This window comes from Bombina bombina, chromosome 4, assembly GCF_027579735.1.
Source record: "Bombina bombina isolate aBomBom1 chromosome 4, aBomBom1.pri, whole genome shotgun sequence".
In the NCBI taxonomy this organism is placed as follows: Eukaryota; Metazoa; Chordata; class Amphibia; order Anura; family Bombinatoridae; genus Bombina; species Bombina bombina.
The window spans coordinates 1,050,860,828-1,050,932,916 of NC_069502.1; the positions used below are offsets into that span (position 1 = coordinate 1,050,860,828).

Sequence of the window (72,089 nt, forward strand, 5' to 3'; positions counted from 1 at the left end):
AGGTTAGGGGGTGGTTAGTTCTTTGATTAGGGGTAATAGTTTGGTTGCGCTGGGGGTTAGGGCGTGTAAGGGTTTAATAGTTTAGAGTAGCATTACATTTCTATACAATGTTTAATGATATGCATTTTCATGTATAATGCATATTATTTTAATCATTGTATAGAAAAAAAAACAGCTTTTTTGCATGTTCTTTTTATGATTTAAAACATAAATACATAATTGTAAATATATATATATATATATATATATATATATATATATATATATATATATATATATATATATATATATATGAAAGAAAAGAAAGGGACACTGGTTGCTGAGCTGCAGTAACAGGGTATTTAAAAATTGGTACTGAAGTAAGCAACACTAATAACGTGTTAGTGTGCTGTGGGAGATAAAGGGTAAAGGGTAAAATACAAATATTGATACAGTACCGAATGTAGATGCCGATTCTAGTAGGACCTGTCAGCCCACCTTGTGGTGAAAACCTTACGCGTTTCGAAGTAATAACGATACTTCTTCTTCAGAGGTAAAACAGTACACTTTTTTACCTCTGAAGAAGAAGTATCGTTATTACTTCGAAACGCGTAAGGTTTTCACCACAAAGTGGGCTGACAGGTCCTGCTAGAATCGGCATCTACATTCCTTTATCCTACAACCGGTACTGTATCAATATTTGTATTTTACCCTGCACCTGAACTGTTGCGGATTATACATATATATTGACGCTCACTACGACAAAAACGGAACTACATTGCCAGTTGCCTCTCTTTTAATATACAGACCGAACTCCATTTACAGTTCCTTTATCTCCCACAGCACACTAACACGTTATTAGTGTTGCTTACTTCAGTACCAATTTTTAAATACCCTGTTACTGCAGCTCAGCAACCAGTGTCTGCACTTCTATCTCACTCAATTTAAGCACATACCTGGATATTGAGTGGAACTTGGGTTATTCCTCTGCTATTTACCTCATATTAATTTGGAGGTTTTTAATGTAAGCACATTTTTTATTGTCCATAATAAATTGCTTATCATTTTACAGTATCACACTATGTTTTTGTCTCTGCTTTTTGTATTTCATCACTAATCTCTTGTGAGGACACGTGACATCCCACTATCTAAAGAGAGAAAAATACCTAGAGAGCCCAAGATTACCATTGCTATAAAGGTCATTCAAGACATTTATCAAGACACTAACAAAGAGGGAGCCAAAGGATCATCCTTGCTTGAGTAAGAGAGTCCAGGATTCCCATTCCCATGGACAGGCAAATTCCAGGAGTTTCTCTCAGCATCCAAGAAACCATCTTTAATCCTTTGCTGATCACTTACCTCATAGGATTGAGGTTTGCTCTGGTAAGCACAATATACTTACTTTATACCAGGATATACATTTAGCCTCTGCTTGTATTACCTTGCAGTACTACACGATGTTCTTGTTTTTTTCTCTTTGTATCCATGTACCTATGAGAACATGGGACATCCAAGCTTCTGAAAGAAGAAGAAATTTACAGAGAGTCCAGGATTGTCATTACACGAAAAAGTGCCTTCGAAAATACTAGTTCTCCAACAAATACCATAGAGAGAACCAGAGGATCATTCTTGCCTTCGTGAGAGAGTCCAGGATTTCCATTTCTACGGATCAACAGACCCTAGGAGATCACCAAGGGAGCATACAGTTTCCCAGAGATCATCTATACCCCGCCGCTGATCACTTACCTCATAGGAATGAGGTTGGCTCTGGTAATCGCTATAACTTACCCTATACCAGAAATCCGCTGGAAAAGAAAAAACTTGTACCACCACATTGTTTTTGAACATTTTTATGTATATACCATACAGTAAACTATCATTATAGTATTCATAATTGTACAGCGGTGCGCCTTACTTACTACTGAGAATTTCTCTTTCGACTCATATATATATATATATATATATATATATATAAATTCATATTATCAAAATCACACAAAAAAGTTGTTTAACTTCTATACAATGATTCAAATAATATACATTATACATGAAAATGCATGTAATTTAAACATTGTATAGAAATGTATCAACATAGCTTCTATAGTTATAATAGGAAGGTTTTTTTTTTGTCTTTATAAGTCAGGTATAATGAAGACATGTAGGCATTTAGTGGGAATTAGTTGGGCGTTCAAGGGAAGTAACCTGCATTTTGATTGGGATACATCACCAGTAAAGCTATATATTCCAATCTGTGAAGTGCAGGTTACCTGTGGGTTTCAGCCATGTTTGTCTCGATATCTTTTCAGTGGTGAAACTTTGCAGTGTGAGGTAGGTAGTGTAGGTTTAGTTACAGTTAGGTTACACAGACATTGTTTAAAGTGCTCCTGCACAGAAACCGTTTTTGGTTTCAGTGAACGCACTGTCTGTGCTGTCTAGGAATACTTCAAATGCGGCCCCGCCGCCCACTAAACAAGTGGTGATGTCTGCAGACTTTTGCAGAAGGCGCGATCCCTGTTATATTCTATAGGAGACACATTTGCGAGTCGGCTCCTTTTATTCAAATATATCGACAGAACGGCAAACCCAAGCAGGGTCGGTCGGTCTGTCAATGTTTTAAATATCGGGGCCACAAAGAGAGCAAGAGAATGAGGAATAACAAGACAAAGAGATTCAGAGCAGCAAAGAAACAATTAAAAGAAAAGAAAAAAGGCCAAAATATTTAAAGGGGCATAAAAGTGATATGCATGCATTTCTTTCTAGTTACTTGGAGAACTGCAATACAAAAAAAACCTTTAAAAATATATGTTTCATTCATGCATACTTTAAATTAAACTTGCCCTTATAAATATGGTGTGGGCGCTACAGCCAGTCAGGGGTTGTACTGCTGCTGTACTGTTTTTATCAGTGGGTTGCCTTGGAGAAACCACGGCCAGTGTCCTGGGGCAGTCTGAAGATTTCAAGAAAAGGTTAACCAAAAATTGGCCGGCTCCAAAGCTTTCATTCCTGCTTTTTCAAATAAATATATCAAAAAGAACAAAGAAAATTTAATAATAGGTGTAAATTAGAAAGTTGCTTAAAATTTCACAATCATGAAAGAAAATATTTGGGTTTACTATCCCTTTAAGTTAACCTTTCATGATTCAGACATAGCATGCAGTTTTAAGACACTTTCCATTTTACTTTCATTATCAAATTTTACACAGTCTTTTTATATTCACACCTTTTGGAGAACAGATACTACTGAGCATGTGCAAAAACTCACAGGGTATACATATACAGTACTAGTCTGTGATTGGCTGATGTCTGTCACATGATACAGGGAGCTGAAAAATGGAAGAAAAAATATATTTTTCACTAAAAAATGTATTGCTTATTTTAAATTCAGAGTAGGGGGGCAATTTATCATAGTGCGAGCGGACATGATCCACTGTAGCATACGCTGCCGGCATTTATCATTGCATAAACATTTCTCGTGAAATGCTTGTGCAATGCTGTCCTCTGCACATTCGCTGCCAATCGGCCGCTAGCAGTGGGTGTCAATCAACGAGACCGCTGCTTCTTAATAGACATGTGCATGGCGAAAAAATTTGGTTTGGTTCGGATCGATTGAGATTTTTTCGAATTTCGGTTTGGATTGATTCGAATTCGGAAAAATTCGAATCAATTCGGTTTGGATTCATTTCGGATTTATTCGGATTTGAATAAATTCGGCTGGATTAGGTTCGATTCGGTTCGGAAATTCAGTTCGGAAATTCAGAATTTCAGTAAGTATTTGGTGGGATGTGCTGTATATTAGACTAGTATTATGTACTGTATATTAGGTGTAACCCCTAGCAGAGTGATATAACCGAATATACAGTACAATACTAGTGTAATCCATGGCCATTCGAATCTACAGAATAAATCCGAATAAATCTGAACTAATTCGGATTTATTTGGTAGATTCGGCACTATTTTAATTTGGAAATTCGAATCGATCCGAATCCCGAATTTACAAAATTCGGCCGAATTTCCGAATCGATCCGAAATGAATCGCAAATTTCTACTTCTTAAATACTGTTTCCGGCGAGCCTAAAGGCTTGCGTGGAAATAGGTGCATACAGGGCATGATAAATCGGCCCCTAGGTGTAATTGCATTGCCTTTTTTATGCACTTGTTAATTATGCAATTCTACTGCATTAAGTAATCGTTTAAAGGGCTAGTAAACATAGAAAATAATGTTATATAATTCTGCACATAGTGCAGAATTATATAACATTATATTAGTGCTAGCTTTATAGAACCTAATATTGCCGGTGAACTTTTATTAAAAAAGAGTGTTTTCCAGGCCCGCTCTCTGTGCCCGACTGCCGCAATTACACTCAGTGCAACATGCTCCTGCTCTGTCTGACAGTGGGAGCTAGCTGCACTGAGTGTAATGGCGGCGGTCGGGCCGGGCTGTGACTAGACAGCTGGTCAGATGCGCTCAGTGTAAAAATCAGACCCACTCAGTAGAGCATAGAGGGCTGGTCTGGAAAATACTCTTTTTTAATAAAAGTTCACCGGCAATATTAGGTTCTATAAAACTAGCACTAATATAATGTTATATAATTCTGCACTATGTGCAGAATTGTATAACATTATTTTCTAGGTTTACTGGCCCTTTAAACATTATCAATTCAAACTTTGTTTTGTCTCCTTTGAATAAAATTATCAGTATGACCTACCTATGCTCCATCTGCAGAGGAAGTATTCATGTATTTACAATGTTCATGTGTGTAATATATGTATGCACCTGTAATGTGCTACTTGCAACTGATACTGAACACCTGTCACTGCTGCTTGCATTAAACTAATAGATCACCTTATATGGCATTACTAACCTACTGACAATACAAAGCAAAACGACTATGCATAATATCTGCATGGCTCATTGAATATTTATAAACAACTCCCAGCAGTAACATCGGAACACATTAGACATAATGTACAGAAGAGCCAGATTTTTCAACAAAATGCTACTAAAAGCAAAACTGGTATTTGTCCAAAATTACTTGTTGGAAGATGTCATTTGAAGCTCTTGAAACTTAGGAGGCATAGGAATATAATGATATATACCATGTAGCTATATTTAAAGTCAATGAGGTATTCTATTATAAGCTTGATTTAAAAAACAATTAATTAGGATTAATGATATCTATGTTTAGTATATGAGTTCCTGAAGTGAGGAAATGAGAATTCTCTACAGAAAAAAAAAGAATGAATACTTTGCTTTTAGATAACATTTGTTTCAGAGCAAGGTCTGAGACCTATACTGTGCTTTTTATACTGTGCATACAGACTGTTGAATAATTTAATGTTTCTAACATTGGGTTGGAATAACGAATTTGGCTTTACGTTAACACATCTTGAATGTTCAGCTAAGATTACTATAACATAGGGATGGGCGAATGTTTTGCAAAATTCGAAAAACGGCACGAATTTTAACACATTCGTTTGTTCGAATCGAATTTCAAATGTTTACATAACATTCTAACATTCGATTTTCGAATGTTCGGTTTCGAATTTTACGATTACATTCGAAAATATTATTTTCGAAAAATTCGAATTTAGATTGTAATAGTATTTCTAATGCTTTCTCTTTAAATGTAATATTCGAATTATGCAATATTCGAATTCGAAAAATTCAAATTTAGATTGTAATACGATTTCTAATGCTTTTTCTTTAAATGTAATATTCGAATTATGCAATACGTGTATTCGAATTCGAAAAATTTGAATTTAGATTGCTATAGTATTTCTAATGCTTTTTCTTTAAATGTAATATTCGAATTATGCAATATTCGAATTCGAATTTATATTTTTAAGAATATTCGTTCTTATCGACATTCGGATTTAGAATTTGAATTTCGGTAATAATATTCGTTCTACATTCGAAATTCGAAAATTTACACATTCGCCCATCCCTACTATTACATATGCTGTGCATGTGTGTGCACTATTTCTGTATGATATAGGATATTCATTATCAATAAATCAATCACAAGTTACAGATTTATTGTTTCTCTACGTTGCAGAATGCTAAAGAAATATTTTTGTGTATGTATAGATGATAGATAGATGGATAGATAAATACATAGATTGATAGATAGAAGATAGATATATAGATGATAGACAGACAGAGGTTAAATAGATACTTATCTAATAAAATAATAATAACATACTGAAATGAAAACTGAAAAAGGGAAATAGAATATTATCATATCAGATAAAAAATAACTATTTAAAGCTTTACACTTCCTTTTACATTTCCCTGGGCTGCCTGGTATTAATCATGTACACATACTATTTAGAATAACTAATCACAAAAATATTCAGAGAGAAAAATTGAGATTTTTACACTTTCATCTTGTATTTTATATGTATAATTGGATAGCATTTTTCTTTTAGTCATCTCAAAAAAGAAAATAATAAAATGCATCACAGTTTTTGTTTCTTTAAAAATTGGATTTTCATTTACAGAATAAATACCTCTTTTCTTGAATTGTGACTTCTGTCTGTCCAACAATATCACTTTGCAAGTTGTCTGTATCAGTCAATCAGCAAGAATTTAGTACAACACCAAGTCACACCTTTTACTTAAACTTATTTTAAAAGAAATATATATAAATATATTATTTTTTCATTATTTAAAATGTTGTCTACACAGCCCATTTTGTAAATTGTAAACTTTCCCTTACAGGCAATTTTAAACTAAAGTAATTGTTTCCTACTTGTTGTAGCAAACTCAAATTCCTGTATTATTCTGTGGCACCTATTATAAAATTGTAGACAGATTCAATGCACTTTAGTGAATGCTTGACAAATAATAAAATTACATTGGGATATGATTCTCTGCGGCTGATTTATCAAAGAGTCAATCTAGGCACATTCGCTGGAGTCATATTGAAACATTTTCTGCATGTTCATTGTTTACTGTCTGTGATGACAAACAGCATAGAACAAAACCTTTTCAGACTCTCATTGATTTCTATGGCATTCACGGCCTCAGAGGTAGCGGTTTGAAGGATAGGTACACTGCGTCGGAATAGATAAATTGGTGAGAGGGTCAAATAGAGTCGAATGTGAAGGCGGATCATCACTAACACGCTTGAATAGAGTCAAATGTGAAGGCGTATGATCAGTATTACGCTCGAATAATGCAAGCAACGATTTGCATTGGATTGATCGCACGGGAGCGTATATTATGTCGAACATTTCATCATTGACGCTGTGTTAACTACAGCAGATCAACTTGGCGTCTAATTTGACGCGGACTTCCAGCGCATTCAAAGTTGAAGCTTTGATAAATCGACCCCTCTGACTCCAGAGAGAGTACTTTACAAAATACAGCATTTCCAGTTTTTCCAGTTATTATTACACCTTTTGTAATTTGTTTTTATGTATGCGGTTCACCTAGCTTAGCATACACAAGTAGGCAGACTTCACATGCCAAAAAAGCTGTGACAAAAGGGAAATTTAAAAAAGAAATGTAGTTAATCCTTCTACATTTTTTTTTTTTTACTAATGTCTGAATTGCCTCCCTGCAATATGGATTTTTTTTTTCTTTTTTTAAGTTATGTCATTGTCATCATCTGTACAGAAAATATAAAAAATAACACAAGGGAGAGAGCAGACATCTTGATCAAATTAGTCTTTGAAATTTATTAAAGCACATTTAAAACACTGATACAAAATAGACATTTATAAAGTTAGAACCATCTACAAACATATAAAATCTATGGTTGAACAGAAGCATTTGCAGTGCTAAGTAGTTATCGACAAGGCATTTCAAGTTTCCCCAACAGATACAACAAATCCTTCCTTAGCAAGGATCTTTGAAGTTATCTGAAAAAAATACTTAGAAAATGGGTGAGTAAAATTAATGGTATAAGTCTGTATACTAAAGATAGGGTAGATATTTCCATATAGGAAAGTGAAAGAGTTACACAGTACAGAACGGTATCCAAAACATCACAAAGTCTGTATCATCTGTCAGCATCTGCACCTTGGTAGCTTGAGGTTGCAAGATAAGCAGTTAGCTAACAACAGATAACATGAAGTCTAGAAGGGAAGAGGACAAACATAGCTTAGGTCACGTATGACCTCACACTACCTCCTCATCTATAGCTGCACAGGGCCAGTAGAGGTTGAGGATGGGAGCAATCATTAGAAAGCACATAATCCAAGCACAAGTATTTATCATTTTGGACACTGTGGGTCTTTTGTGCTGCTCAGCCTTTGAAAGACGAACCATAGCAATATATGTGTCCACACGGAGCAACTTCATATTATCCACACCAAGGACAGTGCGACACATCCCTGAGCCAAATGGCCAGTGCTGCCGAGCTGCCAACACTGCAAGGAAGGGGACACGTGGCATGAAATGTTCATCAGCAATAGGCAACTTCCCAAATGACGGTGGCTTTCTCTGTTTAGCAAATCACAAATGAACCATTTCATAGCAATGCAATAGAGAAAAAGTGGTTGTACTCTAGATATATATATATATAAAAAAAAATCTAAGACCAAGAAATATGAATGTCAAAGAATAGGAAGGGAAGTAGAAGCTGTGCTAGATGCAGATCAGCTACTTGTTGATTTACCTTTAAAGGGACAGTGAACTGTAATATGTTCTACTCTTTAGTTTGTGCTCAATGATCTATTTGACCTGTTGGACTTTACTCATTTGTTTACAGGTATCCCCTTTAAATTTAGTTTGGCAATTGTAATATATGCTTTTGCCTGTGGCATCCCAGTGTAAGAGAGATAAGTAATTAAATGTTCATTTTCAATTGTTCTCTGTAAGTATTGAACTTTTGTATAAAGACAGAGATAAGATAAGAGAGCATGTGTGTGTATAGAAAGTAACAATATGTAACTGGAAACCCATTAAAGAATCACTAAACACAGTAGAATGCCATTTTCCTTACATGCATAATAAAAACACAATGCAAAAGTAGTAGATTTCTTTCAGACAAATTTTAGTTAGTTCTACTTTTCCTCCCACTGCATTATGTTATATACCTATATGCTGTGAATTTTGCACATGCTCAGTAGGTACTGGTGACTTTAGAAAGTGCGCATATAAAAAGATTATGCACATTTAAATAATGGAAGTGAATCATGAAAGTTTAATTTTGAATTAAGTGTACCTTTAAGGGCAAACCGATTTTTCAGTACGCTGTCCCTTTAACTCATTGTCCGTCTGTATGAAGTGAATGGAGCCCCTTGTATTTACTCTAGGCACGTATCATGTTTTGATGGGCATTTTCCATTATTACTTGTGTAAGTTGTGTCATTTAGCTGTGCTCAGTTGTGACTAATGCATTGAATTAAGTAAACTTCCAATGAGATCACTTTGGCAAGCTCACAGCAAGCACCAGTCGTGTCCTAGCTGGAGACAACAAGACCTTTCTGCAGGTGATGATATTATTTAGGTTTAAACAGCCTTTACCTAGAAATCTGCAGCACATCTTTCATCATAAAGCACAAGAACAGCTACAAAGCATAAACTGCTGCTGACAGCTAGAGCAGTATTTGTCATGGTCAAGATGCCATCTGTGACAGATATCTGCAGATATGGGTTACATGAGCAGTATGTGGTGGGTACCTGGATCCTGGAATAAATATGGTTGCAGAGTTGTAACTAACTAATTAATATATATATACACACACACATATACACACACTACTACCCAAACTCCACTAATGGGTAAAATGAAATCCCTCTCCAGATATTAATCCATCAATGCCCCAATCAGATATAAAGAAATACATGTGGAATTATATAAATAAAGCTTTCTGCGCATAATCTATTTATTTAGTATGTGACATATGCAGTCACATCAAACACAATGGACTCGGTTTATCAAGCTACGTATGCGACTTTGGCGAGCCTTTCATCCACTGCTTCCTAACCTATACGCCAGCTCTTATAAAATTACAACTTTGGTGATTGACAGCCCCTGCTCACATGCAAGCGTGTGGGGCATTGCACAAGCATCCGCATGTGCAATGTTAAATTCAGGCAGCATATAGCTACCCACTGGCCACAATCGATTCCGGGTGGACAGGTTTGTGGTAGTTATTCAATGGGGACCAATATTTTAACCCTTAATGCCCCTCCCCATAATTTAGTTTTTATACAGGTGCATGGTACACACATAATTAAATACCTCTCTTTATAGCAAAACCTCCAAACACTATATACAAAAATATCTTTGGAATTATTTGTATATACTGATCCCATAAAGCCTATAGATACTGAATACTGCTCACACACGAACACACACACATATATATTAGACTTGTGCATTAGTTTAGGAATGAAAGCAATTTTGTTATGAAAAAGGGATATTCAGTTTGTTTTAACTAAATGAATATCTAAAAGAATGCACAGGGAAAATTGACAAAAACAAATGGATAGTTTGTTTTCTTAAAAGATGCTAAAACATTAGCGCAGGCTGGGAGCCGAGCGTGCTAAGCCTCCCGTTAGAGCGGGCCGGGACCAGAGTGAAGAGGAGCGGGCTAGAGCACTCTTTGGTGCTTATAGGTAAGTATTTTAGGTACAGGTCAATTTTTTCACCTGTTTTTTTTTCACATTTACATTATTTTAACTACCGAATAGTGAAGCCAACGAATATTCTGAGAAACAAATTTCTCTAAATATTCGTTACAAAAATTTCAGACGAACCAACATTTTTTTGGCTGCACATCTCTAATATATACGATATATATATATATATATAAAAAAAAAAATTATATATATATATATATACAGCATATATATTAGTTTATTGTATATAACCTATTTTATTGTGGTCATATTCATATAGTACTTATTTCCTTTTTTTTTGTATTCAGAGATGTATGTGAATCATTATAAATCATGATGAAAATCATATTAAAAAAAAACCTGAATCTATTGTCAATAACATTTATATATAAATGGAGAAACACACAGAAACTCAAATATATCTATACAGTATGTATACATACACACCTATATGTGTGTTTGTATGCATATGTATGTGTTGTATTATAGATAATTTTACCTATAATCTACGTAAATATTTATCTCTAATATAAAAAAATATGTGTATTTTAGATTAAAGGCTAAATTACAAGTGGAGCGGTATTTTTTGTTTTCGCTATAGCGAAAACTCCTCTAGGTTGTTCATTTTTGCGCATATTGGCTTGAGCTGGTATTAGAAGTTCAAAATAAACTTTTTTTTCTCTAGTAGTAACCCAAATTTGCCAAAAATTTCAAAATTTGAATATTGCGATCGCGTTTTCGTATTCCCCTATATAAGTCAATGGATAAAAAAAAGTTGAAAAAAACACCCGATTCTCGCGCAAAGACTATGACATATTCTCATTAGGGCAAACCCGGAATGCAATTATGAATATTTTTTTTATATTCCAATATTCTTTACATAACGGAATATATTTTCTATTTATTCATAAATACATATTTCTACATACAGTATATATCTGATGGTTTTTAAAACAAATATATATGTATGCCTATATAGATTAATATATATAGGTATAGATATTTACAGATATATGTAGGAATATCTATTTAAAAATTCAAAGAACATATATTGCCCTATATGCAGAACATTGGAATGTGAAATATTTACAGTAAATACATAGAATATTGCATAAATAGGTTTTTACATGTTTTCATCTACTTAATGGCAAAAGGCTCTAATGCACTTTATATATATATATATATATATATATATTTATATGTCTAAAAATGTGTACATATATATTTATGTGTTTATATGTGTGTATATGACTGTAAATACATATATACACATATAAATACACCAAAATATATGCACACATAAATAGACATACATACACAAACATATAAATCTTTAGACATGTATATGTATGTATCGCTATGTTAAAACCCTTCTGCAGCTTTTTTTTTTCTCTGACACCCGAGATTTTATATCTTTGATCCCTTATAACTTTTGTGTGCAATATTTTTTGTGAATATTTTTTATTAAACAGTGTTAATGTAACTGTACATTGTAATGTATTTTTTAAGTGTTTTTTGCAACTTTTTTATTTCGCTAAACAGTTAACCACAGCTCTGTGATCATGGTAAGGATTCTCGTGTAAATCAAAATTGCTTAGCGAAATCATAATTTCGCTCAACTTGTAATATCAGTACAATGGAAAGGCGGTGCAAACGCTCGCAAAAACCCTCGCAAAATTGTTTGTGCGCCACTGGTATTCTAGCCCTTACTGTTTACATATATGGGTGTAACTCTATGTTTATGTGTATCTACGTAATAAATAAATTGTATATGTAGCACACGTTTTTACCTTTATATTACATACTGAATAGATGTGTTTATTTAGCATATAAAGTGCTAAAATGTTTACATTTTCCACTATCTGACTTTTAGCAAAAAAGGCTTATGTGTAAATAAATTATTCCTTCTAAATTTACAGGATAAATAAATATGCCCCTTGCAAGAGTTTTTTTTTTTTTAATGACACATTCAAAGTGGAATATTTATCAAAAGGTGTAGAATACCAGTAAATTTTCCCACATATTATATTTCTGTAGAAGTAGTAAAATAGTCTTTGGACTTGAAAACAGGAAATTGAAATGAGGAAACCAAGTAGTCTATTGATAGCAGTTTCCCACAGGCAGCACAATTTAAAATGTTTGTTTATAGAAGGGAAAGTGAGGTACTCTGCCAAAATATAAGGCTTAGATTTGCTCTCACATTTCCTCTGGACCACTTGGTATAATCTTGCATATATACTAAGAGCTAAACACTGGAGCAAAAAGCTTTCTTTTTTGCCCTCTAATATTTTTAAGGACAAAGCAGTTTGTAACCTAATAATAAAATGCTCTAATTTAATAGCACATTTTATTTTTAAACAAATTGTCACTTCTAATATATATAGCCCCTGAAAAATGGTTAAAAATATAAAGTTGTCTTTCCAGACTCAATGCATTGACACTCTTAAGCAGAACACTGCAAGTGTCAGCACTACGGAAGCTTGCAGCGCTATACAAATAAAAAATAAATTATAATAATAAAGCGAACCAATCATCAAAGATGTTTGCACCCAGCTCACCAATCACTGAGAATCGCTAGGGAACAGGTGCACAATGCACATTAGATGTGAGACTAGGTGTTTAACACTTTAGCAGAGGTTACTAACATTAGAAAAGAAGATATGAATGTTCTTCAAATGTGCATTGCACTTTATGTGTCTTTAAATACTCCCTCAGGGGTAAACTGAATTAATGACTTTTTCAGTAGTGAGAGAAAATTTACATTTTATGCTACAAAGCATATTATCCATATTGTGGAGAGATTCTATACACTGCACTGTGGTTAATAGACTCAGAGTAAAAAATAATATTGGAATGAAAATAGATTTCTTTCTCATAAGGGAAAGCAAAAACATTTTAGTGAAAATATCCATTTGAAATACATAAAAAATATAACTAGGAATATATAGGTCTATTACTGTTAATTATTTAGATTTCTGACTAAAATTCTTTATCTCTGTCTCTTACCTTCATCCATAGCAGGATTTGGTTTCATGTATAACAGCATTTTAAAATCAGTTTAATTATTCTATTTTTTCCCCTGTCTTTTTTTTCTTGCTTGTTGATACTTTGCAACATGAGATGCAACTTCCACAATCAACTCTATTACAGAAACAAATTAAAATAACAAAATGGTGAGCATTAGACATCTTGATCAAACTAGTCTTTGCAATTTATTAAACACACTTGATTCCACCACTAATACAAATAAAACAATCATAAAGTCAGGACGGTTTCACATACATGTAAACTTGTGGCTGAACAGTAGCAGGTGTGGTTAGCAGCAGTGATAGGAAAGGCATTTCAAGTTTACTATAAGGTAGTAGTCCTTGTGATTGTCCCATGTTTATAGCATGGATCAGATTGAAGAGGGTCTTGTTGGAAGTCCAATGGATGGTTATTACAAACCCTGCTTTTTAGGGCTGTAGCGTAATAATCAACTGGTTCATCATTACCATTCTCAATCCATCGAAAACAAACAATCCTCTGGAAGGACCTTTTAAAGTTATCTGAGAAAAATCCATAAAGAATGGGGTTAGCACAGCTATTGGCATAACTTAGGATAAGGGAGACATGGTTGATAGTGTCATCCATCTCCTGAAGGAAGAGGTTGAGGAGCTGAACAATATAGAAAGGCATCCAACAGATGACAAAGACTGTAACAACCATCAGGACCATACGAGTAATTTTCTTTTCAGATTTCTTTCGCTGTTGCCAGCCTGCCTTCAGAGCTACAGCTCTCATTTTTACAATGATGAGGACGTAACATAGGCATATAGCTATTACAGGTAAAAAGAAACCTAGCAGAAAAGTGTATATGACAAACACAGCTGACCATGATTTTTGGGGCCACATAAGATTGCATACTACCACTCCATTTGAAGAGGGCATAGTATCTGCAAATATGAGGATGGGAGAAATAACCAGCAAAGACACAATCCAAACACAAATATTTATCATTTTGGCCACTGTGGGTCTTCTGTACCTTGCAGCTCTCAGAGGATGAACTACAGCAACATATCTGTCCACACTGAGCACCGTCAGACAGAATACACTGGTGAACATGTTGATGCCATCCACACTAAGGACAGTGCGACACATACCTGAGCCAAATGGCCAGTGACGCAGAGCTGCAGACGCTGCAAGGAAAGGGACACTCAGCATGAAAAGCTCATCAGCAATAGCCAAGTTCAAGATGTAAATGTTGGTGGCTGTCTTCATTTTGGCATATCTCAAGATCACAAAAATCACCATGGAGTTCCCAATTAGCCCAATTATGCACACAATGGCATAAATGAACTGAATCACTATCATACTCACATCCTTTTCATTCTCCAATGAGGCATTTGTGTTGTTAGCATTTTTATGGTTGCTAAACATATTGATAGGGTACTGAGTCTCAGATATCTCTCTGGACTGGTTCCATGAGCTTAGCAGGATTTTGGCTTCTACCTGTACCAGGAGATCAGGAGATGTGGTCATTGTAACTGTCCCATAGGAATGCAATGAAAAAAAAAAGCTGTGGTTGTATCGGAGATCCTCAGCTTAATATGGATCTGAGAGCAACTGAGAAGAGAATGAGAGAGGAGGGAGGGAAGAGGGAGATGTGATAGATGATGCAGTGCAGCTGCTTGCTGTATGTGCTCTTTAATACTGATTCTTCTGTATAAACGTCAGCCACTTGCATTAGCTCCAGACAAGCATTATCTCTCCCTGGGCTTTTATTTTCAGTGGTTTCTTATGTGACTTGTATTATTTAGCTGTGTCCAATTGGTGATTTATCTATTGGATTCAGGCAGTCACCTTCCAATGGGATCTATGAATCTGACAGAGGGCACCAGTTATGTCTCCTAGCTGGAGATTACTAGTGTTTTACAGGTTAGGATATTTTAGTTAGAACAGCCTTTAGCCTGCAGTCTGAAGCATGAATTTCCACACAGCATAAAAACAGCTTTGTATTCTCTTCCTAGAAAAGTAACTGCAGCAGTGCACGTGCCATGCAGAAGTGTGCTACCTGTAGATGTGGGTTACAAATACTGTGAGCACTGGGCTCGCTATTATCACACAACCTCTGCTATAAATGTCCAAGAAGAGATGTAAATCTGTAAAGATCTTTGCAAGTAGCTATAGCTAGAATCACACCTCATCTAATCCCTGTCAAAGCTCAGTGCACAGAGATCTCAAAAGAAAATGTTAAATTGCAACTCTTTCCAGATATTATTAACCCCTCAATGCCTCAACACATAGGTCATATAAATAAATATACACATGCAAGAACATCTTTTTAACATGTTTAATATTTGTAGAATATGCAACTTTATTTTTGTCTATCTATACTTTAGTTTCTCTCTATATATCACACACACACACACATATGCATATTTATATTTAGAGATTTATTTATATATATTTTTTAAAAAAACAAAAAGAAATAAAAACTTACAAATTACAGAAAATCTTCAATATGGAAATTATTCAATTTCTTCTTTATGTAACATAGTATGTTCAAGACAAGGAGCTACTTAACACATATCAAGAACACATAGACTCACACACACGTACACAGTATATGGTATATGAAATATAATGCTTATGTAGTGTAGATGCTTTTCATTTGTTTCTGCAGATATTTGTGTATTGGATATGTGTGTGTGATAATCTGAATCCATATGTGTGCATGTGTCTGTGTGTGTTGTGTGAGCATGCGCACCCGTGTGTGTCTGTGAATGTGTGTGTGTTGTGTATGGTGTGTCTGTATATGTGGTGTAGGTGTCTGTGTTTCTGTGTGTGTATGTGTGTGTCTGTATATGTGGTGTGTGTGTCTGTGTTTCTGTGTGTGTGTGTGTGTGTCTGTATATGTGGTGTAGGTGTCTGTGTTTCTGTGTGTGTATGTGTGTGTCTGTATATGTGGTGTAGGTGTCTGTGTTTCTGTGTGTGTATGTGTGTGTCTGTATATGTGGTGTAGGTGTTTGTGATTCTATGTGTGTATCTGTGTGTCTGTATATGTGGTGTGTGTGTTTGTGTTTCTGTGTGTGTGTGTGTGTGTGTGTATGTGTGTGTCTGTATATGTGGTGTAGGTGTCTGTGTTTCTGTGTGTGTGTGTGTGTGTGTGTGTATGTGTGTGTCTGTATATGTGGTGTGTGTGTCTGTGTTTCTGTGTGTGTGTGATTGGTTGCTGCAAAAATATATCTCTAAAATTGACTTATCAATGTATTCAGCTAGCTCCCTGTGTATTGCGTCTCATTTAATAAAGGATACCAAAAGAATGAAGCAAATTAGATAAGAGAAGTAAATTGGTTGTTTAAAACGGTATTATCCATCTGAATCATGAAAGAATAATTTTGGGTTTTATGTCCCTTTTATTTGCAACTAAATTAAATATAAATATAAATATCATGTAGGAGACAGATATTTATAATGCGGCCGTCAACTTTCAATGTCAAGTGTAGTATATGCAGTATAATGTGTTCTACACAAGAATAAGTGTCTTGCAGCCAAGTCTTCAACAGTAAAATGTAGCTATTATTTTAAATAGATATAAAATTATTTATCAGACCTGGTTGATGTCGATATGTACAGTGTACTGGATACAAATTACCTCCAACTCCCACTTGTGTCACCTGACAGATTTCGCCGATCACGTTACTGCAGGCTTTGAAACCAGAAGTAAAAGGGATACTGAACCCACATTTTTTCTTTCATGATTCAGATAGAGCATGCAATTTTAAGCAACTTTTTAATTTACTCCTACTATCAATTTTTCTTCGTTCTCTTGGTATCTTTATTTAAAAAAGCAGGAATGTAAGCTTATGAGCTGGCCTATCTTTGGTTCAGCACCTAGGTTGTTCTTGCTGATTGATGGTTAAATGGTATTCACCAATCAGCAAGTGCTATCCAGGGTCTGAACCAAAAATCTTCCGCTCCGTACACCGCCGCAACCTACGTTATCCCTATGTACCCCTAATCTGCTGCCCCTAACACCGCAGACCACTATATTATATTTATTAACCCCTAATCTGCCGCCCCCGCTATCGTTGACCCCTGCATATTATTATTAACCCCTAATCTGCCGCTCCGTACACCGCCGCAACCTACGTTATCCCTATGTACCCCTAATCTGCTGCCCCTAACACCGCCGACCCCTAAATTATATTTATTAACCCCTAATCTGCCGCCCCCAACGTCGCCTCCACCTACCTACAATAATTAACCCCTAATCTGCCGACCGGACCGCACCGCTACTCTAATAAATGTATTAACCCCTAAAGCTAAGTCTAACCCTAACACTTACACCCCCCTAAGTTAAATATAATTTAAATCTAACGAAATAAATTAACTCTTATTAAATAAATTATTCCTATTTAAAACTAAATACTTACCTGTAAAATAAATCCTAATATAGCTACAATATAAATTATAATTATATTGTAGCTATTTTAGGATTAATATTTATTTTACAGGCAACTTTGTATTTATTTTAACCATGTACAATAGCTATTAAATAGTTAATAACTATTTAATATCTACCTAGTTAAAATAATTACAAAATTACCTGTAAAATAAATCCTAACCTAAGTTACAATTAAACCTAACACTACACTATCAATAAATAAATTAAATAAACTACCTACAATTAGCTACAATTAAACCTAACACTACACTATCAATAAATTAATTAAATACAATACCTACAAATAAATACAATGAAATAAACTAACTAAAGTACAAAAAATAAAAAAGAACTAAGTTACAAAAAATAAAAAAATATTTACAAACATTAGAAAAATATTACAACAATTTTAAACTAATTACACCTACTCTAAGCCCCCTAATAAAATAACAAAGACCCCCAAAATAAAAAAATGCCCTACCCTATTCTAAAATTAAAATAGAAAAGCTCTTTTTACCTTACCAGCCCTGAAAAGGGCCCTTTGCGGGGCATGCCCCAAAGAATTCAGCTCTTTTGCCTGTAAAAAAAACCCATACAATACCCCCCCCAACATTACAAGCCACCACCCACATACCCCTAATCTAACCCAAACCCCCTTAAATAAACCTAACACTAAGCCCCTGAAGATCTCCCTACCTTGTCTTCACCACACCGGGTTCACCGATCGATCCAGAAGAGCCTCCGATGTCTTGATCCAAGCCCAAGCGGGGGGCTGAAGATGTCCATGATCCGGCTGAAGTCTTCATCCAAGCGGGAGCTGAAGAGGTCCATGATCCGACTGAAGTCTTCTATCAAGCGGCATATTCAATCTTCTTTCTTCCGGATCCATGTAGTTCATCCTGCCGACGCGGAACATCCATCTTCACCGACGACTTCCCGATGAATGACGGTTCCTTTAAGGGACGTCATCCAAGATGGCGTCCCTCGAATTTCGATTGGCTGATTGGCTCGGAATTAAGGTAGGAAAATTCTGATTGGCTGATGGAATCAGCCAATCAGATTCAAGTTCAATCCAATTGGCTGATCGGAACAGCCAATAGAATGCAAGCTCAATCTGATTGGCTGATTGGATCAGCCAATCGGATTGAACTTGAATCTGATTGGCTGATTCCATCAGCCAATCAGAATTTTCCTACCTTAATTCCTATTGGCTGATAGAATCCTATCAGCCAATCGGAATTCGAGGGACGCCATCTTGGATGACGTCCCTTAAAGGAACCGTCATTCATCGGGAAGTCGTCGGTGAAGATGGATGTTCCGCGTCGGCGGGATGAACTACATGGATCCGGAAGAAAGAAGATTGAAGATGCCGCTTGATAGAAGACTTCAGTCGGATCATGGACCTCTTCAGCTCCCGCTTGGATGAAGACTTCAGCCGGATCATGGACATCTTCAGCCCCCCGCTTGGGCTTGGATCAAGACATCGGAGGCTCTTCTGGATCGATCGGTGAACCCGGCGTGGTGAAGACAAGGTAGGGAGATCTTCAGGGGCTTAGTGTTAGGTTTATTTAAGGGGGGTTTGGGTTAGATTAGGGGTATGTGGGTGGTGGGTTGTAATGTTGGGGGGGGTACTGTATGTTTTTTTTTTACAGGCAAAAGAGCTGAATTCTTTGGGGCATGCCCCGCAAAGGGCCCTTTTCAGGGCTGGTAAGGTAAAAGAGCTTTTCTATTTTAATTTTATAATAGAGTAGGGCATTTTTTTATTTTGGGGGGCTTTGTTATTTTATTAGGGGTCTTAGAGTAGGTGTAATTAGTTTAAAATTGTTGTAATATTTTTCTAATGTTTGTAAATATTTTTTTATTTTTTGTAACTTAGTTCTTTTTTATTTTTTGTACTTTAGTTAGTTTATTTCATTGTATTTATTTGTAGGTATTGTATTTAATTAATTTATTGATAGTGCAGTGTTAGGTTTAATTGTAGATAATTGTAGGTAGTTTATTTAATTTATTTATTGATAGTGTAGTGTTAGGTTTAATTGTAACTTAGGTTAGGATTTATTTTACAGGTAATTTTGTAATTATTTTAACTAGGTAGCTATTAAATAGTTATTAACTATTTAATAGCTATTGTACCTGGTTAAAATAATTACAAAGTTGCCTGTAAAATAAATATTAATCCTAAAATAACTACAATATAATTATAATTTATATTGTAGCTATATTAGGTTTATTTTACAGGTAAGTATTTAGCTTTAAATAGGAATAATTTATTTAATAAGAGTTAATTTATTTTGTTAGATTTAAATTATATTTAAGTTAGGGGGGTGTTAGTGTTAGGGTTAGACTTAGCTTTAGGGGTTAATACATTTATTATAGTAGCGGTGTGGTCCGGTCGGCAGATTAGGGGTTAATAATTGTAGGTAGGTGGAGGCGACGTTGGGGGAGGCAGCTTAGGGGTTAATAAATATAATATAGGGGTCGGCTGTGTTAGGGGCAGCAGATTAGGGGTACATAGGTAAAATGTAGGTTGCGGCGGTGTACGGAGCGGCAGATTAGGGGTTAAAAAAAATATGCAGGTGTCAGCGATAGTGGGGGCGGCAGATTAGGGGTTAATAAATATTATGTAGGTGTCGGCGGTATTAGGGGCAGCAGATTAGGGGTACATAGGGATAACGTAAGTGTCGGCGGTGTGCGGTCGGCAGATTAGGGGTTAAAACATTTTAATAGAGTGGCGGCGATGTGGGTGGGCCTCGGTTTAGGGGTACATAGGTAGTTTATGGGTGTTAGTGTACTTTAGAGCACAGTAGTTAAGAGCTTTATGAACCGGCGTTAGCCCCAAAAGCTCTTAACTCCTGTTTTTTTTCTGCGGCTGGAGTTTTGTCGTTAGATTTCTAACGCTCACTTCAGCCACGACTCTAAATACTGGCGTTAGAAAGATCCCATTGAAAAGATAGGATACGCAATTGACGTAAGGGGATCTGCGGTATGGAAAAGTCGCGGCTGCAAAGTGAGCGTTAGACTCTTTCCTGACTGACTCTAAATACCAGCGGTAGCCCAAAACCAGCGTTAGGAGCCTCTAACGCTGGTTTTGACGGCTAACGCCAAACTCTAAATCTAGCCGTATATAAGCACTCAAATAGAACCCTAAAGTTATTGGAATTATGAAAAAAAGTCACACAAAATAAAAAATTAAACTTTATTAGAACATATTTAAAATCACAGAATTTAAAACTAAAATGTTGGCAAATTACCACCAGTACCTAGACTGGTTATAATGGGGTGAACCACACTGTTGTTATAACTATTTCATATAATGTTCGCTCAAGTGAGAGAATAAACGCCACTTATTTAGTGTAAGGACTGTTACTATTAGCCTCGGATACACTGTGTTCAAAAGGGTTCTGGTAAGTCCCTAAATGATTGTGTAAAGTAACTTTAATACAGGAGTTATCAAACCTGTGGATTAGTATAGGTTCAAATCACAACTTTGGGGTGATTAATTGGTCAGTACATATACCGTAATGTTCTCCCCTAGTTAATGAATATAAATCATATAGCAGTGTATTGTTATATCATTCAAATATTCCCTTATCATAGGCTATGAATTAGAGTCCACTGGTTAGAGTGGTTCCCATAACGTGAGGTATATCCTTGTGTTTCACACTTGGATTGGTAAATGGTTTATTATAAGTGACATAAGTTTATTTGCTATATGATAAGAGTCTATTTGAATATAGATATATATTACTTTAAATATAGTCCCAAAATTATACAAGCGTAGCAACTATCATTAGTCTCCAACAGAGATATTATTGTGTAGTTGTTAGTAGCATGGAGTCAATATAAATATAAGTTTTTATCACCTTAATTGTAATTATAACATGCTCTAAATACTGACATTGTCTGAGATAGTATGCCAATAATATATTGTATTAATACTGATGACAACAAATTAAATAGTGTCTGCTCCTAAATTCATATAGAATGCTCTTACACACATACGTTAAGTAAGGTTCCTTGTTGTTTTATATAGCGATTCCCCCCCAAAAAAGGGTAGGGGCAGTGTGGCAGAATGCTCTGGAGCCTGAGTTTGTCCTTATTCTTGGCACTGAGAGGAGGGATGTGTTGGCTGACCTAAGTGAACGGGATGGGATGTAGGGTGTCAGGAGCTCTTTCAGGTACTGTGGGCCTTGGTTGTTTAAGGCTTTGAAGGTCAGCAGGCCAATTTTAAAATATGTTCGCCATTTAATTGGAAGCCAATGCAGGGAGTGGAGAACAGGTGTTATGTGGCAGGAGCGAGTTTGATTGGTCAATAGTCTGGCTGCTGCGTTTTGTACTGTCTGAAGGCGATGGAGTTCTTTTTTTGGGAGGCCCAAGTAAAGTGCATTGCAGTAATCTAGCCTAGATGATACAAATGCATGGATTAATGTTGGCATATCATCCGGTGGAATTAAGTGTTGTATCCTGGCTATCTTTTTCAGATGAAAGTAGGCAGATTTTTGTCAGCCGCTCTGGAATCAATCCGGGATGTAACCCAACTGCTAGCGTGAATTGAAAGCACACGCTAGCACACTGAGAAATATCCAGGACGTGACCCACTCAGGAAGCAGATTAGAAGATAACAAAAATGAATATTGTTCCAGAATGCAGGAAAGCCACAAAGGATAAAACGTCCCTTTAAGTAGTACAAAGAACAAAAAGGAAATGCTCTTACTTGAAGCTTCTGAAAAAGGTCCTCTTTAGCAGGCTTGTAAAACAAAGGAAAAGTTCTCTTTTGCAGCTTGTAAAAGTAAAAGTTCCTTTTAAGCAGGTGTATAACAAACAGAAAGGTAAAGTTCTCTTTTGCAGCTTGTAAAAGTAAATGTCCCTTTTAAACAGGTGTATAACAAACAGAAAGGCAAAGTTCTCTTTTGCAGCTTGTAAAAGTAAATGTCCCCTTTTTAACAGGTTTAGAACAAACAGAATAGCACAGTTTCTTGTACAGCTTGTAAAAGTATAATGTCCCTTTAAGCAGGTTTATAACAAACAGAAAGGCAAAGTTCTCTTTTGCAGCTTGTAAAAGTAAATGTCCCTTTTAAGCAGGTGTATAACAAACAGAAAGGCAAAGTTCTCTTTTGCAGCTTGTAAAAGTAAAATGTCCCTTTAAGCAGGTTTTGTTTATCAAAGAAAAGGTTTAAAGGTAAAGGCAAAAGCAAGGTCAGGCAGGCAGAAGTCGGCATCCAAATATCAGCAAAAGGTATAGGCAAAAGACAAGGTCAGGCAAGCAGAAGTCGGCATCCAAGTATCAGCAAAAGGGTAAAAGCTACAGGCAAGGTCAGGCAGGCAGAAGTCAATATCCAAATATCAGCAAGTAGGGATTAGGCAAGAGGCTTGGTCAGGCAGGCAGAAGTCGGTACACAAAAGAACAAAATTGATATGGTACTCACAATCCAGGGAAACAAACAAACGGGCCCAGATTCAGATCTCCCGCCGTGATTTAAAGGGCAGGAGCGTAACCGTCATCAGAGGGGTGTGAGAGAAAGCGTCATGTTGCTAAGCAACATGACGTCAGACACACAGAGAAGTTCCGGGAGCCGCGGCGACACGGCGATGAACGGAAGCAATCATGACAGCACCCCCTCCTCAAGGACCCCTCCGGGGGACAGGACCAGGTCTATCAGGATGAGTCTTGTGGAAGGTCTTGACCAAAATAGGAGCATTTACTTGATGAGCAGGTTCCCAAGAACGTTCCGTGACTGGATAACCCTTCCAATGAATGAGATAATACAATTTCTTGCCCCGCCACTTGGAATCTAGAATATGGCTGATCTCAAACTCAGGATGTCCATGCACCAATAACGGTGGAGGTTTAGAAAAAGGCTTAGAATACCTGTTAATCATCACAGGTTTTAAAAGAGAAACATGGAATACCGGATGGACTTTGAGAGACTTGGGTAAAGCTACCCGATAAGCCGTGGAACATACCTGACCCAGTATTCGGAAAGGACCCACATATCGTGGTCCCAATTTGTTAGAAGGTTGTTTCAGGCGAAGAAATCGAGAGGAAATCCAAACTTTATCACCAGGGCGATATTTGGGAGCCTTCTTCCGTCGAAGATCCGAAAAGAACTTGTAACGTCTAGAAGTTACAGAAAGAATACGATGTATCTTCTGCCAATGTCGAGTTAATCTTCGGGCTGTAAGATCAGAAGCAGGATTCACTGTGGAGGAAGTATGCAAAGGGAATGTCCTAGGCTGATATCCGTAAGCTGCATGAAAAGGAGAAGTCTGAAGGGAGGAATTGTACCGGGCATTATGAGCCAATTCAGCCAAAGGAAGGTAAGAAGTCCAGTTAGAGTGATAATGATCCACATAATGTCTAAGATAAGTTTCAAGACACTGGTTTACTCTTTCAGTCTGACCATTCGATTGTGGGTGGTGAGAAGTAGAGAGAGATATAGTAGTACCAAAATGTTTACAAAGTGACCTCCAAAATCGAGAAACGAATTGTACCCCTCTATCTGAAACAATATCTAGAGGAAATCCATGGATTCTTACAATATGTAGAATAAAAAGTTCAGAGAGTCTTTTGGCAGATGGTAATCCTGGCAAGGGTACAAAATGAGCCGTCTTAGTGAACCTGTCGACCACCACCCAGATAGTATTGTTCCCAGTGGACAAGGGAAGATCGGTAATAAAGTCCATGGATACATGAGTCCAAGGCTGGTGAGGTATAGGCAATGGTTGAAGTAATCCTGAAGGAAGTTGGCGTGGAGTTTTGTTCATGGCACATTGTGTGCATACTGAGACGTAATCCTTCACATCTTGAGAGAGTGTAGGCCACCAGACATGTTGTTTGAGGTTTCGAGTGGTAATACTGATGCCAGGATGTCCAGAAAGGGGACTATCATGAGCCCAAAATAAAATCTTGGAACGAAGGCGTTCAGGAACAAAGAGTAAACCATCGGGAGGTTTACAGGACAAAGGAAGATGCTCTTGAGCGGACTGTAATTCTTGTAACCAAGAAGTTGTTAACTGGGCAATGACTTCATGAGGTTGGAGAATGGTACCAGACTCAGGAACTGGGGTATCTTGAAATTGTCTGGAAAGTGCGTCTGCTTTAATATTTTTTGAACCAGGTATGTAAGACAAATTATAGTGAAACCGAGAGAAGAATAATGACCAGCGTGCTTGCCTGGAATTTAATCGTTTGGCTGTTTGAAGATACAGAAGGTTCTTATGATCAGTAAGTATAGTAAATGGTAAAGAAGTACCTTCCAGCCAATGTCTCCATTCATCCAATGCCATTTTGATGGCAAGCAACTCTTTATTCCCTACGTCATAATTAAATTCGGAAGGAGTGAATTTTTTAGAGAAAAAAGCAACAGGATGAATCTTTCCAGTCTCTGGTATTCGTTGAGACAGAACAGCTCCAGCAGCAACAGAGGAAGCATCCACCTCCAGAATAAATTGAAACTCAGGATTTGGATGACGAAGGATAGGAGCTGAGGAAAAAACTTCTTTGAGAGATTCAAAAGCTTCTATAGCCTCAGACGGCCATACCTTACAGTTTTGTCCTTTTCTTGTGAGAGAAGTAAGAGGAGAAGTAATAGTAGCAAAATTCTTGATGAACTTTCTGTAATAATTGGCGAAGCCTAGGAAACGTTGTAAAGCCTTCAAAGAATCAGGTCTAGGCCAATCCAAAATGGCAGAAAGTTTAGTAGGGTCCATTTCGAATCCAGATGCCGATATTACATAACCCAGAAAGGGTATGGATTTTTGATGGAAAGAACATTTCTCCAGTTTAGCAAACAGATGGAATTCTCTTAGACGTTGAAGTACCTTCTTGACGTGTTGCACATGATCTTGGTGGTTCTGAGAAAAAATTAAGATGTCGTCCAGGTATATGATAAAAAAAATATTCAAAAAATCACGAAAGATCTCGTTTACAAAATGCTGGAAAACCGCCGGAGCATTGCATAGCCCGAAGGGCATGACCAAATATTCATAATGCCCAAATCGAGTGTTAAAGGCAGTCTTCCACTCATCTCCTTTGCGTATACGGATCAAGTTGTATGCACCACGTAGGTCGAGTTTGGTGAAAATGGTGGCTCCCTGAAGATAAGTAAAAAGTTCAGGAATAAGGGGCAGAGGATAACTGTTCTTGATGGTAATCTGATTCAATCCACGATAATCAATACAGGGTCTTAATCCGCCATCCTTTTTTCCCACAAAAAAGAAACCAGCCCCTACAGGGGAAGAGGAGGGTCGAATAAATCCTCTAGCCAGATTGTCTTTTATATATTCTTCCAGAGCCATGTTTTCTGGTTTAGAAAGTGGATATGTCTTGCCTCGAGGATAGGCAGCCCCAGGAAGGAGATCAATGGGACAATCAAAAGGGCGATGAGGAGGAAGACGTTCAGCTTCTTTTTTGGAGAAGACATCCACAAAGTCATGGTAATGCATAGGTAAGGATTCCGGAGTTTCGACTGTGAGAGCAATAGTGAGTGGTAACTTAGTAATCTTTTGAAGACATTTAGTCTGGCATGTAGATCCCCAGGAAGTGAGTTCACCGAAAGTCCAAGAAAAAATGGGATTGTGAATCTGGAGCCAGGGTAATCCCAAGATAATGGGAAATTGCGGAGTGGAAATGACATCGAAACAAATTGTCTCAGAATGAAGTATTCCTACGGTGAGGAGTAAGGGTTGAGTAGAAAACTGAATGTATCCAGAACCCAAAGGATCTCCACTGACCGTAGAGACTGAAATGGAATACTCCTTCTTTAGTAAGGGTATAGAATGAGTAGAAACAAATGTAGAGTCAATGAACACACCTCCAGCACCAGAATCAATTAGAGCTTGGGTATAGATCTTCTTATGTCCAATTAGAAGAGTTACTGGAACAAAGAGTTTCTTGTATAGGGAATGACCACTATTTTGGCTTAACTCAGTTCCCTGGACTAGAGTTAAGCCCTGGCTTTTACTGGCCTAGTAGGACAATCCCTTAATAAATGCCCTTTAAGGCCACAGTACAGACATAAGCCAAGAGTCCGTCTTCTCAAGCGTTCAGTCTCAGTTAATTTTATACTTCCTACTTCCATGGGTTCAGCCTGATCAGTAGTAGGAGAGGCTGGAGTGACTGGATTAGAAAAACGAGGAGCTAAACGAAAAGGAGTTCGAGTTGAAGTCCTCTGTGTTCTATCCTTTTCTTGTTGGCGTTCACGAAACCTGGCGTCGAGACTGATACAGAGATTTATTAAGGCTTCTAAGGACTCTGGAAGTTCACGATACACCAATTCATCCTTGAGACGCTCAGAAAGTCCTTTACGGAAAGCGGCTCTGAGTGCTCCCTGATTCCAAGTGGTTTCAGAGGCAAGGGTGCGGAACTCAATTGCATATTGAGAGACTGGTTGATTTCCTTGACGTAAATCCAGGAGAGTAGCTTCAGCAGCGGATGACCTTCCAGGTTTATCGAATACGTTTGAGAATGTAGATAGAAATGTATCAACATCCAACAGTATAGGATCATTCTTTTCTAGCAAAGGTGACACCCAAGCCAAGGCTTTTCCTTTCATTAAGGAAATAAGAAACGTGATTCTAGAAGAGGCAGTAGCAAAGAGAGTAGGGCTATTTCGGAAATGAAGACGGCATTGATTCAGAAAGCCTCTACATTCTTCAGGATTCCCATCATATTTATCCGGAAGAGGTATCCTGGGACTTAGTTGTACCTGAGACTGATTGTTAGGAATCGGAGGAGGTAATGCCTCAATCGGATTTGGATTGGGATTAGGATTGGGAGGTGCGGTAGCAACCAAATTTTGTAATAGAGCAGTAATTTGATCAAGTTTAGTGTCCAGAGACTGCAAGTGAGTGGCATGAGAACCCAAGAGCTGTCCCTGGTGAGCCACGGCCATAGATAATTCGGTGGGGTCCATTTTTATGGCCCGTTTGTAATGTCAGCCGCTCTGGAATCAATCCGGGATGTAACCCAACTGCTAGCGTGAATTGAAAGCACACGCTAGCACACTGAGAAATATCCAGGACGTGACCCACTCAGGAAGCAGATTAGAAGATAACAAAAATGAATATTGTTCCAGAATGCAGGAAAGCCACAAAGGATAAAACGTCCCTTTAAGTAGTACAAAGAACAAAAAGGAAATGCTCTTACTTGAAGCTTCTGAAAAAGGTCCTCTTTAGCAGGCTTGTAAAACAAAGGAAAAGTTCTCTTTTGCAGCTTGTAAAAGTAAAAGTTCCTTTTAAGCAGGTGTATAACAAACAGAAAGGTAAAGTTCTCTTTTGCAGCTTGTAAAAGTAAATGTCCCTTTTAAACAGGTGTATAACAAACAGAAAGGCAAAGTTCTCTTTTGCAGCTTGTAAAAGTAAATGTCCCCTTTTTAACAGGTTTAGAACAAACAGAATAGCACAGTTTCTTGTACAGCTTGTAAAAGTATAATGTCCCTTTAAGCAGGTTTATAACAAACAGAAAGGCAAAGTTCTCTTTTGCAGCTTGTAAAAGTAAATGTCCCTTTTAAGCAGGTGTATAACAAACAGAAAGGCAAAGTTCTCTTTTGCAGCTTGTAAAAGTAAAATGTCCCTTTAAGCAGGTTTTGTTTATCAAAGAAAAGGTTTAAAGGTAAAGGCAAAAGCAAGGTCAGGCAGGCAGAAGTCGGCATCCAAATATCAGCAAAAGGTATAGGCAAAAGACAAGGTCAGGCAAGCAGAAGTCGGCATCCAAGTATCAGCAAAAGGGTAAAAGCTACAGGCAAGGTCAGGCAGGCAGAAGTCAATATCCAAATATCAGCAAGTAGGGATTAGGCAAGAGGCTTGGTCAGGCAGGCAGAAGTCGGTACACAAAAGAACAAAATTGATATGGTACTCACAATCCAGGGAAACAAACAAACGGGCCCAGATTCAGATCTCCCGCCGTGATTTAAAGGGCAGGAGCGTAACCGTCATCAGAGGGGTGTGAGAGAAAGCGTCATGTTGCTAAGCAACATGACGTCAGACACACAGAGAAGTTCCGGGAGCCGCGGCGACACGGCGATGAACGGAAGCAATCATGACAATTTTATTACGGAGGAAATCTGCTGTTTAAAAGATAGTCCAGCGTCAATCAGCACTCCGAGGTTTTGTACCTTTGCTGAACTAACGAGTTTAGAGCCTCCAAGCTCCAGGCCAGTTGGGTGATCGTGGGATATTTTTGGTGCCCGGGGTCCCCTCACCAAGAGTAACTCTGTTTTGTCCGGGTTCACTTTGAGACAGCTAGCATTCATCCATTCTATGAGGTCTGTTAAGCAATTTTTTATGCGGCATGCTGGGTCTGTAGTATCTGGAGCAAAGGAGAAGAAGAGTTTTGTGTGTCATCAGCGTAACAATGATACCTTAGGCCATGTCGGTTAATGATGTCTCTCAGTGGTAGTAAGTAAATTGTGAATAGCATGGGAGACAGGATAGATCCTTGTGGAACTCCGCAGGCCAGTTCTGTTGGTGCTGATGAGCTTGATCCTGATATTACTCTCTGTGATCTACCAGCGAGGAAAGATTTAAACCAGTTAAGGACTGTGCCTCCTAGACCACAGATGTACTGCAAGCGCTCTATTAGAATCCTATGGTCAATGGTGTCAAATGCAGCTGAGAGATCAAGGAGGATTATAATGGAGTAATCACCTTTGTCTCTTGCCATGAGGAGATCATTTAGCACTCAGACTAGCGCTGTTTCAGTGCTGTGGCTGCATCTAAAGCCTGACTGGAAAGGATCGAATATGTTTAGGCGTGATAGATGGGCTTCCAGTTGAGTTGCCACTACTTTTTCAATTACTTTCCCCAGAAATGGGAGGTTGGATACTGGTCTGTAATTAGTCATGCAGTCTGGGTCTAATAAAGGTTTCTTTAGGAGTGGTTTTACCACAGCTTCTTTTAGAGGATCTGGTAAGTCTCCTGTTTTTAGTGAACACTGCACTATTTTTGTGAGGACTGGGGCGAGTGTTTCAATGCATCCAGATATGAGCTGAGTTGGAGCAGGGTCTAAGTCACACGTAGTAGGGTGCAACTTTTGTATGGTGTTTTTAACTCCTTTTATATCCACATGTGTAAAAGTGGCCCATAAACTGGGGCAATCTGGCATTCCATTGTAGTGGTTCTGGGGCGCGATCCGATATAGATCGTAGTTTGCAGCGCAAGCGAGGGAATCCGCGTCGCCCGCAGTTTCAGCTCGCAACTCGAGCTATCCCATATATGGCCCTGTCAGATGCTAACGTGCCGTAAGTCTGACAAACCAGCGATGTCCAGAAATCTGCGCAAGTACAAATTTCTGGCATCGCCAGTGACTTGCGGCACGTTAGAAACTGCCGGCGCCTACAAAACCTGACTAAAGTCTAAATCACCCGCACTGTCTAACACGCCTCCCTAACATAGCCCGACACGTCTAACACGCCTCCCTAACATAGCCCGACACGTCTAACCCTCTATCCGCTATCCCCCCTCACTAGCCTAACAATAAAATATGTATTAACCCCTTAACCGCCGCTACCTAATAAAGTTATTAACCCCTAAACCGGCACCAGCTATATTAAATCTATAACCCCCTAAAGTGAGCCCCTAACACCGCCGCCATCTACCTTACCTACCCCCTAAAGTGAGCCCCTACCCCGCCGCTATCTATTTTAAAATTATTAACCCCTAATCTAATCCCCCTACCCCGCCGCCATCTATATTAAATTATTCAACCCCTAAAATACTGAACTATCCCTACCACTAAACCTAAGTCTAACCCTACAAATAGCCCTGAAAAGGGCTTTTTGCGTGGCATTGCCCCAAAGTAACAGCTCTTTTGCCAGCCCTTAAAAGGGCTTTTTGCGGGGCATGCCCCAAAGTAACAGCTCTTTTGCCAGCCCTTCAAAGGGCTTTTGGCTGGGCTTTGTCACAAAGTAAACTGCTCTTTTGCCTACAATCTACATCCGCTCTTTTGCCTACAATCTACATCCCCCTACACCGCGGCCACCTATAATAAATGTATTAACCCCTAATCTAATCCCCCTACATCGCCGCCAGCTATATTAACTATATTAACCCTAATTATATTAGGGTTAATATAGTTAATATAGTTATTATATTATATATATTAACTATATTATCCCTAATTATATTAGGGTTCATATAGTTAATATCGTTATTATATTATATATATATTAAGTATAATAACCCTATCTAACTCTAACATCCTAACTAAACTCTTATTAAAATAAATCTAATATTAATATTATTAATTAAAATATTCCTATTTAAATCTAAATACTTACCTATAAAATAAACCCTAAGATAGCTACAATATAATTAATAATTACATTATAGCTATGTTAGGGTTTATATTTATTTTACAAGTAAATTGTTAATTATTTTAACTAGGTATAATATCTATTAAATAGTTATTAACTATTTAATAGCTACCTAGTTAAAATAATTACCCAATTACCTGTAAAATAAATCCTAACCTAAGTTACAAATACACCTACACTATCAATAAATTAAATAAACTACAAATATCTATCTAAAAATACAATTAAATATACTAAACTAAATTACAAAAAACAAACAAACACTAAATTACAAAAAATAAAAAAAAGATTACAAGATTTTTAAGCTAATTACACCTATTCTAAGCCCCCTAATAAAATAATAAAGCCACCCAAAATAAAAAAAATTCCCTACCCTATTCTAAATTAAAAAAAAAGTTCAAAGCTCTTTTACCTTACCAGCCCTTAAAAGGGCCTTTTGTGGGGGCATGCCCCAAAGAAAACTGCTCTTTTGCCTGCAAAAAAAAACACAATACCACCCCCCAACATTACAACCCACCACCCACATACCCCTAATCTAACCCAAACCCCCCTTAAATAAACCTAACACTACCCCCCTGAAGATCTCCCTACCTTGTATTCACCCAGCCTGGCCGAACCGATCCAGGCGATGTGTTCCAGCAAGCGGCAGTGAAGTCTTCATCCATCCGGGCGATGTCTTGAAGCAAGCGGCAGAGAGTCTTCTTCCATCGGCGACGTCTTCAAGCAAATCGGCATCTTCAATCTTCTTACTTCACTCCTCCGCCGCGGAGCATCCTTCCGGCACGACGACTTCCCGACGAATGAGGTTCCTTTAAATGACGTCATCCAAGATGGCGTCCGCCGAATGCCGATTGGCTGATAGGATTCTATCAGCCAATCGGAATTAAGGTAGAAAAATCTGATTGGCTGATTGAATCAGCCAATCAGATTCAAGTTCAATCCAATTGGCTGAACCAATCAGCCAATATTTTAGTTTATAATATAAATTAGATTTATTTAATAAGAATTTAGTTAGGGGTGTTAGGGTTAGATAGAGTTAATATCGTTTATATAAATACTATAGTAACTATATTAACTATATTAACCCTAATATAATTAGGGTTAATATAGTTAATATATATAATGTAATAACTATATTAACTATAATATACTTAGGGTTAATATAGATAATATTGCTGGCGACGGGGTAGGTAGATTAAATTAGGTGTTATTAATTTTAATATAGATGGCGGCGGTGTAAGGGGTTCACATTAGGGGATAGATCAGTTAGATGGTGGCGGTTTTAGGGGCTCACAGTAGGGGGTTAGTTTATGTAGATGGCGACGGTTTAGGGGTTAAATACTTTATTATGGATTGCGGCGGGGGATCGCGGTTGACAGGGAGATAGACATTGCGCATGCGTTAGGTGTTAGGTTTATTTTAGCAGATCGCGGTTGACAGGGAGATAGACATTGCGCATGCGTTAGGTGTTAGGTTTATTTTAGCAGCCAGTTTAGGGAGTTACGGGGCTCCAATAGTCAGCGTAAGGCTTCTTACGGCTGCTTTTTGTGGCGAGGTGAAAATGGAGTAAGATTTCTCCATTTTTGCCATTTTTGCCACGTAAGTCCTTACGCTGTATATTGGATACCAAACTGCGCGGGTTTGGTATACCTGCCTATGGCCCAAAAAACTACGGGCGACGGCAGAAATATACGCGTGTAACTTCTAGGTTACGCCGTATATAGGATACCAAACCCGCGTAAATATTGGCGTCGACGACTTTTGCGGGCGACGATTTTTATCGGATCGACCCCCTGGTGTGTAACTGTTTGGCCTGCTGTGATAGCGGTTCGGATTGAGGAAATCTCGTCTCTGAAGAAGTTCGCAAATGCTTTACATTTATCCTGAGAAAAGTTGGTAGGACTAAGCATGCATGCTGGTTTGCAGAGCCTTTCTACTGTGCGAAACAGTTGCCTGGGTCTATTGTGGGAGAGTGCAATTTTGCGTGATAAAAATGAAGATTTTTTCTGAGATATCTTGGATTGATATTTATTTAGATGTTTGGTAAGAGCGGCTTTATCCTCTGGATTATGTGTTCTGCGCCACTTTCTCTCGAGCTTACGTCCTGTTCTTTTCATTTCTCTGATGGAGCTATCAAACCACGGTGCATTGTTGTGGTTTTGGATAGTGCATATGCGAGATGGTGCAATGCTTTCTAGGGTGTCTCTCATGGTTTTGTTGTAGAGTCTGACTAAGGAGCTGGGGTCTTCACAGGTGCCCATTAGTTCACTTAGATCCATATGTGATGCTACATCCAGTGGTGTCACCCCTTTTAATGAGCGGTGTTTGACCAGGTTCTGAGGCTGGTGTCTGGTTGATTGTGATACAATGGAGAAGTGAATGGAGTGGTGGTCTGACCAGGTAACTGGGTTTACAGTTACTGGTGATACTTCTAGTCCAGACTGAAACACCAGATCAAGTGTATGACCTTTTCTGTGGGTGGGAGTGGTGACGATTTGTGTAAAGCCGAGTGTACTCATCAAGCTGAGGAGATCCTGCCCAAGCAGGGATAGGGTGTTGTCAATCCAAGTGTTGAAGTCTCCTAATATAAGCCATCTGGGATGTTCAAGGATTAAGCCAGCCAAAAGGTCTGGGAGTTCCTGAAGAAATCTTTTCCCATCTCCTGGGGCTCTGTATATTAGCAGTATTCGGAATCCTCTCTCTATTGAGAGGCTGGCAGCTACACATTCAAAATATTGGGTTTTGTGGACTGATTGTAATAGTAGCAATTTGAACAAGCCTTTAATTTTGTTTTGTAACTAAGAACCAACAATTTCCTCAAAAGTAGATTTGTAACATAAAAGAAGCTTGATGAATTCATTGTCAGTGCTTCATATAATGTATTACTATTTGCCCAATAAGTGACAGTTTATTAACGTCATAAACTGTATTTCTTTCAGGGCAATTGATAATGCAAACAGTTCAAATTAGGCAGTAACGTAAAATATAGTATTCCTTGATTAGGCAGGTAAAGTTCATCAAATTAAGTAAGGATAACGATTAATAATGAAGTAATTAGGTCTGACCTGAGAACGCAGGAGTTTGTTACTTGTCCGTTTGCTATGAACAGCAGCGTGGTACTCACAGGGAGAGCGGTTGTGGCTGCAGCTGATGACGTCACCGATACTTGCTGTGCTGTGTCTGAAGCTGCTTGAATCCTGATACCTTGTAAATGCTTCAGGGTTTGATGTCGAGTTAGTTTGATTTCCATGCAGTAGGTAATATCTTCCAGTGTTGAATTGAGTAGTAGAGCTGCTAGATGTAGGAATGAAAAATAAAAGATGTTAACAGTAACTCTTCAAATAAGAAATTGTGAGGCTGTTGGAGAGTGAGGAAAAACTCTCAGTGTCACGCTTGTGCTGTGAATCCTTTCTCAATTAACCAGCAATGAGTGCTGGGGGGAAGTGCTTGATATAGGAGGCTCTTAAAGGGACAGATCATTAGCAAGCAGTAACCCTGACAGAGCCCCCCACAAAAAGAACCACAGCGAGGTTCAAGGCCTGGGACGATCAGGGTTACGTCTATGGAAGAGAGAGATCAGACGTGGAGCAGATATGTTCGAGGCAGGCTCCCAGGAATCATCTTCATGGCCAAAACCTTTCCAATGAACCAAATAGAAAAGATTCCCATGACGGAGTCTAGAATCCAGAATGCTATGAACCTCATACTGGTTATCAAGGGTAGCAGAAGGTATTGGGTCTTCTGATGTAACATTTGATATGGGTAGGTTGCAAGGTTTAATAAGAGACACATGGAAAGTCGGATGTATCTTAAAAGTTGATGGTAGTTGGAGTGTAACTGTTGTTGGACCATTTACCCTGACGATAGGGTAAGGACCCAAAAAGAGTTTACCTAGTTTCCTACAAGGATAAGGTATCTTGAGGTTCTTAGTGGAGAGCCATACTTGTTGTCCTACGGAATATTGAGGACTAGGTCTGTGGCGAAGATCGTAGTACCTGCGTTGTGATGCCTGTGCCTGAAGAATATGTTCACGAATTGAAGAAAAGTTGGCAGAAATGTCGTTAACCAGATCATTCACCTGAGGACATGGGGTGTCAATCTTCGGAAGTAGTGTGAAATTTGGATGTAAACCATAATTTACAAAAAATGGTGATGTGGAACTCTTATTATTATTATAGGCAAATTCTGCTAGGGGCAAGTAGGTGGCCCATGAATCTTGTTGGTGAGAGCAGAAGCAACGTAGGTATTGTTCTAGCCACTGGTTCACCCTCTCCGTCTGCCCATTCGTTTGAGGATGATAAGCAGTGGTGAGTTTTTGCTCTATATGCAGAGCAGCACACAAATTTCTCCAGAACTTAGATGTGAATTGGGTTCCACGGTCACTAAGGATGGTTTTAGGTATTCCATGCAGTCTTACAATGTTTTGAATGAACAATTCACTGGTGATCTTGGAAGTGGGTAGGGAGGTAACCGGTATGAAATGTGCCATCTTTGAGAATAGATCGGTGACAACCATTATAGTGGTGTATTTGTTAGAGACAGGTAAGTCCACGATAAAGTCCAGGGATACCGCCTCCCAGGGTACTTGTGGTACAGGTAAAGGCTGTAAAAGACCCACAGGGAGTTGTTTAGAAGGTTTGGAGGTTGCACATGTAACGCATTTAGAAATATATTCTTTGAGATCGAGGTTAAGAGTAGGCCACCAAAAAGATCTCTTAAGTAAATCCAAAGTTTTATCCCTTCCCATGTGTCCAGCAAGGGGGGACTCATGAACTGTTTTCAAGATTGAAGATCTAAGATTTGGAGGTATGTATAGCTTCCCGTCCTTATAGAGTAAGCCATCAGAATTGTAGGTAAGATCTGTATGAGGTACTGATGGATCAATAGCAGTAGCATCTTTTATCACTGTAGTTAGACTTGTTATAACACCAATGATAGAGTCCTTAGGGACAACAGTAGTAGGAATGCATGGTATTATAGGTTTAGGACCTTGTCTAGAGAGGGCGTCAGCCTTGCCATTTTTTGTACCAGGCCTGTAGGTAATGATGTAATGGAAACGAGAAAAGTAAAGACTCCAGCGTAATTATCTGGAGGATAGGGTTCGATTGGACTGAAGATATTGCAGATTTTTGTGGTCAGTATATATGACAGTTGGTTGTGTTGCGCCCTCAAGCAAGTGCCTCCAGTGATCGAAGGAACACTTTATTGCAAGTAATTCTTTCTCGCCAACTGGATAATTTAACTCTGCTGGTTGCATCAATCTAGAGAAGAATGCGACCGGATGTAAGGGATCTTTGAATGATTTCCTTTGAGAGAGGATTGCCCCTATTGCGAACTCAGAAGCGTCAACTTCCAGGATGAATTGCTTTTCTAAATCCGGGTATTGGAGAATGGGTGCTGTAGTGAATTTATTTTTTAAAAGGTCAAATACCTGTTGAGTATGGCTTGTCCACCTGAAAGGATGATTCAATTTGGTGAGCTCAGTAAGAGGTTTGGTAATAGCAGCAAATCCAGGAATGAATTTCCTATAATAATTTGAGAAGCCAAGGAAACGTTGAACATCTTTCTTACATTGAGGAGTTGGCCAATTATGAATGGCCTGAATCTTGTCATCTTGCATCTTGATTCCTTCAGGGGAGATGTTATAACCCAGAAAAGAGATATTATTTGATTCAAATATACATTTTTCTAGTTTAGCGTATAGGTTATTTTTTCGTAACCTAGTGAGAACCTCTCTAACATGCATTCTATGTTGATCTAAATTTTGTGAGTAAACTAGAATATCGTCCAAATAGACAACAACATATACATCCAAAATATCTCTGAAAAGATCATTGATTAAGCATTGGAATGTTGCTGGGGCATTGCACAGACCGAATGGCATCACTGTATATTCGAATAGCCCATATCTAGTCCGAAAAGCAGTGAGCCATTCGTCGCCAGCTCTCATTCGTATAAGATTATAGGCACCCCGAAGATCCAATTTTGTGAAAATTGAGGCCCCCCTTAATCTTTCAATTAATTCAGGGATCAAAGGTAGGGGGTACCTGTTTTTTCTGGTACATCTGTTCAATTCCCTGTAATCGATAATTGGTCTTAACGTGCCATCTTTATTGGTAACAAAAAATATGCCTGCACCTGCAGGAGAGGTACTAGGTCTTATAAAACCTTTTCGGAGGTTCTCATCTATATAATTTTTAAGGTGTTCTAGTTCTGGTTTTGAAAGGGGGTAGATATGTCCATAGGGAATTGAAACTCCTGGGAGTAAATCAATAGGACAATCGTAATCCCTATGAGGGGGCAAACATTCAGCTTCTTTTTTATTAAAAACATCTGAGAAGTCTGCATATTGTTTGGGTAAAATATTATCCTCAACCTGTAGCATAATTAAATCTGATGATGTCTCACTATTTTGAGTGAGATGAGGGAAAGATAAACTGAGGTCATTCCAGTTTATAGTTGGTTTGTGTTTACAAAACCAATTTATACCAAGGATTACATTAAACATTGGTGAAGATATGACATCAAAAGTGAGTGTTTCTGTGATGTGTGTGCAAGATGTTACCTGTAATGGTGTAGTTTGGTGTGTGACAGGACCTGATTTTAAAAAAGAGCCATCAATGACCTTCACAGAGACTGGAGTTTTCTTAGAGACCAGAGGTATTTTATTCTGTTTCACAAAAGAAAAATCAACAAAATTTCTACATGAGCCGGTGTCCAGGATAGCTTCAGTTGTTATCCTGATTTGATCCCACTGTAAAATAATAGGGATAGTTAAATATGAGGGTTTAATGGTTTTCATCAACAGGGATTCAGAGATGTTAGGCAACCTACCCTTCTTATTCTTAGCCAGAACTGGGCAGTCCTTTACTTCATGTGTGGGGCAGGCACAATACATGCACAAACTATGCAACTTCCTCCTAGTCTTTTCCTGAGAGGAGAGGGGACCCTTCATAAAACCTATGTCCATAGGTTGCGGTGATTCCTTAGTTTGATAAACAGGAGTGGAGAGAAAGCTTTTTGTACCGCTAGCCTTTTCAGAGCGGCGTTCCCTAAGCCGTCTATCTATGTTAATAGTGAGAGAAAAGAAATCTTCCAATGAATCTAGAATACCTGTGCGTGAGAGTTCATCCTTTATATCCTCAGACAACCCTAAACGATATTGAGTTTTAAGGGAGACCTCATTCCATCCCGAATCGCGGGCAGAAATTTTAAATTGTGTGATGTAAGACTCCACTGGGTTCTTTCTTTGTTTTAAAGATCTAAGTAAGTTTTCAGCTGTGACCTGTTTGAAAGGGTCATCATATAATGCTGACATTTGATCAAAGAACTCATCTAGAGATCCCAGTATTGCATCATCATTTTCAAAAAAAGAGTCAGCCCAAGCCCTAGGTTCCCCCCTCAAATATGATATCACAGTGAGCACTCTTGATCTTTCTGTGGGATAAGTACGTGGCTTTAATTGAAAAAGCAACATGCAGGAGTTTTTAAACTCTCTGAATCTTGAACGGTCACCAGAGAATTTTTCTGGGGGGGAGACCATAGGTTCAGGGATAGAATCTGCACTTGCAGGTTTGGGTGCCAGAGTCTCTCTTAAGCAGGCCTTCAAAGCCTGATTTTCCACTTGTAATTCATGGAAAGAACCTGATAGAGCTTCTAATCTGTCTGATAGGACTTGAACTTTATCACTTAAAAGATCTTGTTCCATAATTGCTGTTGAGAGTATATGTTTGGTATAGGATAATTCTGTGTACACAAACACTAAATCCTTGCTTCCTTCTGGCTGGTTAATTATGTAATAGTAGCAATTTGAACAAGCCTTTAATTTTGTTTTGTAACTAAGAACCAACAATTTCCTCAAAAGTAGATTTGTAACATAAAAGAAGCTTGATGAATTCGTTGTCAGTGCTTCATATAATGTATTACTATTTGCCCAATAAGTGACAGTTTATTAACTTCATAAACTGTATTTCTTTCAGGGCAATTGATAATGCAAACAGTTCAAATTAGGCAGTAACGTAAAATATAGTATTCCTTGATTAGGCAGGTAAAGTTCATCAAATTAAGTAAGGATAACGATTAATAATGAAGTAATTAGGTCTGACCTGAGAACGCAGGAGTTTGTTACTTGTCCGTTTGCTATGAACAGCAGCGTGGTACTCACAGGGAGAGCGGTTGTGGCTGCAGCTGATGACGTCACCGATACTTGCTGTGCTGTGTCTGAAGCTGCTTGAATCCTGATACCTTGTAAATGCTTCAGGGTTTGATGTCGAGTTAGTTTGATTTCCATGCAGTAGGTAATATCTTCCAGTGTTGAATTGAGTAGTAGAGCTGCTAGATGTAGGAATGAAAAATAAGAGATGTTAACAGTAACTCTTCAAATAAGAAATTGTGAGGCTGTTGGAGAGTGAGGAAAAACTCTCAGTGTCACGCTTGTGCTGTGAATCCTTTCTCAATTAACCAGCAATGAGTGCTGGGGGGAAGTGCTTGATATAGGAGGCTCATAAAGGGACAGATCATTAGCAAGCAGTAACCCTGACACTGATATTGGTCTGGGATTTAAGGATGATTTTGCACAAATCATAACTCCGCCTCCCTTGCGATCTTGTCTCGGGCGGTGGAACACTGTGTAATTGACTGGAATAGCTGCCTCTAGAATAGGCCCAGCATTTTCATCTAACCAGGATTCTGTGATGCATGCTAATTCGCATGTTTCAATAAGGTCGGAAATAATAGCTGTTTTGTTCTTTATTGATCTGGCATTACATAGGATTGCTCTGATAGGACAGTCTTGGGATTCAGAGTTTTTGCTCTGTACTTTGGAGACAGCGTGTCTTCTAATAGGGATCACACAAAGAGATTTTCTTGATTTGATAGTGCGTTTTTTGTGGCTTTTAGGTTGGATCACTTCAATTGGGCTTGTGGGTGGATAGGGTGGTGGGGCAGCTGTGATAGTGTCAGGATATAGAACTTTAAATTTTGATTTTCCTCCACGACAGCCCCTGTCAGTCCCTTTGAAAATGCTGAGTGATTTTAGGGTAGCCACTAGTGAGGAACTGAGTGCTGCGACCGCTTTTTGGGGTCTTAAGGAGTGCAGATGTGAGGGCGTATAGGTGGTCATTCCCTCTGCAGTGAAGGAGTTAAAATAGCTTCTAGTATTTGTAGGAATGTTAGCAGTGGGGGCTGGTTACATTGCCCTGCTCTATAGTATTCAGGCCAGAGTGAGGTGTGAGATTTTGCACTTCAGGCTGCATTGTAGATAACAGATAAGAAAGCATGCCGGGGTTTTAAAACCAATGTATTTTAGTAAAATAGACTTCATCAATTAGTTTTTCTTGTGTTTAGAAATGAAATCGGAGCATTGCTAAATGGATGATTAAATCCAAAACCCAATTTGTGTATGGGTTGAGTCTGTTTTTTGGGTTTTTTTTAGTTTAAGTGTACCTTGTTTGTGGTGTTCAGCTGAAGGTATCTCTTTCTGGTAGTAAGATGGTCCAGTGTATACAATGTTGAAATTCAGAGAGACACTTTCCTTTCTCTGTGACTGCTTAGCATGTGAGCATTTAAATAGTGATTAGCATATGTTTCAGTAGCAAGTAAATTATAAACAAATGCCACCAACAGACTTTACATAAAAAGTACTACTCAATCCGCATATCGTGTATGCTGGTGGTACATTATTAACTTAAGGCACTTGAAACTGTATCTCTCCTATATCACCACTGAACGTATTATGATTAGCTTAGCCAACGTGTGTTTGTCTATTATTTTTCCGGTTGATACTATCCTTACCCCGGTTAAATTATCGAGTCAGTTTAAGCTAAATTTAAATCAAATTTATCAACAGATAAAGGGTTTAAATGACCCCGCTAATATTGCCAACAAGTTTTTTAAAATAACTATGGAGCTCCCCGTAGCTCCCTCTCCTCCCTTGACATGTTTCGCCGGGTTTCCGGCTTTATCAAAAGCTGGAAATTAAAAAAATTAAAAAAGCAAAAAAGAGGGCAGAAAATACAGAACGGAGGATGCTATTACAGCAAATTGCGAGAGAGAAGGATGAAAATACCAGAATTATTCTAACCTACTCACCCCAAGTGCAAGAAGTAGTCACCATCCTGAATAAACATCTTGGAATATTAAAATCAGACCCAGCACTAAATAAAATTATTGTGGGAAAAATACAAGTAGGATACAGACGTTCAAATAATCTCAAAGACCTTCTAAATCCAAGTCATTTTGAAAAGAAAAAACGGAAACTGAATCCTATTGCCTGTGGTAATTTTAAATGTAGAGACTGTTAAATCTCCAAACATCTACTACTATTGAAATCCATTGTAGATAGATTTAACAAAACGCATACTATAAATTCTCACATCAACTGTAATTCAGAATCAGTAATTTATGGAATTACCTGTAAATGTAAATTAATTTATGTGGGAATGACGACACGAAAATTGAGAACCCGTATGTTGGAACACTTGAGCAACATCAGAAATGCTGAGAAAGATTTAAAAGCAAAGAAAACTATAACAATGGTTGCATCTCATTTCTTAAGAAAACATTCAGCTAATACCTCTGAGTTCCGCTGTTTTGGAATTCAAACAGTAAGACTAGGAATCAGAGGAGGAGATATAGAACAGCTACTATTAAAAGTGGAAAGTCGCTGGATTTATCTAATGAATTCTTTTCAACCAAATGGATTGAATGAACACAACAATTTCTTTACTTATTTATAATCTATGAATACAAAAATATTATCAATATGGGTATACAGGTTGCCCAATGGTGGGACATTATGTAAATATTTCTTAAAAATATAAATCATTTTCTTATAATGTATGTGGAAATTATCTGTTAATTATTTTTCCCTCTTTTACCTTCACATTTTTTACAAGGTTTTTTCACATGGGAATTAATATAACAATAAAATTCATAAATATGTTTTATAACACATACACAACTTTTAATTGGGTTGGTTTTAACAATTTAAAGATATATACTATCAATTAAGATAACACTAGGTAAATAATATGCCTTATTCTTATCACTTTATATATCATTTAAGATTCATTACACCATCATGTCATATAAAGCATTTATTTAGTATTACACAGTAATATAATCATACTTCTATAGTAACCGTTATGAAATATGAATAATGTGAAATGTTCTTTTCAGATGTACTTATTTACAAAGGAAAATTATATAAATAGAACAAATCATTACAAATATCAAGGTTATTTAATATTGGGATAGCATTAAATTATCTAAAGACTTTAAAAATAAAAATATAATAAATTAAATATAAAACAAAAACATTTTTTGTTTATAATTCACAATAAAATGATTTGATATTTATTTTTCCACCTTCTCACTTTAATAATAAATAATGTTTTTTAAAAAATTATTTTATGAACATGAATTAAACACACTTAAAAATGTATATACACCATTTAAAACACAATAAAGAATCACACAATTATAATTTATTAATATTTAAATTAGGATTGTTTTAACAATCGTAAAACACACATTATCACTCTAATAACACTTGGCAGCTAATGTGCCCTTTTTATCATCACTTGATATTACTCTAAGATGCACTTTTTCATTATCATGTAACATTAAGGAATTATTTAATAATACAGCGTAATGGAGTTATACCATTGGGTAACCTGTTAAAATTAAAATAAAATTGGACGATCTAATAAATGTGTTCTTCAAGATACAGTTGTCTATTCATTTATAGTGAGGTAACCAGTGAACTCACTTCTGAAAGATAAATGCTACATTGTATTGCATAGGCCTGTCTATCATATACACTAACCCGAGTTTGGAGGGCTCTGATTGGCCAATTGCTAAACAAGGAGGCGGAGAAAGGGTCATAAAAAGCCGCTGTGTCCGCGGTGCCTTGCCTTTTGATAAACCCGTCAAAACATGTCAAGGGAGGAGAGGGAGCTATGGGGTGCTCCATAGTTATTTTAAAAAAACTTGTTGGCAATATTAGCGGGGTCATTTGAACCCTTTATCTGTTGATAAATTTGATTTAAATTTAGCTTAAACTGACTCGATAATTTAACCGGGGTAATGATAATATCAACCGGAAAAATAATAGACAAACACACGTTGGCTAAGCTAATCATAATACGTTCAGTGGAGATATAGGAGAGATACAGTTTCAAGTGTCTTAAGTTAATAACGTACCACCAGCATACACGATATGCGGATTGAGTAGTACTTTTTATGTAAAGTCTGTTGGTGGCATTTGTTTATATTTTACTTGCTACTGAAACATATGCTAATCACTATTTAAACGCTCACATGCTAAGCAGTCACAGAGAAAGGAAAGCGTCTCTCTGAATTTTAACATTGTATATACATGAGACTGTAAAATACTAATCAGTCTCTTTATATTTAGTACGCTCACAACATGAGCAAGTATAGAGACGCAGCTTAAGGTGTAATGGTACAGAGCTACATAATTGTGATTGTAAAAATATTAAAATATTATCAGTAGTGATGTTGCAAACATAAAATTTTCCGTTTGCGAACGGCAAACGCAAATTTCCACAAATGTTCGCGAATGGGCGAACCGGGCGAACCGCCATAGACTTCAATAGGCAGGCGAATTTTAAAACCCACGGGGACTCTTTCTGGCCACAATAGTGATGGAAAAGTTGTTTCAAGGGGACTAACACCTGGACTGTGGCATGCCGGAGGGGGATCCATGGCAAAACTCCCATGGAAAATTACATAGTTGATGCAGAGTCTGGTTTTAATCCATAAAGGGCATAAATCACCTAACATTCCTAAATTGTTTGGAATAACGTGCTTTAAAACATGAGGTATGATGTTGTATCGATCAGGTAGTGTAAGGGTTACGCCCGCTTCACAGTGCGCAGTGTAGGTGATATACCTGCCCTGACCATGCTTTGCAGACCAGGTATCAGTGGTCAGATGGATCCTTGCCCCAACACTGTGTGCCAGACATGCCATTATAGCAGACTTATATGGCTTTGGCGTTGCTTTTTGGTAATTAGAAGGCTGCTAAATGCCACTGTGCACCACACGTGTTTTATACCCAGCAGTGAAAGGGTTAATTAGGGAGCATGTAGGCAGCTTGTAGAGTTAATTTTAGCTTAAGTGTAGTGTAGTAGACAACCCAAAGTATTGATCTAGGCCCATTTTGGTATACATAGGATTGCTCTGATAGGACAGTCTTGGGATTCAGAGTTTTTGCTCTGTACTTTGGAGACAGCGTGTCTTCTAATAGGGATCACACAAAGAGATTTTCTTGATTTGATAGTGCGTTTTTTGTGGCTTTTAGGTTGGATCACTTCAATTGGGCTTGTGGGTGGATAGGGTGGTGGGGCAGCTGTGATAGTGTCAGGATATAGAACTTTAAATTTTGATTTTCCTCCACGACAGCCCCTGTCAGTCCCTTTGAAAATGCTGAGTGATTTTAGGGTAGCCACTAGTGAGGAACTGAGTGCTGCGACCGCTTTTTGGGGTCTTAAGGAGTGCAGATGTGAGGGCGTATAGGTGGTCATTCCCTCTGCAGTGAAGGAGTTAAAATAGCTTCTAGTATTTGTAGGAATGTTAGCAGTGGGGGCTGGTTACATTGCCCTGCTCTATAGTATTCAGGCCAGAGTGAGGTGTGAGATTTTGCACTTCAGGCTGCATTGTAGATAACAGATAAGAAAGCATGCCGGGGTTTTAAAACCAATGTATTTTAGTAAAATAGACTTCATCAATTAGTTTTTCTTGTGTTTAGAAATGAAATCGGAGCATTGCTAAATGGATGATTAAATCCAAAACCCAATTTGTGTATGGGTTGAGTCTGTTTTTTGGGTTTTTTTTAGTTTAAGTGTACCTTGTTTGTGGTGTTCAGCTGAAGGTATCTCTTTCTGGTAGTAAGATGGTCCAGTGTATACAATGTTGAAATTCAGAGAGACACTTTCCTTTCTCTGTGACTGCTTAGCATGTGAGCATTTAAATAGTGATTAGCATATGTTTCAGTAGCAAGTAAATTATAAACAAATGCCACCAACAGACTTTACATAAAAAGTACTACTCAATCCGCATATCGTGTATGCTGGTGGTACATTATTAACTTAAGGCACTTGAAACTGTATCTCTCCTATATCACCACTGAACGTATTATGATTAGCTTAGCCAACGTGTGTTTGTCTATTATTTTTCCGGTTGATACTATCCTTACCCCGGTTAAATTATCGAGAGAGATAACATAGGGGATCCCAGAGAAGCAGAGTCTGGTTTTAATCCATAAAGGGCATAAATCACCTAACATTCCTAAATTGTTTGGAATAACGTGCTTTAAAACATGAGGTATGATGTTGTATCGATCAGGTAGTGTAAGGGTTACGCCCGCTTCACAGTGCGCAGTGTAGGTGATATACCTGCCCTGACCATGCTTTGCAGACCAGGTATCAGTGGTCAGATGGATCCTTGCCCCAACACTGTGTGCCAGACATGCCATTATAGCAGACTTATATGGCTTTGGCGTTGCTTTTTGGTAATTAGAAGGCTGCTAAATGCCACTGTGCACCACACGTGTTTTATACCCAGCAGTGAAAGGGTTAATTAGGGAGCATGTAGGCAGCTTGTAGAGTTAATTTTAGCTTAAGTGTAGTGTAGTAGACAACCCAAAGTATTGATCTAGGCCCATTTTGGTATATTTCATGCCACCATTTCACCGCCAAATGAGAAAAAAACTTAAATTTGTTTGCAATTTTAGGTTTCTCACTGAAATTATTTACAAACAGCTTGTGCAATTATGGCACAAATGGTTGTAAATGCTTCTCTGGGATCCCCTATGTTCAGAAATAGCAGACATATATGACTTTGGCGTTGCTTTCTGGTAATTAGAAGGCCGCTAAATGCTGCTGCGCATCACACGTGTATTATGGCTAGCAGTGAAGGGGTTAATTAGGTAGTTTGAAGGGAGCTTGCAGGGTTAATTTTAGCTTTAGTGTAGAGATCAGCCTCCCACCTGACACATCAGACCCTCTGATCCCTCCCAAACAGCTCCCTTGCCTCCCTCACCCCACAATTGTCCCCGCCATCTTAAGTACTGGCAGAAAGTCTGCCAGTACTAAAATAAAAGGTTTTTAATTTTTTTTAATTTTTTTAGCATATTTACATATGCTGTGGTATAGCATCCCCCTCCCTGATCTCCCCAAAAACCGCTCTCTAACCCTCCTCATCTGCCTTATTGGTGGCCATCTTGGGTACTGGCAGCAGTCTGCTATTATTTCACAGTCAAAAAAGTGTTGTTTTTTTTAAATGTACACTACTGTTACACCAGATATGAGTGGTGGCACTGGGCAAGTGGGCACAGTATACGCTGTGAGCCTGACACACACGCTGGCAGGCAGGCAACTGCAATTAGATTACACAGGAAAAAAAAAAAAGCAGACTGATATTCTAGCCCTAAAAAGGGCTTTTTGGGGTGCTGTTCTTACAGCAGAGATCAGATGAGTCCTTCAGGACTGTAGTGGACACTGAATACACTAGCCTAGTTATCGATTTCCCTATTAAATCAGCAGCAGCTACACTGTCCCTCCTCTCACTAAGAATGCAGCTTCCGAATGAATCTAAAATGGATGCTGTCCAGGAGGTGGGAGGGTCTGGGAGGGAGTTTCTGCTGCTGATTGGCTGTAAGGTGTCTTCTGACTGTGAGGTACAGGGTCAAAGTTTATTCAATGATGAGGAATAGGGGGCGGACTGAACATCGCATATGTTCGCCGTCCGCTGCGAACGCGAACATGCTATATTTGCTGGGAACTATTCGCCGGCGAACTATTCACGACATCACTATATTTAATTTTTTGTCATCAGTATTAATACAATATATTATTGGCATACTATCTCAGACGATGTCAGTATTTAGAGCATGTTATAATTACAATTAAGGTGATACAAACTTATATTTATATTGACTCCATGCTACTAACAACTACACAATAATATCTCTGTTGGAGACTAATGATAGTTGCTACGCTTGTATAATTTAAAAGTAATATATATCTATATTCAAATAAACTCTTATAATATAGCAAATAAACTTGTGTCACTTATAATAAACCATTTACCAATCCAAGTGTGAAACACAAGGATATACCTTACGTTATGGGAACCACTCTAACCAGTGGACTCTCATTCATAGCCTATGATAAGGGAATATTTGAATGATATAACAATACACTGCTATATGATTTATATATGTATTAACTAGGGGAGAACATTATGGTATATGTACTGACCAATTAATCACCCCAAAGTGGTGATTTGAACCTATACTAATCCACAGGTTTGATAACTGCTGTATTAAAGTTACTTTACACAATCATTTAGTGACCTACCAGAACCCTTTTGAACACATTGTATCTGAGGCTAATATTAACAGTCCTTACACTAAATAAGTGGCGTTTATTCTCTCACTTGAGCGAACATTATATGAAATAGTTATAACAACAGTGTGGTTCACCCCATTATAACCAGTCTAGGTACTGGTGGTAATTTGCCAACATTTTAGTTTTAAATTCCCTGATTTTAAATATGTTCTAATAAAGTTTAATTTTTTATTTTGTGTGACTTTTTTTCACAATTCCAATAACTTTAGGGTTCTATTTGAGTGCTTATATAGTATCTTGTGTTGTTTAGTTCCTTTAACAATTTTTCGAATGAGTTTTTTGATACTTAGCACCTACACTACAATATTACTAGTTACAAGCTAAGGCCGTTTAACTTTAACCTGAACAGTTACGAACCCTATTCTAATATATTATTAGTAAGTGGTGCCATCATCTTCAACTTTAATTTCAAGCAATGATAAATGCCGACAGCATATGCTGTTGGCATTTATCGATGTGCAGCGGACATGATCCGCTATATATGATCATGTCCGCTGGCATAATCATAAATATGCCCCATAGTTAGGCTGACCATATTGCCACTTTAAAAAGGGACACATATGAAAAATACATATGTCAGGGCTGTTTAAAGAAATGGTTTTGTATAAGAACCCTCACATATGTATTTTTCATATGTGTTCCTTCTTAAAGCGGCAATATGGTCAGCCTACCCATAGTACGTAAAGTAGAGCGAAAAGCACTACTTCAAGATAAATCACATTCATTAACAGATATTTCTGGCAATAATTCTTCTCTTTTTCTTCCTTTTATCACCCAATTCAGTGATAACAAACATTTAGTAGAAAACATCATCAGAAAGCATTGGGGACTTCTAAAATAAGATGAAAAATTAGGCCCCCTTTTACCAAATAGACAACAAGTTATATTTAAAAGAGCCAAGAATTTAAAGATTTTTCTAGCCCCTACAGAGATAAAAAAAGAAAAGAAAAGGTTTTCTTAAAGATCTCAATGGAGCAAATGTTCAGGGCTTCTATCCATGCACAACCAGGCTGTAAATCTTGCAAATATTCTAAAAAACAAAACATTTTTGTTTCAAATATGACAGCCTCAGGACAAACATTTAAAATCAGGGATGTCATTAGGTGCAGTGATAACATTTTTATATACAACAAATGGTGCAATGCAAATGTGGAACAATGTGGGGGAATCAGAAAGAACCCTAAGGGATAGGATTCAAGAGATTTTCTGGTCCATAGAGAACCACACTTTAGAAAGAAACAAAGATCTGCCAGTCCCCAGATATTTTGCATTATGCAATAATGACAATATGATCCATTTCTCCTATATTGGAATAGACAAACATAAAGGACACTGGAGGGGTTGAGAGAAAAGAAGGAAAGTGGGTTTTTCATTTAAAAACCCTTCAACCAAAGGGTTTACATTTCGATTTTGACATAAATTGTATTTACAATGATTAGTCTATTTTGTTATTGGTTTCCTGCCCTGTTCATTTTATTTTATGTTCACTTTGATTTATTTCATTTCATGTTTATATATCCTAATGAGAAAGATGTAAAAGAATGAATAGTTTTCCACTTAAGAATATTCATTCATTTTCACTGTGTAATATGTATTTTTTCACATCATAATTTTGAGCAGTTTTCTTTCCTTTAATATCAGGTTATGAAAGTTGCAACACTTAGGAATATTTATTAATTTATTTGTCACTTAGTAATATAATTCTTCACATTGTAATATTTAGCAGCTTTTTTCCTATAAGATCTGGTCAAAATAGCTACAACACTTAGGAATATATATTTATTTACTCTTCTTTACATCGTAATATTTAGTAGTTTCTTTCCTATAATATTAGGTCATGCACGTTACAACACATGGAAATCTCACATCACAAACGGCTAGATTACGAGTTTTACGTTAAGGTAAAAAGCAGCGTTATCAGGTCCTAACGCTGCTTTTTTACGCCCGCTGGTGTTACGAGTCTTGCAGATATAGGTGTACCGCACACTTTTTTGCCCTTACCGCAAATCAACTTACATAAATTACATATAGTCTTTTTTCTATGGGACTTGCATAGCGCCGGTATTACGAGTTTGTCCTGGGAGGCCAAAAAGTGAGCGGTACTCCCTCTACTGCCAAGATTCCTAACGCATTTTAAAGTCAGAAGTTATGAGTTTTTAACCCCTAATCTGCCGATCCGGACATCGCTGCCACTATAATAAACATATTAACCTCTAAACCGCCACACTCCCACCTTGCAAACATTAGTTAAATATTATTAACCCCTAATCTGCTGTCCCTAACATCGCCGCCACCTACCTACATTTATTAACCCCTAATCTGCCGCCGCCCAACGTCGCCACCACTATACTAAAGTTATTAACCCCTAACCCTGTCTAATCCTAACACCCCCTAACTTAAAAATAATTAAAATAAATCTAAATAAAACCTACTATTATTACCTAAATTATTCCTATTTAAAACTAAATACTTACCTGTAAAATAAACCCTAAGCTAGCTACAATATAACTAATAGTTACATTGTAGCTAGCTTAGGGTTTATTTTAATTTTACAGGCTAGTTTGTATTTATTTTAACTAGGTAGAATAGTTATTAAATAGTTATTAACTATTTGATAACTATCTAGCTAAAATAAATACAAATTTACCAGTAAAATAAAAACTAACCTTAGTTACACTAACATCTAACACTACACTACAATTAAATAACTTACCTAAATTAAATACAATTAAATAAATTAAATACAATTAGCTAAATTACAAAAAAAACAAACACTAAATTACAGAAAATAAAAAAAACAAATTACAAGATATTTAAACTAATTACACCTAATGTAAGAGCCCTATCAAAATAAAAAAGCCCCCCCAAAATAAAAAAAACCCTAGCCTAAACTAAACTATCAATAGCCCTGAAAAGGGCCTTTTGCGGGGCATTGCCCCAAAGAAATCAGCTCTTTTACCTGTAAAAAAAATATACAAACAACCCCCCCAACAGTAAATCCAATCAGCCAATAGGACTGAGCTCGCATTCTATTGGCTGATTGGAACATCCAATAGAATGCAAGCTCAATCCTATTGGCTGATTGCATCAGCCAATAGGATTTTTTCAACCATAATTCCGATTGACTGATAGAATTCTATCAGCCAATCGGAATCTACGGACGCCATCTTGGATGACTTCATTTAAAGGTACCTTCATTCAGCAAGAAGACGTTGTTGGAAGAGGATGCTCCGCGCCAGATGTCTTGAAGATGGAGCCGCTCTGCGCCGGATGGATGAAGATAGAAGATGCTGTCTGGATGAAGACTTCTGCCCATCTGGAGGACCACTTCTGCCTGTCTGGAGGACCACTTATGCCAGCTTCGTTGAGGACATCTTGCCGCTTGGATGAAGACTTCTCCCGGTAAGTGAATCTTCGGGGGTTAGTGTTAGGATTTTTTAAGGGTGTATTGGGTTGGGTTTTTTTTTAGGTTAGGGCATTGGGCTGCAATAGAGCTAAATGCCCATTTAAGGGCAATGCCCATCCAAATGCCCTTTTCAGGGCAATGGGGAGCTTAGGTTTTTTTAGTTAGGCTTTTATTTGGGGGGTTGGTTGTGTGGGTGGTGGGTTTTACTGTTGGGGGGGTTGTTTGTATTTTTATTTACAGGTAAAAGAGCTGATTTCTTTGGGGAAATGCCCTGCAAAAGGCCCTTTTAAGTGCTATTGGCAGTTTAGTTTAGGCTAGGGTTTTTTTTTATCTTGGGGGGGCTTTTTTATTTTGATAGGGCTCTTAGATTAGGTGTAATTAGTTTAAATATCTTGTAATTTTTTTTTATTTTCTGTAATTAAGTGTTTGTTTGTTTTTGTAATTTAGCTAATTGTATTTAATTTATTTAATTGTATTTAATTTAGGTAAGTTATTTAATTGCAGTGTAGTGTTAGGTGTTAGTGTAACTTAGTTTAAGTTTTATTTTACAGGTAAATTTGTATTTATTTTAGCTAGGTAGTTACTAAATAGTTAATAACTATTTAGTAACTATTCTACCTAGTTAAAATAAATACAAACTTGCCTGTAAAATTAAAATAAACCCTAAGCTAGATACAATGTAACTATTAGTTATATTGTAGCTAGCTTAGGGTTTATTTTATAGGTAAGTATTTAGTTTTAAATAGGAATTATTTAGGTATTAATAGTAGTTTTTATTTAGATTTATTTTAATTATATTTAAGTTAGGGGGTGTTAGGGTTAGACTTAGGTTTAGGGGTTAATAAATTTAGTATAGTGGTGGCGACGTTGGGGGCGGCAGATTAGGGGTTAATAACATTATGCAGGTGTTGACGATGTTGTGGGCAGCAGATTAGGGGTTAATAAATATAATGTAGGTGTCGGCGATATTGGGGGCAGCAGATTAGGGGTTAATAAGTATAATGTAGTTGGCGGCAACGTCCGGAGCGGCAGATTAGGGGTTAATAAATATAATGTAGGTGGCGGCGAAGTCGGGGGGCGGCAGATTCGTTTTTTCGCTGCTTTTTTGCAGGTGTTAGACTTTTTCTCAGCCGCCTCTTCCCATTGATGTCTATGGGGAAATCATGCACAAGCACGTATAACCAGCTCACCGCTCACTTAAGCAGCGCTGGTATTGGAGTGCAGTGTGGAGCGCAGTTTTGCTCTACGCTAACTTCTTGCCTGTTAACGCCGGGTTGATAAAAACCTGTAATACCAGCGCTGCAGGTAAGTGAGCAGTGAGAATAAACTGCATGTTAGCACCGCACCCCTGTTACTGCACAACTCGTAATCTAAGCGATTGTTATTTAGATAAAGAAAAAAATCTTAATATGCAACCCTCAAATTTAGTCTTAAAAAGTTGAGGTTATGTCAACGCAACACCCTGATAGCAAATATCACTATTCACTTTCTCACTCTCTTTTACATCTTCTAATTTCAATTTTCATTCTGCATGTTTTTTTGGTCTTTATTTCACTGTTAATGTTTATTTTGACAATATAAATTTGCTAAAGTCAGTTTATTTTTTAATTTAGATTTGCAAATATATTTGTTAATATATTTGTTAATATCTATTTAAGACACACAGCATTTTAGTGTTGCAATGAAAATCTGCTATTGCCAGTCTATTGTACAATGTAAATTTGCAGTATATTTGTCAGCATTTTGTATTATAGATTCGATATGTCAATATAGATCTGTTATATATATCTGTTAATAATATGCCCTTGTTTGAAATATACGGCAGTTTTATCCTGTGTTTCTGATTGGATATTTTAAATTTAGTCTACGCCCCCTCAGGTTACATTTGCAGTGTACCATTATATAAAGCACCATGGGCACATTATCTGTAGAGCTTGATAAAGGCCATTAATGGCTTAAACGCATTGCTCTATATCCATTTGTTTGTGTCCCACCCTGGAATCCATAGTCTTGCCAGTAGGTGGTAGATTTCCAAACCGCAATATAGCGGACACTTTGTAACAGCCCGCATCACAGCTGATACTTTGCAACAAACCATCACAGGAACACTATATCCAAATAGCATTATTGATGTCTTGGTCCCTTTGCCGGTTGCTTTTGCAGAACCAAAGCTGAATCTTTACAGTTTAAGTAGTTAAAAGCACCTTAGATTTGGTTTTTCCTTCCTGTTGTGATTAGGATTTTTTCCAATTTCAGCGTCCTCTGACCATTTGAAGTCTTCTCATCGTTATTCAAGCCTTCCCTTTATGCTTTCAACTAATAGTTTCCTTCTTCGTTTGGAAACTTTTTTAGTTTTGCTCCTCTTTTTTTCTGTTTTTATCACATTTATTAAATGCATTTTCTCAATTTTTATTTAAATTTCTGTCTGACATCTATTGCTGATTAAGCTGTCACAGGCAGCGCAATCAGTATTTCCTTTTTAAGGAATTGTTTTGTGCAGTATAACAAGTAAATCGCAATGCGAACATGAGCTTGGGTTCGCATTGCGACTTACTTGTGATACTTGCACATTGCGTTCATGAGAGTGTGCTTACATAGGCTCCTATGGGAGCCTCATTTTGATGCCATTAGAGACGGCATCAGAATCTCACGCAGCGAAGAGGGGTAAGTAACACAGCAATGGGCAGCATTTTTAAATATATGTGTATATGAATATATACATATATATTTATGTGTTAATATGTGTATAGAAATATATTAACACATAAATTAATATGTATATAATCATATACATATATATTTACATTTCGGTCTATGGGAACACACAGTTCCCATTATTCGCAATGTAATGGCACTTTTCAGTGCCGTTTTTTTTTTAACACCCCACAGTTTTTTTTATTTTAAAAAAACTTGATTTTTTAAAAATAAAAAACTACAATGCCCTTTATTTTGATGGCATTTGGGGCACTTTTAGAAAATTCTGATCTGATCTCTGGTTAATTTTCGGAGCGCTAATTGCTACAGCGAGCTTACGGTAGCAATAACCAGAAACTTGTAATGGCTGGTTAATTATCGCCCTCCTGTAAACGGGCAAATTTTAGGGCTCCACTTAAAAGATGCATATAAAGGGGCCGATTTAATAATGTGCAGGCGAACATGATCTGCTGTAGCGTATTATGTCTGCCCCACATCGATAAATGCCGACAGCATACGCTGTCGGCATTTATAATTGCACAAGCATTTCATGTGAAATGCTTGTGCAATGTCACCCCACAAATTTGTGGCCGCTAGCAGGGGGTGTCAATCATCTTGATCGTATCTGATCGGGATGATTGCTGTCCGCCACCTTATACGCTACTTCCTAAATCAGCCCCAAAGTCTTGAGGAACACTTAACCCTGCATAGTGTTAAATCATGGATAAGTTCAAGTGCAAAATTCAGCTGTACAGTACTTGTAATGCTGGTGTAGGAAAGGTTGTCAGCTCCTTTTCCCCATGCATCCATTTCCATGTGCATTTTTCCTTTGTCCTTGTGGACTGGATGGCGATTGGTGGATCTGGAGTAGGGGGCAACCCCAGTAAATGTTAACAGGCATCAAGTTGCCCTGTCGATGGCTTAGCACACATCGGATCTTTCCTGTCAGCTCAATTTATCTATTTAATCAATTTTTGATGGACAGTCCCGAATTGAGGGGTCTGTAAGCTATCCCAGTGAAAGTAATGTTTGTCCTGGATTGTCCCTGGCACCCGTGCCGCTGCACTGTTAAGTTTTTTTGATGGAGCAAAACTTTCTATTGGGTCCTCCTGCTTACCTGTTATCAGTTACGTGATGATTGCATCCAATAATTCCTGCAGTAAATCCTGCAGTGTATCTATATGTGATTGCTTGTAGTGCATGTCCTAAATACGTCACAATGAGACTGTGCATGTGGATGTGGCCCTGGAACCGAGCGTTGGGTTTCATTTCTCTTTAAGCTTTCTCCCAGTAGTGCGTAGCTGCTCCTGCAACAAAGGATACCAAGAGAATGAAACAAATTTCATAATAGAAGTAATTTAAAAAGTTGTTTGACATCACATGGCTCTATGTGAATAAGGAAAGAAATATGTTGGGTTTAATTTCCCTTTAAGCACTGTGACATTTTTGGAGGGCTGGTTTTCATACAAGATTGATATCTACCCCTTATAAAGGAAAAATTGTACTATAAATAATGGTACTTTGCATTGTAAAATGTCAATCAAAGTTGTTCAGCTACTCAAGATATAAATATTTAAAACATGAAATTTAACATAAACTTTGTGTTTGTGTAATTGTATTTTAATTTGTGGTATGTATGAAGCAAACTATGTATTTATTTAAGTGCTATTTTAGTTTCAACACAGGTTTTAAAGTCAGGGAAGGGGCACAAGTAGAACATTTTGAAAGTCAGGTGCCTAATGGGTAAACATGAGTAGGACATGCTGCTTGTACTCTTTTTGCTGAATAGTGTATCTCTCTATGAAAAATAGGACAATTTTTCAAATATATCTCATTACACTATTACATTATTATACTAGATTCTGCTTTTTTATTTATTCTGCTTTGATCTCCAAATTTACTAAGGTTAGTAATTTACTACACAAAGAGATGTCTCTAGCAGAATAATTTCAACCAAACCCCCCCCCCTCCAACATAAATGATTGAGTCCAACTACTAAAATGTGATATATAATAAAATTACGTCAGGACAACTATTGAAATTATGTTCCTTTTGCTATATTTTTAAGGCTAGTATCTTAAAGTTTCTTTGGAGCTCTAGAGAGATTTTACCATCAGAACATTTAAAAACACAAGTTAAACTAAAATATGGTCAGTCTATGACCATACAACAATAATACCATTTTAATCATGTAGTATGTTTGTATGACAGTAATGTCAAGAGAATCATTTAATGAAGAAAATAGAAAGCAAGTAGTGAGAAATTAAATGGACTCTATTGTATAAAATTCATTGCGGTTACATAATAAAGTACTTTATTGTACTTAAAAAACTGACCTTGCTCAGTCCATTGATCTAAACATATTTATCTGTGGCCATATAATGTATTTACCCTGTATGACTCAGTTTTGCCTATCAATTATGAAAAAATAGATTTTGTTTTGAAAAACTATATGCTATATATATATATAACTATATACATATAGCATATGTGCATATAACTATATGTTTTTGATCTCTAGCTAAATATTGCCCACTATAGTACTCCTGGAACGTCTATGAACAAACTATATGCATAATTTAAACAACTCGGAATTATTTATAAAATGTTTACATATTTGTGGCACAATAAAATTTGAAACGTACTTTAATAATTTATTTTGCTGTATTTTCTTAATATCTAACTGAAAATGGTGTGGTTTTTCCCACTGCCTCCAAATAGGAACTAACACTGCAACATTCTATGCAGTGATTTGTTGATAAATGCAAAATTGAATTTGTATCTGTTTCTAATTTGCATCAGCTAAATTGATATGATATACACAGTCACAATGAAGAGGCTTTCACAAAATATATAATTTTTTACATTCTTTATTTAAAAAGCACCAACATTTTCCATCAGCGCTGTCCATGGTTACAATTCATATAAGTAAAACAATCTAGAAGGGTAGAAGGGTGGGAAACAAGAGGGGAGGACTGCAAGCATGAGAATGATGTTAAAACAGAGTTAGATAAGATTATTAGGTAAGTGGAATTAATTTGTTACTGAGTTGGGTTTCCCTGACAAAAATGCCTTTAAGTTGCATTTAAAAGAAGGCAGATTAGGTGAAAGCGCGAGGAGGAGCGTTCCAGAGGTTTGGTGCCGCACAAGAGAAGTCCTGCAGTCTAGCATAGGAAGAGTTGATAATAGAAGATGCCAGGAGCAGGTTATTGCTTGATCTTAGGGGATGGACTGGAGTATATTTGTTGATTAGTGAGGAAAGGTGGGGGGCAATGTTGGTAAGAGCTTTGTAGGTCAGACTAGGAATTTTGAATTTATTTCTGCTGTGAATGGGGCACCAGTGAATAGACTCATAGAAAGGTGCAGCAGATACAGAGCGACGGGAAAGGTAGATTAGCCTTGCAGAGGCATTAAGGACTGATTGAAAGGGGTAGAGGTGGGATAGAGGAAAGCTAGTGAGTAGGTTATTGTAGTAGTCAAGTCGCAAAATTACAAGGGAGTGGATTAGTTGCTTTGTGGTGTCAGCACTCAGAAACAGACATTTTTTTAAAAATATTGTATAGGTGATTGCAACAGGATGAAGAGAAAAATTGGATGTGCATGGATGAAGAACAGTTTAAAGTCTGAGGCATAGGACTTGGGTTGATGGGAAGATAGTGATGCCGTTGACGATGATAGAACAATCAGAATGCAGAATAGAGCTAGATGGGAGATTAGAAGGAGCTCAGTCTTGGACATGTTATGCTTCAGGTGGTGAGAAGCCATCCAGGAAGAAATGCCGGATAAGCAGTCACTGACATGAGAAAGCACAAAGAGAGAGAGAGAGAGAGAGAGAGAGAGGGAGAACAAGGGTTGGAGAGGTAGATCTCAGTGTCATCAGCATAGAGGAGATATTTGAAGCCATAGCTGTTGACAAGTTTACCCAGTTTAAATGGAGAAGAGAAGAGTACCCAGGACCTTGAGGTATTCCAACCGACAGAGGCATAGCAGAGGAGGAGTTGCCATGGTCTGAAAAACTACTGTATGTAATGTTTGCTAAAAAGCTAACAAATATACTTTAAAAACATATATTTTGTATGCAGATTTTTTGCAATGCAGTGATTAATCGCTAATATCATATGCATGTATAAATAATATAAATAATTACTTACCCCAAAGTCACAATGACAAATCTAGTACACATTTTAATTTACTTACTGTGACTTCTCATCTTTTCCAATTCTGAAATGCATTTTTTTTAACACACTGAATGTGATCATTTGTCTGGTTAGATGACTACATAAAGGCAAAGGTAACTCCAAAATTTTAATTTCTGATTCAACGCAAACTATTTTTTATAAAATGTTTTCAGTTAGCTTCTATTATCAAATTTGCTTAAAATTGTATTCTTTGTTAAAAAGACACTTACGGCTAGATTTAGAGTTTTGTCGGTAACGACCCGAAAAGCTAACGCCGGCTTTTTTCTGGCCGCACCATAAAAATAACTCTGGTATTGAGAGTCCACATAAAGGCTGCGTTAGGCTCCAAAAAAGGAGCGTAGAGCATATTTAACGCAGCTTCAACTCTCGATACCAGAGTTGCTTACGGACACGGCCAGCCTCAAAAACGTGCTCGTGCACGATTCCCCCATAGGAAACAATGGGGCTGTTTGAGCTGAAAAAAAACCTAACACCTGCAAAAAAGCCGCGTTCAGCTCCTAACGCAGCCCCATTGTTTGCTATGCGGAAACACTTCCTACGTCTGCACCTAACACCCTAACATGTACCCTAATCTGCTGCCCTAACATCGCCGACCCCTATATTATATTTATTAACCCCTAATCTGCCCCCCACAACGTCGCCTCCACCTGCCTACACTTATTAACCCCTAATCTGCCGAGCGGACCTGAGCGCTACTATAATAAAGTTATTAACCCCTAATCCGCCTCACTAACCCTATAATAAATAGTATTAACCCCTAATCTGCCCTCCCTAACATCGCCGACACCTAACTTCAATTATTAACCCCTAATCTGCCGACTGGAGCTCACCGCTATTCTAATAAATGTATTAACCCCTAAAGCTATGTCTAACCCTAACACTAACACCCCCCTAAATTAAATATAATTTACATCTAACGAAATTAATTATCTCTTATTAAATAAATTATTCCTATTTAAAGCTAAATACTTACCTGTAAAATAAATCCTAATATAGCTACACTATAAATTATAATTATATTATAGCTATTTTAGGATTAATATTTATTATACAGGTAACTTTGTAATTATTTTAACCAGGTACAATAGCTATTAAATAGTTAAGAACTATTTAATAGTTACCTAGTTAAAATAATAACAAAATTACCTGTAAAATAAATCCTAACCTAAGTTACAATTAAACCTAACACTACACTATCATTAAATTAATTAAATAAAATATCTACAATTACCTACAATTAAACCTAACACTACACTATCAATACATTAATTAAATACAATATCTACAAATAACTACAATGAAATAAACTAACTAAAGTACAAAAAATAAAAAAGAACTAAGTTACAAAAAATAAAAAAATATTTACAAACATAAGGAAAAGCTTACAACAATTTTAAACTAATTACACCTACTCTAAGCCCCCTAATAAAATAACAAAGACCCCCAAAATAAAAAATGCCCTACCCTATTCTAAATTACTAAAGTTCAAAGCTCTTTTACCTTACCAGCCCTGAACAGGGCCCCAAGAAGTTCAGCTCTTTTGCCTGTAAAAAAAAACATACAATACCCCCCCCCAACATTACAACCCACCACCCACATACCCCTAATCTAACCCAAACCCCCCTTAAATAAACCTAACACTAAGCCCCTGAAGATCATCCTACCTTGTCTTCACCTCACCGGGTATCACACTGATCCGTCCTGGCTCCGATATCTTCATCCAACCCAAGCGGGGGCTAGACATCCACTGAAGAAGTCCAGAAGAGGGTCCAAAGTCTTCATCCTATCCGGGAAGAAGAGTAGATCCGGACTGGCAACATCATCTTCCAAGCGGCATCTTCTATCTTCATCCGATGAGGACCGGCTCCATCCTGAAGACCTCCACCGCGGACCCATCTTCATCCGGCGACGTCCAACTGAAGAATGACGGTTCCTTTAAGGGACGTCATCCAAGATGGCGTCCCTCGAATTCCGATTGGCTGATAGGATTCTATCAGCCAATCGGAATTAAGGTAGGAATATTCTGATTGGCTGATGGAGTCAGCCAATCAGAATCAAGTTCAATCCGATTGGCTGATCCAATCAGCCAATCAGATTGAGCTCGCATTCTATTGGCTGTTCCGATCAGCCAATAGAATGTGAGCTCAATCTGATTGGCTGATTGGATCAGCCAATCGGATTGATCTTGATTCTGATTGGCTGATTCCATCAGCCAATCAGAATATTCCTACCTTAATTCCGATTGGCTGATAGAATCCTATCAGCCAATCGGAATTCGAGGGACGCCATCTTGGATGACGTCCCTTAAAGGAACCGTCATTCTTCAGTTGGACGTCGCCGGATGAAGATGGGTCCGCGGTGGAGGTCTTCAGGATGGAGCCGGTCCTCATCGTATGAAGATAGAAGATGCCGCTTGGAAGATGATGGTTGCCAGTCCGGATCTACTCTTCTTCACGGATAGGATGAAGACTTTGGATCCTCTTCTGGACCTCTTCAGCCGCCGGAAGATGGATCTCCAGCCCCCGCTTGGGTTGGATGAAGATTTTGGAGCCAGGACGGATCGGTGAACCTGGTATGGTGAAGACAAGGTAGGATGATCTTCAGGGGCTTAGTGTTAGGTTTATTTAAGGGGAGTTTGGGTTAGATTAGGGGTATGTGGGTGGTGGGTTGTAATGTTGGGGGGGGGTATTGTATTTTTTTTTTACAGGCAAAAGAGCTGAACTTCTTGGGGCATGCCCCGCAAAGGGCCCTGTTCAGGGCTGGTGTCAGGGTTTAGGGTGCACTGTTTCCTTAATTAGAGATCAACCAATCATAACCTACTCACTCCCATAAAACACCTGATCACTAAGCACACCTTGCTTAGTATTTTGTTATTCTCCTCAGAGTAACACTGAGCCTCTCAGTTCTCTGTAAGTTTCTAAATTGAATCTTATCTCATCTACAACTGGAGTTATTTCATTCAAGAACATTTTACTACGAATCTCCCAGTGTATTCCAGCCTGTTACAACTTCTTCAATATTGGAAATCTAAGTTTGGGCAAGTACTTTCATTTATTCAAGACTGTCTGTTAATTGTGGACTTACGCTACCTGTACCATCTTATGCTCTCATATGTTATTTTAAACAAGCTTGTGGCTCCCATTAAGAATAACCGGTTATTGAAGTTCTAAACAGTTATAACTTATCTGTTCCGTTTCATTAACTTTATCTTGTTTTCGGCTGCACCGGAGAATCGTGACGTCACACGCTGTCAGTTAGCCGGCTTCAGCGTGTCTCAACTCCTGCTGCACTCGCAGCGTACAGAACCCGGAAGTGTTTGCCTCTACCTACCGCACTCACAGTTTGCAAGGTACAATACCTCGTTTGCATTATAACTTTATTTGCAGAATTTCTCCATTATGTGAATCTATCTAAATTACCTTGGATAAGACTTACTTGCTGTGAAATCAATTTCTTCATATTACGCATTCAATTATTAAATACTCCTTACTTATTCATTTGGAAAGTTTCACCTATTCCATAACCTCTTATATTTTACAAGCCTGTTTATTTCCAAGAATTACTTTGATATTATTCCTAATATTGCAGATTATACTATAGTGTGTATTTTATGCAGGGAATCATTAATCTTATATTAACTGCACATATATCTATATGGGTTTACCAAGTCTTAGTACTCTCATTTGATACTGTGCTACAAACCTATATCACATTCATCCATACTAAGCAGGCTTGAATCTTACATAATACTAAGCCATAAAAGAAAATGGAACCTGCTGATATTCCCCAAGTAGTCTATAACCTGAGTCAAAAGGTAGACAAAATGGGACAGGCTATCCTGGACTTACAGCTTGAAAATCAGGTTCTCAGAGAACTTATAAAGGAGGTAAAAGAACAACAAACCCCCAGTTCTGAACCACAGATAAGCTTGCCAGAATTATATAATGGTGATAGGAAAACCTACAGTAGTTCAAAAATGCTTGCTACTTGCTCTTTAATTTAAAACCAAAAACTTACCCCACTGACAGGGTAAGGGTTTTGTCCACAATATCATTTCTAAGATCCGAACCCAGAATTTGGGCAGATCATTTGTGTGAAACAAATGACCCTCTTCTAGACTCACTAACAAATTTTTTTCAAGCTATGGATGAGCTATATAGAGATACTGATATTCAACTAACGGCTGAACAGAAGATGAGGAGCTTAAAACAAGGAAAAAAGACAGTGGAAGAATATACCACTGAATTTAAGCTATACGCATCAGATTCAGCATGGAGCTTGGTTTCTCTCAGAAACCAATTTAGATTGGGATTGTCTGATCCCGTCAAGGATGAGCTAGCTCGTATAGAGCTTCCAAGTACCTTGGATGCCTTAATGAAAGTCGCAACCCAAATCGACCGTAGGCTCAGGGAACGCAAAGCGGAACGTGGTCATTTTGATCCAACATTTAAAGCCACCACCTCCACCTATGCACATACAAAATCCCCTCCTACGGAGCATGTAACCCCAATGGAAATAGGAGTTATACGTGGACCATTAACTCCTGAAGAAAGGATAAGGAGAAGAACCAATCACCTCTGTATGTATTGTGCGAATCCCAGTCATACAGTTACGGACTGCCCAACACTGCGAAAAAATAAAAAGAGTAAGTTTGTTCATATTAACAATACTCAAAGTTTAGATAAACAAATTTCTTACTGCAAACTATCTCTCCTTTTGCAGTGGGACCTTAAGAGATTGTCTACATCTGCCATCGTTGACTCTGGAGCCTTTGGCAACTTTATAGATAAATCTACTGTATTGAAAAATAAAATACCTATTGTGTTGAAGAAAACACCAGTCTCAATCAAAGTTATTGATGGCTCTGTGATTGCAAATAGTCCTATAACACACAACACAATACCTATATTAGTCATTACTGAAGATGGACACACCGAATATATAACATTCGATGTAATTCCATCACCCCATTTTCCTATAGTTTTAGGTTTATACTGGCTACAAACACACAATCCCCATATTGATTGGACTACTTTAACTGTTGCCTTCCAATCAAAATTTTGTGAAAACACTTGCTTTCCACATCATAAAATACTTCACACAGAATTAGAACAGATACAAATACCGGAACCATACCAGGACTTCATAGAGGTCTTTAGCAAAGTTGAGGCAGAAACTCTTCCACCCCATCGAGTATATGATTGCCCAATTGAATTAATTCCAGGTGCAACATTACCGGTTGGTCATTTGTATCCATTGAGTCACCCAGAGTTGATACATCTAAAACAATACTTACAAGATAATCTACGGAAGGGTTTTATCAGACCCTCTTCTTCACCCACAGCAGCCGGAATGTTCTTTGTAACCAACAAAGACACATCCCTTAGGCCGATAATAGATTATCGAGAGCTTAATAAACGTACGGTAAAAAACCGTTATCCGTTACCTCTCATCCCGGAATTAATTGAAAGATTAAGTAATGCTACCATCTTTACTAAGTTGGACTTGCGCGGGGCATACAATCTCATACGTATAAGGGAAGGAGACGAATGGCTCACAGCATTCAGAACTCGGTATGGACTCTATGAGTACCTAGTGATGCCATTCGGTCTTTGTAATGCCCCCGCAACGTTCCAACACTTCATTAATGATATTTTCCGGGATTTATTAGACATATGTCTAGTAGTATACTTAGACGACATCTTAATCTACTCCAACAACTTGTCAGAACATATAAAACATGTCCGTTGGGTATTAGCTCGTTTACAAACGCATAAACTATATGCCAAATTAGAAAAGTGTTCATTCCACAATACCACCATCTCATTCTTAGGCTACACTATATCTCCTGACGGTATCCAAATGCAAACCGAGAAGGTTGATTCAGTGAAAAATTGGCCAACTCCTAAAGACAAAAAGTCTCTCCAAAGGTTTTTAGGGTTTGCCAATTATTACAGAAAATTTATAAAGAATTTTTCTTCAATAGTGAGACCACTCACACAACTTACTGGTTCAACTCAACAATTCCATTGGAATCAAACTCATTCCAAAGTATTTGACTTCCTGAAACAAACTTTCACAGAAGCACCCATACTTAAATTTCCGAATGTTGATTTACAATATGTACTGGAAGTTGATTCCTCAGACTTTGCGATTGGTGCAGTACTTTCACAACAGAAAACATCCAAAGATCCTTTACATCCAATCTCCTATTTCTCAAAAAGTATGACATCAGCAGAGAGGAATTACGCAATAGGAGACAAAGAATTACTCGCCATCCGCAAATCGTTAGAATTCTGGAGACACTTACTAGAAGGTGCAAAAATGCCCTTCATAATTTACATGGACCACAAAAATCTCCAATACCTGCAAAATAACAAAACTCTATCAGCTAGACAGGTACGGTGGAGTCTTTACTTTGCAAGATTCGACTTCCAAATCCTATACCGCCCTGCAAACAAAAATGGAAAAGCGGATGCACTCTCTCGACAATTATCCGAACCTATTCCTAATAAAAATCCTAGATCTATAATTCCTTCTGAACGCTTCATCGGATTAACTTCAGACTTTCTTACTGATATAAAGAACTCTTCAAAAAATTCACCCACTGACACTAAGGTTCCTTTGGAACTGAAAGACGGATTATACTACTACAAGAATATGATCTACATTCCTAAAGATTTGAGACAACAAATCCTACAACACCACCATGATTCACCCTTAGCTGGTCATCCAGGGGAATCACGCACCATCGAACTTATAACAAGGACATATTGGTGGCCTCAATTGAGGGAAACTGTCTCAAGTTACATAAAGAGTTGTGTTACTTGTCAAGTATGCAAAACAGAGCGTAAATTACCGTACGGGCTTTTAATATCCATTCCAACTTCTGACAGACCCTGGAAACAAGTAGGAGTTGACTTTATTGTGGATCTACCTCCATCAAAAAATTATACCACTATCATGGTAGTTGTTGACAGTTTCACCAAAATGTCGCATTTTATCCCATTTCATAAGCTTCCCACTTCAGCGGAAACAGCTAAACTATTCATACAACATGTGATTCGGCTTCATGGAGTACCAACAGTTCTGATATCTGACAGGGGATCTCAGTTCACATCTAAATTTTGGAAAAGTCTCTGTCAATCTCTTAACATAACTCATCAATACACAACTGCATTCCATCCACAAGTAAACGGACAGGTTGAAAGAATCAACCAATGGTTAGATGAGTACTTACGATGTTTCTGTTCCTATCAGCAAGACAACTGGATAACATACCTACCCTTCGCTGAATTTTCCTACAATAACCTAACCAACTCATCCACAAAATTATCTCCGTTCTTTGCAAATTATGGGTACCATCCAACCATCACTTCAGTTAGTACTACTCCTTCCAATTCTCCTCTGGTTGATGAATGGAATAATGCACTCCTAGACAATTTTCGGGTTATCAAAGAAAACATTTCAAAAGCTCAGAACTCCCAAAAGCACTATTATGATTTGCGGCACAGACAACCACCTTCATACCAAATTGGAGACCAGGTATGGTTGTCAACGAAAAACCTAAAGCTACATCTCCCGAGTAGAAAAATGACGCAAAAATTCTGCGGACCTTTCCCCATTACTAGGGTAATAAATCAGAACGCAGTTACTTTAGATTTACCATCATCTATGAGAATACATCCAACTTTCCATGTTTCCCTCCTCAAACCATACGTTCCTACAAGAAACAATACACCCCAATTACTGCCGACCAGTTCCATCCAAGACTCAGAAGTCTATGAGGTGAAAGAAGTACTCGATTCAAGGTTTTCCAAGGGAATTCTGGAATATTTAATTAGGTGGAAGGGATATTCAGAGGATGATGACACCTGGGAACCCGCATCTAATCTTAATGCACCTCGACTTGTTACCCAATTTCACAGGAGATATCCAGATCGCCCCAGATTTCAAGCTGAGGATCAGCTTGTTTGAGGGGGGAGTCATGTCAGGGTTTAGGGTGCACTGTTTCCTTAATTAGAGATCAACCAATCATAACCTACTCACTCCCATAAAACACCTGATCACTAAGCACACCTTGCTTAGTATTTTGTTATTCTCCTCAGAGTAACACTGAGCCTCTCAGTTCTCTGTAAGTTTCTAAATTGAATCTTATCTCATCTACAACTGGAGTTATTTCATTCAAGAACATTTTACTACGAATCTCCCAGTGTATTCCAGCCTGTTACAACTTCTTCAATATTGGAAATCTAAGTTTGGGCAAGTACTTTCATTTATTCAAGACTGTCTGTTAATTGTGGACTTACGCTACCTGTACCATCTTATGCTCTCATATGTTATTTTAAACAAGCTTGTGGCTCCCATTAAGATTAACCGGTTATTGAAGTTCTAAACAGTTATAACTTATCTGTTCCGTTTCATTAACTTTATCTTGTTTTCGGCTGCACCGGAGAATCGTGACGTCACACGCTGTCAGTTAGCCGGCTTCAGCGTGTCTCAACTCCTGCTGCACTCGCAGCGTACAGAACCCGGAAGTGTTTGCCTCTACCTACCGCACTCACAGTTTGCAAGGTACAATACCTCGTTTGCATTATAACTTTATTTGCAGAATTTCTCCATTATGTGAATCTATCTAAATTACCTTGGATAAGACTTACTTGCTGTGAAATCAATTTCTTCATATTACGCATTCAATTATTAAATACTCCTTACTTATTCATTTGGAAAGTTTCACCTATTCCATAACCTCTTATATTTTACAAGCCTGTTTATTTCCAAGAATTACTTTGATATTATTCCTAATATTGCAGATTATACTATAGTGTGTATTTTATGCAGGGAATCATTAATCTTATATTAACTGCACATATATCTATATGGGTTTACCAAGTCTTAGTACTCTCATTTGATACTGTGCTACAAACCTATATCACATTCATCCATACTAAGCAGGCTTGAATCTTACAGCTGGTAAGGTAAAAGAGCTTTGAACTTTATTAATTTAGAATAGGGTAGGGCATTTTTTTATTTTGGGGGGCTTTGTTATTTTATTAGGGGGCTTAGAGTAGGTGTAATTAGTTTAAAATTGTTGTAATATTTTTCTTATGTTTGTAAATATTTTTTTATTTTTTGTAACTTAGTTCTTTTTTATTTTTTGTACTTTAGTTAGTTTATTTCATTGTAGTTATTTGTAGGTATTGTATTTAATTTATTTATTGATAGTGTAGTGTTAGGTTTAATTGTAGGTAATTGTAGGTATTTTATTTAATTAATTTATTGATAGTGTAGTGTTAGGTTTAATTGTAACTTAGGATAGGATTTATTTTACAGGTAAATTTGTAATTATTTTAACTATTTTAGCTATTAAATAGTTCTTAACTATTTAATAGCCATTGTACCTGGTTAAAATAAATATAAAGTTACCTGTAAAATAAATATTAATCCTAAAATAGCTATAATATAATTATAATTTATGTTGTAGCTATATTAGGATTTATTTTACAGCTAAGTATTTAGCTTTAAATAGGAATAATTTATTTAATAAGAGTTAATTAATTTCGTTAGATTAAAATTATATTTAACTTAGGGGGGTGTTAGTGTTTGGGTTATACTTAGCTTTAGGGGTTAATACATTTATTAGAATAGTGGCGAGATTCGGTCGGCAGATTAGGGGTTAATAATTGAAGTTAGGTGTCGGCGATGTTAGGGAGGGCAGGTTAGGGGTTAATAAATATAATATAGGGGTCGGCGGTGTTGGGGCAGCAGATTAGGGGTACATAGCTATAATGTAGGTGGCGGCTCTTTGTGGTCGGCAGATTAGGGGTTAATTATTGCAGGTAGGTGGCGGCGACGTTGTGGGGGGCAAGTTAGGGGTTAATAAATATAATATAGAGGTTGGCGATGTTAGGGCAGCAGATTAGGGGTACATAGGTATAATGTAGCTGGTGGCGGCATGCGGACGGCAGATTAGGGGTTAATAAGTGTAGGTAGCTGGCGGCAACGTTGTGAGGGGCAGATTAGGGGTTAATAAATATAATATAAGGGTCGACGGTGTTAGGGGCAGCAGATTAGGGGTACATAAGGATAACGTAGGTGGCGGTCGGCAGATTAGGGGTTAAAAAAATTTAATCGAGTTGCGGCGATGTGGGGGGACCTCGGTTTAGGGGTACATAGGTAGTTTATGGGCGTTAGTGTACTTTAGAGTACAGTAGTTAAGAGCTTTATGAACCGGCGTTAGCCCAGAAAGCTCTTAACTACTGACTTTTTTCTGCGGCTGGAGTTTTGTCGTTAGATTTCTAACGCTCACTTCAGCCACGACTCTAAATACCGGAGTTAGAAAAATCCCATTGAAAAGATAGGATACGCAATTTACGTAAGGGGATCTGCGGTATGGAAAAGTCGCGGCTGAAAAGTGAGCGTTAGACCCTTTTTTGAGTGACTCCAAATACCGGAGTTAGCCTAAAACCAGCGTTAGGAGCCTCTAACGCTGGTTTTCACGGCTACCGCCAAACTCCAAATCTAGGCCTTAGGTAGGTGTCGCAAGCATTACATGGCAGGAAGTAGTGCTCTTGCAAATGGATAACATTCTTGCAAAACTGTGCTGCCATATAGTGCTCCAAACACGTGCCTGCTCCTGAACTTATGCCCCTGCTTTTCAACAAAAGATGCAAAGAGAACAAATAAAATTTGATAATAGAATAAATAAGAGAGTTGAGGCTTCATGTCCTTTTAATTTTTTTAAAATTATTTTTTGTTGCATAACTGGTGATATTCTCTATGACAGCTATGTGCAGACTTTCTAAAGACGTGGTAAAGGTTTAATTATTTTTTCAGTGTGATCTAATTATTCATGTAAAAGTCACAAAGAAAGGCAGGATCCAGCTTTAGTTCAAAATAAAATCCAACTTTTATTGGGCTCAGTTAAAACGCCAAATAGGCAGGAAGACAGCATACAAGATAGGTGTGTGTGAGCGTGACACCAAAGCTTACATGTTTCGGCACGCAGCCGTAATCATAGCCATAGGTGTCATGCAGGTGAATGCATTCTTAAAAAATCAGTGATACAATACAATTGGACAAAAGGTATATACAAAGCACGCCCACACTCCACAAATTTGAAGAATCGTTAACTCTTTGTTCCCTGGACTTAACAACAGTAGTACACTTGCTTTTTGGTACACATTAGGGAATTGTTTAGTGAAAAGTTATAGTACTCAAAGTAGAGTGGTCTATACGCAAATATATATAGCAAATTGTGTAATGAATATTCTGTAAATAAAACAATACTAGTTCTAAAATATTCTAAAGACCACTACTAAATTTCATACCTATACACTATATGTAACAAAAATAATGTAAATAATATTCCATCAATTGAATTCCATATAATTTCATATTCCCTAAATTATATATTTGTAACTTTATTGAAGTTCCCTGTTGGGGAACTGTTATTGTACCACAGAAATGTTACAGACATGTGAGCACTTAAAGGGAGAGCGAAACTTTAATCTACCCTGTACCATTGCTGAAAAAATATTCTAGTATTTATGCTCATGTGTGTAACATATCTCTGCTATAGTCTGTATAGACCCACAGAAAAGTAGAAATGTGTACATCCATATATTAAATATCGTATGAGGGAAATAGAAATAGAAAATAGGGAAAAATAAATATAAATAAATAAATAAATGAAAATGAATAAAAATGAAAATGAAATGAAATGAGAACAAAGACAAAAGCAAAAACAAACACAAAGTAAACACAAAAATAGAAGTTCGAGATACCAAATATAAAAGGCACTAAGTTGAATATAAGAATAAAGTATATTAAAAGATGGTAAAGTATAAGATATATAAATAAATACACTGTGTATATTGTACTTATATTCAACATATTATCCAAATAGATAAAATAAAACATATCACATGTAATGTACAGCTAAGTGAAGTGATATATGTCAAATGTAATATCAGTAAGGACTCCACTATTCCCAAAAGTTAATTAAATCGTATCTCGAGTTTAATCCTAGAGGTAACCTTGTTCTCAAAGTGTAAATCCAATACACTTCTCTTTTTGCAAGTATAGTTTCAAGGTTGCCTCCTCTCTTAGGCACCTTGGCTTGTTCAATTGCCACCCATCTGAGAGAATTCAAGCTACAACAGTGTTTGCTAGCAAAGTGTTGAACTAGAGGTGTACTGGATGTACCTTTAGTGATAGTTGAGAAGTGTTCTCTAATACGGGAGTTTATGTCCCTAGAGGTTAACCCTACATATTGGACCCTGCACATCGTGCATACGATGACATATATGACATCAGTGCTTTGGCAATTAAGACAGGATTTGATGGGATATGTCTGACCTGTTATTGTAGAGTTAAATTCTTTTGTGAAACAGACAAAATCACAGGGTTTGCACTTTCTGTGCCCACATTTGAACATACCTGTGTGTTGTAACCAGGAACTATTGTGTTGTGATGTCTGTTTTAGTTCTGTTGGGGACAGAATGGATGCCAATGTAGGACTTTTTTTATAAGAGCACCTAACCCCTTGTTTTACGGTTTCTACCAGCTTATCGTCAGCTGCCAGTAGAGGAAAATGTTTCCTAACTATATTACAGATCTGGGGATACTGTGTGCTGAAAGTTGTCACAAAGTGTACACCTTTAAAGTCATTGTGTGTTGTTTTGGGTTTGTCTACCAGAAGTTGATCCCTATCCAGCTTATCAACAGCTAGTCTAGCTTGTTTGATATGTCTACGGGCATATTTTCTATCTTTGAGTCTCTTTTCTAGACACTCAGCTTCATGTACATAGTCTGCAGTATTGCTACAATTCCTCTTAAGCCTAGTGAACTGGCCTTTAGCGACCGCATAGGACGTGTTCTTAGGGTGGCAGCTAGAGGCATGCAAGAGTGTATTGCCTGAAATGGGCTTACGATATACTTTAGAGGTGATTTTACCACTGCTTTCCCCAATGAGGCTTAAGTCTAGGTAGTTGATACATATAGAATCTGTAGTGTAGGTGAAGCTTAAGTTCAAATTGTTATTATTGATCATTTCAATGAAACTTATAATGTCAGCGGGCGATCCTGACCAAATAAAAAGGAGATCATCAATATAGCGTTTAAAAAAACAAATATATGATCTATATGGGTTACTATGGTCAAAAATGTTGTCTAGCTCCCATTTGCCAAGAAATAGATTTGCATAGGAGGGGGCGTATTTCGCCCCCATGGCCGTACCGCATTTTTGCACGTAGTATTGCCCTTCAAAGGTGAAGAAATTATGTGTCAATAGAAACTCTAAAATTCTTAGAACATATTTTTGAAATTCAGATGTATATTCAGTATGTGTAGTGAGAAAATATCTGACTGCCTCTATGCCCTTGTGGTGTGGTATTCTTGAATATAGAGAGACCACATCTACTGAAAGCCAGTGATAGTTACTTTGCCAACTGATGTCAGTTAGAAGGTTGAGTACATGTTTTGAATCTCTAGTATATGTAGGTAGTTGGTTGACCAATGGCTGTAAGATGGCATCAAGCCACTGGGACAATCTTTCAAATATAGAATCTATACCCTTTACGTTAGTAAGAGATTTGTGAACCTTAGGGAACATATGAAATACTGGGATCTTGGGATATTTGACATAAAGATAGTCAGCTGTGTTTTCATCTATAAAGCCATGTTCAACACCATCATCCAAAATATCAAACAATAATTTCTTATACTCATTGGTTGGATTCCTTAGTAGGAGCGAGTAATCTGAAGGATTACTAAGCTGTCTGAGTGCCTCTGATATATAGTCTTTCCTATCTAGGACTACAATGGTGCCCCCCTTATCTGATGGACGAATAACCAGATCAGGTTGTTGTTGTAATGACCTTAGTGCTTCAGATTGTCTTTTTGTTAGGTTGTTAGTAGTTCTATCTGTGGTTTCTTTTAATTTCTGTAAATCTGATTCTACTCGTGAATGAAATGTCTCTATTATTGGCCCTCTATTTTGTATCGGGTAAAAGGTAGACTTATTTTTAAATGATAATGCCCTATTGAGTGTTCCA

At 37.5% G+C, this 72,089-nt stretch overlaps 1 protein-coding gene across 1 annotated transcript; it reads right to left on the reverse strand.

The window, feature by feature from the left end:
* Positions 1-13,744: 13,744 nt before the first annotated feature.
* SSTR4 (somatostatin receptor 4) lies at positions 13,745-15,149 on the reverse strand. Its single transcript, XM_053709339.1, has one exon. It carries the CDS (start codon positions 15,074-15,076, stop codon positions 13,907-13,909), a length of 1,170 nt encoding a protein of 389 aa, XP_053565314.1. The 5' UTR covers positions 15,077-15,149; the 3' UTR covers positions 13,745-13,906.
* Between the last annotated feature and the right edge of the window lie 56,940 nt (positions 15,150-72,089).

Bases quoted from the DNA above. Each gene is read 5' to 3' on its own strand.
- SSTR4 (XM_053709339.1), bottom strand. From the start codon at position 15,076: ATGACCACATCTCCTGATCTCCTGGTACAGGTAGAAGCCAAAATCCTG.